This window comes from Carya illinoinensis, chromosome 16 (assembly GCF_018687715.1).
Source record: "Carya illinoinensis cultivar Pawnee chromosome 16, C.illinoinensisPawnee_v1, whole genome shotgun sequence".
In the NCBI taxonomy this organism is placed as follows: Eukaryota; Viridiplantae; Streptophyta; class Magnoliopsida; order Fagales; family Juglandaceae; genus Carya; species Carya illinoinensis.
This window is the reverse complement of record NC_056767.1, coordinates 4,846,871-4,918,959: the sequence shown is the minus strand read 5'-3', so window position 1 is coordinate 4,918,959 and position 72,089 is coordinate 4,846,871. Positions and strand designations below refer to the sequence as shown.

The 72,089-nt window shown below is 33.8% G+C and overlaps 5 protein-coding genes, 1 long non-coding RNA gene and 1 pseudogene across 8 annotated transcripts; 5 read left to right on the top strand and 2 right to left on the bottom strand.

Annotated features, from left to right (window-relative positions):
- Positions 1 to 5,238: 5,238 nt before the first annotated feature.
- On the top strand, positions 5,239 to 7,226 carry LOC122299646 (transcription factor RAX2-like). Its single transcript, XM_043110042.1, has 3 exons — positions 5,239 to 5,690; positions 6,203 to 6,332; positions 6,440 to 7,226. The coding sequence occupies exons 1-3, from the start codon at positions 5,555 to 5,557 to the stop codon at positions 7,116 to 7,118; spliced, it is 945 nt and encodes a 314-aa protein (XP_042965976.1). The 5' UTR covers positions 5,239 to 5,554; the 3' UTR covers positions 7,119 to 7,226.
- Positions 7,227 to 13,556: 6,330 nt separating this feature from the next.
- Positions 13,557 to 17,581, top strand: LOC122298721 (annotated as a pseudogene).
- A 285-nt stretch (positions 17,582 to 17,866) lies between these two features.
- LOC122298406 (clathrin interactor EPSIN 1-like) lies at positions 17,867 to 25,308 on the bottom strand. 2 transcript variants are annotated; one of them, XM_043108135.1, is made up of 11 exons: positions 25,148 to 25,308; positions 24,996 to 25,047; positions 24,347 to 24,426; positions 24,160 to 24,238; positions 23,942 to 24,025; positions 23,700 to 23,845; positions 23,330 to 23,584; positions 21,647 to 21,792; positions 20,271 to 20,470; positions 18,851 to 19,238; positions 17,867 to 18,452 (listed from the first exon to the last, which is right to left on the bottom strand). In XM_043108135.1, exons 1-11 carry the CDS (start codon positions 25,186 to 25,188, stop codon positions 18,226 to 18,228), a joined length of 1,698 nt encoding a protein of 565 aa, XP_042964069.1. In that variant the 5' UTR covers positions 25,189 to 25,308; the 3' UTR covers positions 17,867 to 18,225. The 2 variants fall into 2 exon arrangements, with proteins under 2 accessions (XP_042964069.1, XP_042964070.1); XM_043108136.1 differs by having other exon boundaries at positions 20,271 to 20,467; positions 25,148 to 25,307.
- Positions 25,309 to 36,132: 10,824 nt separating this feature from the next.
- LOC122299094 lies at positions 36,133 to 38,129 on the top strand. The gene is made up of 2 exons (XR_006239579.1): positions 36,133 to 36,614; positions 37,667 to 38,129. It is a non-coding gene; the product is annotated as an uncharacterized LOC122299094 (long non-coding RNA).
- A 376-nt stretch (positions 38,130 to 38,505) lies between these two features.
- LOC122299093 (protein EARLY FLOWERING 3-like) lies at positions 38,506 to 44,467 on the bottom strand. 2 transcript variants are annotated; one of them, XM_043109022.1, is made up of 4 exons: positions 43,699 to 44,467; positions 42,330 to 43,159; positions 39,969 to 40,020; positions 38,506 to 39,849 (listed from the first exon to the last, which is right to left on the bottom strand). In XM_043109022.1, exons 1-4 carry the CDS (start codon positions 43,933 to 43,935, stop codon positions 38,815 to 38,817), a joined length of 2,154 nt encoding a protein of 717 aa, XP_042964956.1. In that variant the 5' UTR covers positions 43,936 to 44,467; the 3' UTR covers positions 38,506 to 38,814. The 2 variants fall into 2 exon arrangements, with proteins under 2 accessions (XP_042964956.1, XP_042964957.1); XM_043109023.1 differs by having other exon boundaries at positions 43,723 to 44,466.
- Positions 44,468 to 47,610: 3,143 nt separating this feature from the next.
- On the top strand, positions 47,611 to 51,467 carry LOC122299894 (glycosyltransferase BC10-like). Its single transcript, XM_043110374.1, has 2 exons — positions 47,611 to 48,809; positions 50,589 to 51,467. Exons 1-2 carry the CDS (start codon positions 48,291 to 48,293, stop codon positions 51,225 to 51,227), a joined length of 1,158 nt encoding a protein of 385 aa, XP_042966308.1. The 5' UTR covers positions 47,611 to 48,290; the 3' UTR covers positions 51,228 to 51,467.
- Positions 51,468 to 57,512: 6,045 nt separating this feature from the next.
- Positions 57,513 to 59,239, top strand: LOC122299811 (probable protein phosphatase 2C 72). Its single transcript, XM_043110268.1, has 2 exons — positions 57,513 to 58,079; positions 58,336 to 59,239. Exons 1-2 carry the CDS (start codon positions 57,810 to 57,812, stop codon positions 58,615 to 58,617), a joined length of 552 nt encoding a protein of 183 aa, XP_042966202.1. The 5' UTR covers positions 57,513 to 57,809; the 3' UTR covers positions 58,618 to 59,239.
- Positions 59,240 to 72,089: the final 12,850 nt, after the last annotated feature.

Below are 72,089 nucleotides of genomic sequence, written 5' to 3'. Positions count from 1 at the left end.
CTAAATACTTGCTCGAATGACTAGAATATATGAAAAAAAAAAAAATCTAATTATAAATATAAATACGTATTCATATATGTATTAATTTAATATAATTGATAAAAAATAAATTTTATTAAAAAAATATTAATTTAAATTTTAAATTTAAATAAATTAATATTAATATATAAATTAATATACGACTTTACTTATACATAATAAAATTTAAATAAAAAACTTACTCAAAATATAAGTCAAATCATCTCCATTTTACTTGAATGTGGAGGATCCTTATCCGATGTTGCGTTGTGTGATAAGGGCATATTGAAATTTTTTTTAATTTTTATCCTTGTCGATTTGTCTTTTTTGTGTTTCGCGTAAATCTTAACCTACACACCAGCTTGCTAGCTTTCTCGTGATCTTTCTTACTAGATATTGACAAAGTTAACAGTTCCTCCTTAAATAATAATTTAGTAATATTGTATATAATTATGTAGTGTAGTTTTTTTTTTAAAACAATAAAATTTATTATTAAAAATTAATTTTTTTTCATGTAAATTTCATATGAATAGTATTAGGTTGGGGCTTAATAATGACCGCTAGACGTGTTGTCTAGTACAAAATAAAGTTTTTATTTTTTTATTTTTTGCTTTTACATTTTTTTAATATATTTAAATATTTTAAAAAAATAAAAATATATCAATACACTAAAAATTAATTCCTTAATCATGAAATAAAAATAAAAAATAAAAATAATAATAATAATACATGAGCGGTCATTTGGAGCGCTACAAATGGAACAGTACTCTATTATTTTTGATTCTATATTTATTTATTTTTTTAAAATAATTATTATATTTACAATTATAATTATCATTTTTTATAATAATAATAATAATAAAAATGTTGATGATTTGAGTTTGGAATCGGTTGACTGATCATGTAGTTAGCAGCATGCGTAAAGGCAATATTGGACATCGGTTCGCATGTTCGGATAAGGTTGATGTAATGCAATATCGCTATCAACGACTCCATCATAAATCGAAATTTGTCGTATCAAAATTTGTTGGGTTTTTGGATAAGTTTTTGCCAAGTTGAAAGACTTTGGAGATCATATCCTTTGCCATTTGGTCGTTTTGTTTGGTAGGGCTGGTAAGATTTTGCTGTAGGATTTGACTTAATTCTGTCCCACCCTCCTACCCTTTTCCTCTTCTACTGCTGTAGATATTTGTCATTACAATATATATATATATATATATACACACACATGTAATTATTTTCAGATTTCTTTGTATAACCTTATTTTATATTAGGGATATTTTTATAAAATAATTTATATAAAAATACTCTCAATTTAAAATATAATTGTAAAAATAATTACAAAAAATTTATATGTATATCATTACTGTTTGTGATATCAACTAGCAAGTTTAGTTATATGCTTATAGAATAAAAATTATTTTGACGGTTAGTTAATTAACAGAAATTAGAGATTGAAATCGAAAAATGATGTAATATAGAGAGAAAACTTTGAGATAGGGTTTATTCATAAAAGTTGAAAATTAGTTTTGAAACCTACAAAACGAACTTTAATAATTAAGAAAATCTAAGATTTTGAGAGTTTTGCATGAAAAATGGAAAGTTTCAGTTATTGCATGAAAATAAAATAAGTAATAAAATAATTATCTTGATATAAAACAATCATCTCTAAAAGGGATAGCGAAATATTATCATAAAAAGAATAAAATAACTTTATGATTCAAAGTTGAAAACAACTGATTTTAATGATCAAAATAAGGACCACCAAGCATAGCATGGTGTTTGTGAAGTGCAGGCCAAAAATAATTTTCCGAATTTAGATCATATTGTTGATTCTGATAGGTCCAAAATTATAGCCAGAATACTAACACATACACAATATTGTCACAATCTAAACAATCTTTACATTTTCTTGTTGTATTTGCTCTGATATACCGTCTTGAAGTAGTCCAACATTATCAATGTAAAATTCGTCAACTCAACATCGTTAGACCCAGATCTCTCGCATCAGCATAAGTTTTGAATATCTTTTTAAATGTCATGCAAACTCTTAGAAAAATGTTATTCATAAATATTTTTAATTATTTTTTTATATAATTTCTTGACGTTTATTAAATAAGTAAAAGATATTAAATAGAATAGATAGTACTTTCTTTTTTAGGTAAATTTGATATTACTTTGTTGGGGGGCACACTTCCTGTTTGGTAAATGGTCCCCAAGTCTATAGGCACATGAACAAGGTGGTCCATGAAATAGATATAGCATTAATGGCATTTAGTGTCGATTAAGGAAATCAAAATCTTGAACGCGTTTTGTCTCTTCAATTTAGAACCATTCAGTGAACTAGACAGAGATGAAAGACCATTCATTCCCCCCCCCCCCCCCCCCCCCCCCCCCTCCCCCTCGCATTGCATTGGATTCCATAATACACGCACTTGAGTATCCTCAGGACCTCAACAACAACAGCCACGACAACATATGGGCTCGGCTCAAGACTGATGAATCCACATTATTTCAATCACCAACAAGCACCCGTGGTACGGACAAAAAAGGTCGGCCCCTCTTCCCTTTTTATTATAGGGCGGTGTTACATCAACCGAAAGATGTAATTTTTTTATTTATTTATTTTATATTTTTAAATATTTGTTTAAAAATAAAAAAAATTCACAACTCTAATAAAAAAAAATTTACTTAATCACTAAGTTGAAAAAAAGAAAGATTCGGTATATTTTTTGGCTTCGAATTCGGGAACTTTAACATTTCTGTTTATTATATTTTGTTTTTGTTAGTGTTCTTGTCCTCTTTTTAGTATAAAAATCTCCATATATAAATGACTTAATAAAATACATCACGTTTATGTTATAATAAATATATTTTTATAATCTGGCAGAACATATTAAGGACATGTTTGGACACTTAGAGTATTTTAGAATATTGTCAAAAGAAATGATAATTGCAGTGCTGAGTACGCAAGTGTCGTACAATCACTTTTAAAAAAATGAATATATACGAAATCCACATAAAAAGAAATTACTTTTTTAATAGTGGACTCTATTTTTTTTCAAAGTTACTGGATGGTACTTGTGCATTCCATAACTATATATTACTTTATTGTAAATAGTAGTAAAATAGTTTTAGTAAAGATATTTTATTAGGTTATGAAAAATGAGAGAAAAAATTGAATAAAAATATTATATAGTTAAAAAATTGTTAAAATATAATTTTTATTTTGAAGTTTGTAAAAATTATATTGATTTTTGTATTTAAATAATGATTAGATGAAAATATTAAAAATTTAAAATTTAAAAGTATTTAGTGTTTAAGAAATGTTTAATTTCTCTTAAATAAACTGAAAGTCAAGGTGTTTCACACCTTAACAAATTCAAAATTTACAAATATCTGAACTCGAATATTTTTTTAAACTAAAAACAGCATGTAGTTTAAGTAAATTCATATAATAACAAAAATAATATTATATATTTTCATATAAAATGAAGATTACAGTCTTTATGTTTTATTTTGGAATTTCTTTAAACTTTATGAGTTTTTAAGACCAATCAACACATGTGAGGTTGTCATGATGAGTCTTACGGCTGTATAAGGATGTTGGTTCGTACCATCATGTTCTAAAGATATTTTCGTTTTGTTTTAGTTTGTGAAAATTGTGTGGCCGCTGAAAATATGGCTGAGAATTCAAATTTTATGAGAGATTTTCTCAAAAACTTCGTTAGGAGAACAATCTGGGACTGGATCTGAACAGTTAAGTCCAAGCCCAATAAACAGTTTAGGCTAAAAGAAAGATTGGCTGATTGGGTAAGGTTGTAGAAGTAGATCCAAGGCCTGGAGCCCAACAGCAACCCAATCCAACCACCACTCCATCCCTCCCACACCAAAATAACTAAAATTTTCTCTCTTTTGTAATCAATTTGTTCTTTTGGAGGTAAGCCTAAAGATAACATGTGAAGTGTTATGGTATTTCTAATCATATATATATATATCTATTAGTAATGCATGCATATGAGATAGAACTTAAAATATGAAGTTTAAAACAATAGAACTTGGTACTATGTTAAGCAGTATAGGGTGAATAGGTTTGTTTCGAATTCAAATAGGGTTGCATCAATATACGTTTTTGAATTAAGGGGGTTGGTTATTCATCGGCACGGGTTTTGTTTTCTCTTCTGGTTGGAAGACACCCAAGACCAAAGCATGTCGTGAAAGAAGCACACTCGATCGGCGGCAGGCGTGCTTTGGGTACAATCTAAACTTGGAAGAAGGACTAACTAAAATTAATTTTGTTTGTTATTAGTATTTTTATTATGAATAAATAGATGTATGGGTAGCATCAGAGTATAAAATTGGGGAATGAGACTCCAAGATTAATGATCAAATACTCTTAATTTCAAGGATAAATGAATCTTGACTGAACTATAATAAAGATGTTCAGTACCCCTCTATTCTTGTAAGTAGATATATATGAATTAAGTACTACACAATTAGGAGAGTATTGAACAATATTGATCATGCTATTAACTTATGTGATAATTAAGAAGAAATTTAATTTTAAGCTAAAATATTTAGAAAAAAAAAAAAAAAAGTAAAAAAGAACCCAGATTAAGATTATCCTTCCACCGTCGGTGCATGCATGGTTCAACCATTTCCGGTGACTATATAGCCGCTTTCTTATTTTGTAATGGAAGCCAGCCAGCGCATGCATGCATGCCGCCGATGCCGCCATGGTTCATGTCTCTGATCTGCCTGTATGAATGCTAAAATTCCTTGAGCTTTAGGAGCCCACCTAGAAAACTTTTACCTTTTATACTTCATTTATTAATAAGGTATATATATACGTTCATGGTTCTTGAATATATATTAATTAATTAAGGAGCTTGAGGAACTGGGTTAGAAAAAAGAGGCAGAATCAGGGCAAGGGGTCAATGTTTCTTTATCTCTAGCACACTAAACTGGACTATAGTACTCATGCGAGCCGGCGGTGCTTGGCAGGCCATGCCAGCTTGATCACAAGGTCCATGTTTTTGACCACCCAAATCATGCCGATAGCTAGTCTATTCCAGATAAAAAGTCAGATTTGCTTTCTGCAATATTTTCACAAAGCTGCCATCATGATTCAGCTTATGATAGTTAATAAATGAGTATAAATTTGACATGTGATAATATGTATGCATGCATGTCATGCTTGTGTGTTGTGACAATTGGCTGCTGGGTCCGGCCTTAATTAATCTCAAGAAACAAGAAATACCCAAGATGGTAATGTATATGGAAACAGAAGAAAAACGAAGAAAAGCAGAAAAGGGAGGTCATACAAAGTCAAGCTAGCTAGCTAGCTGGCTACTTTTTAAGGCAGCTAGCTCGCTCCACCAATGCCATAACTTGGAAACTCTTCACCACAGGAGGAGAAGTGTTATTTTATGTCTATATTGTTTGGATCATAGTTGTTTGCGTATATGAGTTTTCCTTCTTGATCTGAGTCTCTATCGATCTGTCAGTACTCTTTAATTAGGTTTTTTGGGTAGCCATGGGAAGAGCTCCATGCTGTGACAAAGCTAACGTGAAGAGAGGATCTTGGTCTCCAGACGAAGATGCGACTCTCAGGGCCTATATCGAAACTCATGGCACTGGTGGAAGCTGGATGGCTTTGCCTGTAAAAGCTGGTCTCTCTCTCTCTCTCTCTCTGATCATTTTCATGGTACTCATTTCAATGTAAAAATGAGTGGGGTGTTCTTCATTTCTCTCTTTCAACTCAAAAAAGAGGATCAATATCATGAAATAAGTGACTAATTTCTTCGATTCTAGGCCAATAGGTTTGATAATATTTTACCTTAATTTCAACTCGTTATAGCAGCAGCATGATAAAAATAAGGTTGTAATTAATTTGTATTAATCATAATTTTAAATACCAATTCATCAATGAATAGGATTCTACGTTCTTCATTTCCATAGAAAACGCCTTCTTTCTTTTTTAAGACAAATTTTCCCATACCATTTCCTCAACTTTCACAATCATTTCCCCCATCTTCCATATACTACTCTTTGGCTGATTCTCACTGTAAAAAACTCTCAATTTTCTGGCCCTTAATATCTCATGTCATTTCAATTCTCTCAAGCTAGCACCAAATCTCATTCACTAGTCACTTACTGTATACATGATCGCAATTGATCTCAGGCCTGAGGCGATGTGGCAAAAGTTGTCGTTTACGATGGCTGAATTATCTCAGACCAGATATCAAGCATGGAGATTTTACTGAAGAAGAAGACAACATTATTTGTACCCTCCACAGCCAAATTGGGAGCAGGTAAATTAAAATATAATCTTTCTTTCTCCATTTTCTCATGAAGAATCATTTTTATTCACATTAATTACTGCTTTATTAATCAGTACTGTGATCATGTTGTTGGCTAGATGGTCTGTGATTGCCTCTCAGTTACCTGGAAGAACAGACAATGATGTGAAGAACTATTGGAACACCAAATTGAAGAAGAAGTTAGGAAATATTCTCAGTGTCGCCACAACAAAAAGTGACAAAGTTGATGTTGGCTCAAAACCCAAATCCCTGCCCTGCATCTCGGGAGATGAAATCCATAGTTTTGTTACTGTTTCAGCTTCCCAAAATCAAAACCCCAGTTCTTTTGGATTATCTGCCAATTTTCACAGCCTGAGTTCAGATCCAATTAATCAGACATATTGTCCAGAGCTCAATATGGATGTTTCGGAATTCATGAGTACTAGTACTGCAAGTACTTCAAGGAACGGTTCTACTCGAAATAGTACTATTGTTTCAATATTGTCTGATCAAGAAAGCTCAAGCATCTCAAATTCGTCTGCTACTTTTAATGATCTGGACAGGTGTGTCTCATTGGCTGGAAATTGTGAGGTGGTCTATGGTTCTGGCGTAATGGATTTTACTGGCTTCGGATCTCCTTATAATATTAATGTTCCTGACAATTATAGACTATGTTTTCAAGACAAAGCTGGTGAAGTTTCCCCCACGCCTTGCTACCAAAATATGGGTGATTTTGCATTTGCTGATCTTAGGCCTCAAGGTCATGTACTTGATCCAAGTGTTAGAGATCAATATTGAAAGAGAAAATTACGTAAATTCTATATATATATATATATATATATTGTCCAGTAAATTATGTAAAAATCAACAAGTTATAAACTCTGATCGATCTATTTGTATACTCTATTTATACATGTTTGTATTTGTTTACATGTAGAGTTATGCAACTTACAATTCGAAAACATAATCATCACTCGTTGCATGCATGTGAATTAACCTCTATATTATATACAAACATAGAAAGATTTAAAAAAATTAATTTTCATTTTGCTAGCAGATGTGAAAGGTTTGAGGACAGCTTTTTGGTCTATAAATAGATTTTGTAAAAAGAAGTTTTAAAATTAGGGTGACTTAGATCTCGTCAGTTCAGTCTAATATCAAGATGAGTCTAACATCCAAACAACCAACTCTTAAATCACTTAATTCATCTCAATTTAAAATCTTTTTACATGTGGAGCACACAACCTTTTTCAACTCAACATATTTTTACACATGTGATCTATAACCTTTTTCAACTTCCCATAAATACATCTAAACTCATTTTAACATCCAAACATATCTAAACTCATCTTAAGTAAATCTCACAAAACTCACTCTATCAGCTCAACTCATTATTATTTATAAAGAATACAACTCATTTCATCTCAGCTCTAACATCCAAATGAGGTTTTAATGTGATGTGTTCAATTTTTTAATTTTATAATCTAATGTTCCGTATCAAAATATATGAATTTATAAGTTTCATGAAATTTTTGTATTGATCAAACATTTATTTTCTTATGCGTGTAACTTCCCGACGGCCCGGAGAGGTGAGTGGTCGGTTAAAGGATATTGTCATGGTGGGGTCTATGGAGATTCGGTTTATATTTAGTTTGTCTCACAGAGAAGATGCACATGAACGTACGTCAGTTGATTCCATCTGCATGTCTTCCTGTCTGATCTTGCTTGCTGTTCAGTCGTGACTCATGATCACCACGAAAGTTGCATGGAGTTGTGGCAAATGTGACCCTCATGCATGTCTTAACCATAAAAGATTCCCCTCATCGATCTCCGATCATGTCCTCCACAATGACATTCTTTGAATTCATAATACAATTAGCAACATCATCATTCTCAGATATTCTGTCGATATTCAAGCATACTGCATGTCATTTTGCAATACAGACCAGCCAACCATTTCATGCATCATTGTGAAGTTTTTCCGGCAACTTGTATGTTGATCAAAAGCTATCATGCGTGTAGGAATGATGGATTATAGACGTCTATGTTTACATAATTGATTAATCCCTTTTTATGCTTTATTTCAACTCGATCTTTACAAGTAAAAGTAGAGGATATGCTAGCTTTCTATACTGCCATATAGCAGCTTCTCTTCTATATTAATATTTGTAATAGAATCACTTATAGCTTCTCTTGTAAATCAAATATTATTATAGAAAAATCTATTTATAAGCCTATTTTTTACACACTCAACACGTACAGTACTACTTATGTGGAAGCTTTTTACGTCAATATAATTAGAGTTTTGCTACATACAAGCACAGTCGCGTACTAATCTGTGTATCAATACTGATTTATTCATACTTAAAATTTAAATTAACATTATTTTTAATAAAATCTACTTTTTAACCAATTACATCATATTGGTACACAGATTAGTACACAATTGTACTTGCAATTATATTTTTCTATATAATTATGCTAAAACATGATTGATATTTTAGTTTTTTTTTTAAATTATAATGGGTCCCACTATAAGCAATATGTTAACACAGTAGTGACTCATGTGTAACAAAACTCATTATTATATAATGTCATAAGTGACTTGTACACCTACTTCTAAATAAAATAACTGAAAAATGACATGATTACTTTCGTGGTTTTATGGTACATAACTGCAAGATCTCTCATGTGATCCGGAGCACTAAAGAACAAGTCCTTGTCCTATGAAACTCGTGAGACATATTGATCTTCATGTGATGCGACATCAACTTCATATTTTGTTAGCATGTGATCGATGCTTGCAGCAAAAAAGTCTTAGCTTGGAAAGCAGGATTCGTTTCCAAAACATTTTCATCAATGAAACTGATGTTCACTGTAGCTCGAGGTTGACCATTCAAGCAAAAATGAGAATCCCCTCTCCACCATCCAAACTCTTATATGGAACATAATGACTGTGATAAATCATATGGCAAGATGTTTTACCCCCAAAACCATAATTTACTTCTTTGGTGTAACACACCCCAAGGGACCAAGTGTTCGGCAAAATTACGTAAAGAAAAGCTCACTTCGAGCGGATCACCTCCTGAAAAAAGAAGAAGAAGATATTGAGGACAAATAACCAACAGAACTAAGCCCAAATTTCTAAACCTTTATTACCCCAAGCCGAAGTCCACAATGACTTTGATTCACTACTGTAGATGTACTGAATTGTGACGTTTGGCAACTGACATCTTAAAGTATTAAACTTGAATAACAATATTAACATTTACCCACAAAATCATAATTAATTTGCTTCTTTGGTTACTTGAATAGTAAAATAGGTTTATAACCACTAGCTCATCTAACCCGTGCGATGCACAGGAACAAAATTATTAATTTTTTTAATTTTTTTTATAATTAACTAATGGTAGAGCTGTTTGATATTCTCCTTCAAACAACTCTTTGATATTGTTTGATAAATTGATAATTAATTAGGTGATATTCTTTCATCCATTTTAATATACCTTATATAGAGGAAAGAAGAAAGTTCATCAATCGTTCTAAATCTTTCAAGTTATTTTAAATTTATGGTATATTTGATTGTTAAACCTAACTCAACTCATCTTAATTCATCTCAAATCAATTATTGATGGGATTTATTACTTTTTCAATTTTTTTTATAAAAAAGCTAAACCAATCTTAACCTATTTCATATATTTTAACGCTTAAAAAATCAAACTCATTTCAATCTAAAAAAGTTAAACCCATATTAATGAGACCTACAAAATACTACTATTTTTAACTGCTTAACTCATCTCAACATTCAAACGCAGCCTTATTGTAGGATTAATAGATCATGACTTGGCTTAAAAGGAATAGAGTTTTTACTTCAAAAATTATGTGTTAGATATATATGATCTTGACGATGTGATCAAATCATGTCAACTTTAATTTGATTATCTTTTGGAACAAATGATAGAAATCAAAGCTCAAGCAAAGGTTAAGAACAACCTAAGAAGACTGAAAAAAGCATGATCTACAGAATGGCTTAAATCATTTTGTTCAGGTCATTGTTTCTGCTGATTGAACTACTTTCTTCATAATTTAGTACCTATATATATATATACAGCAATGCTACATACAGTCGTGGAATTGCAAACGCCACGCAATCGCTTTAAAAAAGAGTGGGGTCCACGATTAAAAAGTTAGTTTTTTTATGCGGGTCCCATATTAATTCATTTTTTTCAAAACGACTACACGCCGCTTGCATAACCACGACTGCAACTATCATTTCTCATATATATATATATGTGGTCCAAGATGTCCAGAAAATGAAGGGTTTTTCTGCTCTACTTTGACCTTATATATGTTGTGACTTGAAGGACATGACATCTTTGCATTGGATTTAGAACACTAATCTTAGATACCAAAACAAGGGATACATATTATTGCTCATCGTGTTTTACAGTATTAATGTGCTGCATGACAAACGATCTCTGTTAACTTGCCCAGTTACTAGTAAAAATTATTCTACTTTGTCTCAGTTTTGTCTATTACAGCTAATGTCAGAAAGTCTATTACAGTATTTATTGACGATAATCTAGCCTTTACACCAACGGCTACAAAACCAAACATGGAAACCAAGGCAACTCAACCTCAACCTTACCAAGACCAAAGATAGCAGATCACACCAACAGACACAAAGCTATACAAGGCAACAATACTCAACGGCTACAATCCTAATATGGAAATAGAGACCTAATTTCCTTTCTAATTCTGATTGTTCTTCATTTGTATAACGTCTAGTCTTTTCCTACACCTTTGTACGTTGTCTATATATATGAAATGGCTCTTTAAAATGCTCTCACGCTTTGTGAGACATTGTGTCGAACAGTTTACATTCAACTGTCTTTATGGTAATCAGAGCCTTGTGAGAGCAAGAAAGTCTTCCTCCCATGGCAGCTATTTCCCTATCTGTCAACAATTTTGTCACCCTCCGATTGAATCAGGGAAATTATCCCTTATGGCGAGAACAAGTAGTGGCCTTGGCCGAGAGCCAAGACCTCATGAACCATCTCAACAATTCTGTTCCTCCCCCTCAATTCGTGCCCCTTGATGACCCAACAACCACCACACAGCCTCAGATGACCTCTACTCACCTCCAATGGCGAAAGGAAGATCGATTGCTTCGTGAGTGGATTATCAGCACCCTATCTGAAGAATCGCTTGGCTTGGTTGTTGGTCTTGACTCTGCTTATCAAGTGTGGCATGCTCTTCAAGAGGCTTATGCTCAAGATTCACAAGAAAGGGAGTTTCAACTTACCCAACAATTAACATACATGCGGAAGGAGGAATCGGTTTCCCTTCAGGTACATCTCAAAAACTTTAAATTTGTTTGTGATAATCTTGCAGCAGTCAAATGCCTTGTGAGTGATAAACTCAAAGTCTTTGCCCTCCTCAACGGTCTCGGTCCGAAGTATGAACCCTTCACCACCACCACGCTCAAGCCTCCAATGCCTTCCTATTCTGAGGTGGTGCCGTTGCTGCAAGGATTTGAAACTCGAATCCAGTTGCACGAGATGTACACGGCACAATAGAGTGCATTTCATGCGCAGCAAACTGCTTTTTATGGCCATTCAATGGGTCAAAATCGAGGTAGAGGAAAGTCATGGTCTTCCCGTGGACGTGGGTTCTCTCAAGCCACACAGGTGGCACGACAAACTCCCTTTGTATTAATTTGTTGCGTGTCAAAAATGCTAGTCTCACGTACAAAAGAGGTCACCGATTCTTTATTTATTTACTTATTTTTACTCAGTAATTTAGTAAGTGTTTTTAAATGATGTTGTAATTTTTTTTTTAAAATATATTTAAAGATATTAAATATATGTATGGAAAAAAGCCAAAAAAGAAGAAGAAGAAGTTAATGAGCCTATGCAGTGGCCATGTACGTGGCTTTTGTTTATGGTTGTAGTAGGATTCTGGTCCAAACTAGACAAACGGATGAAGAATAACATTCCTCTTTCGATGATATAGTACGACACAAACCCTTGTTTAATTTTAGATTTTTGAAATTCGCCAGTGATGTTTTAGCAACTGTCAAACTAACATATGATATTTTATGAAACTTGGTAGCAGAATAAGCTTGGTTTTTATACAAAGTATTTTGTAACATCCATAATGTTTTTAGTCTCAAATTTCAATTATGTAAGAACTTTAAAGACAGCTTGGACTGAGAAGTACTATGAAAGAATTCATTTTGTTTTTCATTTCTTATTCAATTATGTTGGAATTTGAAATTGCATGAAGTATGAAGTTTTAATTTCTTTTGTTTATTTGATGACTTTACTTTTTGTTTTTAAGTTGATAGATGGTAATTTATTGTTTTTGTATATATACACATACATAACTACACATATATAGGCGATTATGCCAAAACAGTACACCTGGATACCCTAGTACTATAATAATCTTTTCTAATTTTTAAATCGAAATGGTTATTGGAACGGAATTTAAAATTTTGATTATTAGGTTTTATATGCAAAGAGACAATTTGGAATAACATAGGCATAAAATTTAAATTATTATAGTATCGTGGAACAATATAAATTATTACTAACATTTAAGGCCATAAAGTTATAAATTGTCTCTCTTTAAATTATAAGAAGCATTTGAATACAAAAATTGCAGAGAACCTAAATACATTGAACAAAATTCAAATACAGGCATTATCTAGAATTGTGATCTTTTACATATTCAAAAAAAACGTTAGAGTTCTTATTGTTCATTGAAGATATTAGATATATATGGTAAGATCTTTTTTATTTTTTTTATTGTATATATATATATATACAATAAGAGAGATGAGGGTATTCGAATCTAGGTTTTTTTCTCTAAAGAATCAGGTCATATGACATCAAGCTATCAGACTCTTAGTAGATATGGTAAGATCTAAACTTTATTTCTATCTTATAATAATACGATAGGATTTTATTCCTTACAAATTTCTAAATATACAATTTATTGAGAATCTATTATAATTATAAAAAAATCAAAATATTAATACATGTCCTTTTAAAATTAGTTGGTGTAATTATTTATATATAAATAACATTAAATGTTAAAAATAAATTATTTAATATCTTATTAAATAATTGAGTAAAAATGGTAAAATAGTGTTCGTTGTTACACTGCCTAAACCCCTCAACCCAATGAGCCAGCCGGTCGGCCACAAGTAGACATTGATACAGCGTAAAAATGGTAGAAAGTATACCTAGCTTAAACTCTACCAAAACATTCAACTCCAGAATTCCATTCACAAACCACACTCTCCCTTCAATCTATTCATTCAAAACAAAATTAAAATCTAAGAAGTTCGCATCAATCTCTGTCTCGATGAGTTCGAGCCAAAGCCAAAGCCAGGACCAGCAACATTTGTCTTTGGACTCTCTGATTGGTAATAGCAGTCGCAAAGACGAGCTTTTTGGCTCTATCAGAAGCTCCTTGCCCCACTGTCTCTCCGAAACGAATCTCCACCTCACTGTCCCTAGCCTCAAATCCAAAACTAGGGGCAAGGTAAATCCTAAATAAGGCCAAAGATCAAAACTTCATTGGTATTGGATGAGGAATTGACTTACTGCTTTGTTTTCCACCTTTTATTTTGTTTTTGTATTGTTTCTCATAGGTTGGAGATATTTACGATAGTGGGGATTATCTGGTTCTCGTCACTACTGACCGATAAAGTGTTTTCGACAGAATTCTTGCTTCCATTCCTTTCAAGGGCTAGGTCTACTTCTCTCAATCTGCTTCTTCTTACCTAAAAGATCTTTTATTTTTCTGGATTTAGTTGGATTAGTTATGGGAAAAGATAAATATGGTTGCAAAACATGTTACTAGTCTATTCTTATTTTTTGATTTCTCAGGTTCTTAATGAGACAAGTTTGTGGTGGTTTGACAAAACCCGACACATAACTTCAAATGCGATCGTCTCGTTCCCGGATAAAAATGTCACAATTGCGAAGAAATGTTCGGTTTTCCCCTTTGAATTTGTCGGTGAGTTATTGTAGGCATACCGAGTTGGAGTATCCTTTGGTTAATTACTTTTACACTCAACAACTCACAACTTTTCCTCTTCTTCCGAGTAATCTTGTGGAATGTTGTTTATGTAGAGGGAGATGAAAATTTTAGTTAAAGGTAATGAGAAGGATTTTGGATGTTTCATCCTGGTTATCTAAATTAAGTAGTTCAACTTACGAGGAATAATGGGTAAACTATCGTGTAGTCACCTATCAAAAGAAAACTATCGTGTAGTTGTTATCTTAAAGCTATCCTTCTAGACATGGCTGCCAAATCTATTGTACTTTTTTCTTGTTTGTATTGGAAGAGCTTTTTTTTTTTTTAAGTATCATGTTTTTCATAACTTATACTGATAAAAAAAAATGTTTTCTATGATTTATATTGAAAGAAAAAGAAGTTATGTATGTATAATAAATGGGATATAGAAACAATAATATCATGATGCAAAATGAATGATTTATTGAGGGCAAACCATATAAGGGCATTTCATTTTACTTCTTAAATATTTCTCATCATACATTTCCATATCTTCTTTTCTTCTATTCAGGAAAGGATAGTTCCCCCTACCAGAATCTTGTTTAGCACATACCAAATTTAATGGTTTCAATAAATCCCCTATAATAGTTTGTCTGGAGTTTTCTTGTATAATTTTTCATATGTGGGAACTATGCAGCACATTTTATCAATGGCTTTTATAACTTTTATATTTGGATAAAAACTGATTGAGAGGAGTTGTAGTACAATTTGGTTAAGCCATATATATGTTTTTATTACTTCTATTAGAATTTCAAAACCCACGAAGTGTGTGGTTTAGGGTGAGAGGGAAACAAATGAAGTGTATTCCATATCATATATTGATGTCCCTATGAATCTCCTAGATAGTGTTAAATAGTCACTTTAAACAGTCTTAATGAACTTCTACAGGTCAAAATTGTCTAACTCAATATAGCTATCATTTGCAATCAATCTTTTGGCTAGTTGGTTGGCTCTTTGTCATCTTTTTTATTCCAAGTTTATTTTCCTAACCTTGGGTACATGGGAAGGATTTTGTTTTTGAAATCTTTAAATATCATGGCCTTCTTTTTATTTTGATTGCAACATAATGTTAATTTCATAGTTTTGAAGATGAGGGTTTTGTAGCAATCTTTTTCCATTTGTTTATTAGACCATCAATTCTTCAATTGACACCAAATATGTTGCTAATTTGTAGTAAGAAGTTATGTGACTGGAAGTACCGACACATCATTATGGATAGTCTACAACAAAGGTGTTCGAAAGTGTTGTGGCAACATCGTCCCGGATGGTGCGGTTTCAATCCTTGGTATTGCTTTCATTTTAATCTAAGTTTCCCCTAATCTGATGGTCTCTTAATATGTAATAAGGTTTGGTTAAAAACCAAAAGCTTCCTGCAAACATAGTCACACCAACAACTAAGGCAGCAGATCATGATGTCCCAGTAACTCCGGATGAGGTTTGATCTCTTGCTTCTGTTATGACTAGATTTTTATTTACATTAATCTACCCTTCTTTTGGAGGGGAAGGGAAGAAGAAAATTGAGTGAAATAATTCATGGAAAAAAAAAAGAGAGAGAGAAATAAAAAAAAAAATAAAAGAGCTTTTCACTTGTAAGGTAATAAATTAATTAATGTGTGAAAGTCGAATATCAAAAGATTGAGACTTGCACCAAAAGTTAGCAGTGGACTGTTTTCTGATGTCATTAGAAACCTTCACTACTTTTTTAAAATACTTCTTTTAGGTGCACCAACGAAGAATATGATCTCTTTATTATTGGTACTCTTAATGTCATTCAAAAGTTCAGAAAAAAACTGTTGAAGATAGATTTGTTTTACAGACCTCAGTGCCAAAAAATAGATTAGATCAGATGTTTAATGATCTCAATAAACTATCACAGATCCCCCTTATTTTATGTGCGTGTATAACCAACAAGCAATTAGCTAATGATTCGTAAGGTATTGTTATTTTGAGTTCTAGCTTGGTTATTTGACTTATATGATGCATGTGCCTCATAGACAGTTCAACATGGACTGATGACTCAAGCTGACTATGATGAAGCAAGTAGGAAAGCATTAAGCTTATTTGAATATGGACAGGTAAATTAGCTTTTGTTGGTTTGCTTTTATTGCTAAGATCTCATGTTCAGATCTCACTGAGATAGAATGGTTGGGCTTGTGTGCATGTGTGCGTAGAAGTACCATTATGTGTAACATAATGCAATTAGCTCTATTATTTTTGCTACAAATAGGCAGCCCAAGTACACAAGATGTGTTATTAGGAATAGATTATTTGGCATCCAAATTGATGTATTTGCTTCTGCTTATAACTTTACATTCTTGGTGATGCCCTTATCAACATTTTCTAGTTGGTTTCATTAGGAATTTGCTTGAAAGATGAACAATTGGGCATATTGTCTGGTGGTAATTTGTGTTGTAGCTCTAGTCTTCTATGAAGCTTGAACTCTTTTTTTGCCTGAAAATAAATAAGAGCTACTGACTGATAGTGCACAGAAAAAAGAAATATGTTTTCCTTTTCATAAGCATTGATATAGACCATAAATCAAATAGGAATAAGTGATAATGCATGAGTTTCTGAAGGTAGCTAACATATACTTTTGTTGCTGAAAATTGTGTTATATGAACCTTTTATTTAACTTTGTTGCTCTCGTATTGACATGACATGATGTCAGTTCTTCAAGCAACTTTTAAATCTTTAATTTTCTGTTTCCTGCTTTACAATGTGATTGCTATATGATAATCCTTACACTCTTGAATTTGACTAGCTTACGTTTGGTTATATTTCAGTCTGTTGCTTTGGAACATGGCTTGATATTGGTGAACACTAAATATGAATTTGGAAAGGCAGATGACGGTTCAATTCTTTTAATTGATGAGGTTAATGATCTTCTTTGAAGCATTCACATCTATCTGTCTCTGAATCCCATTTTATTCACCCAATTTACAAAAAGTTTTGCTATTATGATTGGAGTATATATCTTGTTTTGGAATTCTAGGTGCATACTCCCTATTCAAACAGATATTGGATTGCCCATTCTTATGAAGAACGCTTTCTTAGTTCTCTTGAACCTGAAAACGTTGATAAGGTGTGTTATTTGTGCTGCAACGTTTGCTTACCTCTGTAGCATGGATCGCTAGATAAACCTGAAAAAGCTGATAAGGTTTATGGATCATGGGTGTTTGTTGTTCTAGTTACTTATGTTCTCTATATCGATTTTAAATAATCTTTAAGAAAAGCTTTTTGTTTCCATATGTCCAATACATTTCATTTCAAAATGTACCAAAAAGTCTAGAAAGGTAAACCCACTCATAAGTCATGACTCGTACATTCTCAAACCATAAAAATATTCTCCCACCGACTCGAAATTTAAATTTAGGTTTAGACAAGTGTAAAATCTTTTTTAATGTATTTTAAAAATATTCTTAAATATTTTTATAAAAAAAATAAAATTCACAACATCAATAAAAAATATTTACTTAATCATTAAGTAAAAAAATAATAATAATAAATGGGAGAAATGCTAGGAACCCATGATCCCAAGCATTTCTCTTGCTTGGTGTATATTAGAGCCAAACCGAGCAAAGGATAGGCACCATACTCGGACTTTACACAGTAATATGTCGCAGTACATTTCAAAATGTACCAAGTCTAGAAAGGTCATGACTCGTACGTTCTCAAACCATAATATTGCTTGGTGTATATTAGAGTCAAACCGAGCAAGCCAAAATGTTGAAAGATTTTCAATAATACTTGCTAATTATGCAAAAGAATATTGAAAGACAAAAAGGGAGCAAGAGCAGAAATGGGAAAGAATAATTTACTTCTGGAAACCACCACCATATTGGTGGTGTTGGCCGCCAAAGTCAGAGAAGAATTCATTCCCACCCATAGCCGGTGAAGATGAGAAACCGGATCTGCCAAGACCAGAGCCGGTACCCATTGCTCTTCCCGGGTAATATGAAGTCAGGGGTCCTTTCTCTCTTTCACCTAATCCATCACTCAATCCACCCACAACGCCAACATCTGCCAGGGATACCTTCTTGGCTGCAAGTAAATTCAAATGAGAAGGCAATTATCATGAGAGGCAACCCAATTTCATTATTAAAGGTATAGAGGTGTAGAACTCTATCACAACCATTGAGTGTGATTATATTTTACTTCTATTTTTTTAAATTAGTAACTGGAATAAGTAATGATTAAAAAAGATCCTATTTCAGTACATACTTGCAAAACCATTTAAAAATATATATAGCTTTATTGAAGGTGAATGCCATATCACATCCATGGAGTAAAAGTTTGGGGGCAGTTTTCTAGTTTTATGACAATACCAGTGCAGGAGTTGGAGGAAACCAAAACGTGCAAAATATCACTTTAGACATCAAATCATGCAAACAAAATATGCTGCGGGACAGGTTACTTAGAAACTGAGATATTATACTTACGAGCAGATATATTAAGGTCAATCAATCCACGGCTCAGTGAATCTGCCCAAATTCCTGACTTCACCTGGAAAGCATCCTTCTTTGGCGGAGTGCTCGAGTCTTCTGAAGATTTTGCACCCAAATTATTATGACTTCCAACATTGATACCACTATGTGAGGTTTCTGAAGATACTGAATCAGAATGAGCGAATGCACTGAAGAAATCAGATCCATTGAAATTGTCAAGTGGAACAGCAGCAAAGGGATCAACAATGTTAGCATCTTCCGGTGCAGAGTTTGGAGCTTTAATTTCTGGCTGCACAATGGGTTTAGGGATTGCAAAAGGATCAACTATTGAAGAATCTGAAGCAGATATAGCAGGTTGGGAAGCAAATAGATCAACCTCAGTCTGCACAAATGGTACTAACAGTTAGTGCAGGAGAATAAGGTCAATAGAACCTAAAGGAGAAAAAATACACCCTTTATCCTTCCTGGGATAATTAATGGATTCATAAATGAAAATTAAAAATATTTTATCTACATACTTGCACCAACATTATTTTAATTTAGAATAAATTACATGTAAGCCCCCCCTATAAAAATAAAAGTCATCTGTAAAGTATCATAAGATATTTTAGTAACATTTCCATAATCATCATCCTTATGTTATAGAAGGCCATTTTTATGCTTCTACTAATTGATGGAAGATATATGCGTTTACCAAGCATTATAGATAGATAGGGACAGAAGCCACACGGGACTTTCTCATGTGGTGAAAAATTGCTAAAATTGTCACAGAAGCCACATGGGACTTTCTCCGACTAGTTTTTCTAACTACAGGTCAGTGCAGGAGGTTATATCCCCACTCCTTTGAAACATGAGAATAGAGCTCTGATGGGGAAGAAATTCAAGGGTGAAGTAAAATCAGAACTAAGCTCTCACAAGTAAAGAAAATTCTACTTTGTGTTATTTTAACTCGTGAAGCTCCAAGATAAATTGTCCAATAAACATGGAATCCAAAAACCCAATCCCAGTCAACTTGGTCTAGATAAATCTATTAGCAAAAGAACACCTTTACTTTGCTTTCAAATCTGCAAAAACTATTTCAAGCACACCAAATGAAAAGACAGTCTCACCAACTACTGGATATTTACACTCTCATGGAAGCTAAATGACCATTACAAAATACAAAGCTTTTAAACTGGTTTACAAGCCTTTCACTTTATTTTTCCAGTATAATGGGAAAAGAAACTGATCCTAACATTCAATCCTCTTATTTTCATGCTTTTCCCAGTTGGGATAGCTCAGCTGGTGGAGCAGAGGACTGAAAATCCTAGTGCAGTATCAAGATTAATCCCACATAATTCGTCTCATGAAAGTTGTACAATAAAAGCACTAAACTCTAATTAAAGATATAAACAGAGATGAAAGCGTATCTGACCTGGGTTTGAGAACCCAGTCCCTTATCTACATGTGGTGATACTGATACAAAAGTTGCATCTGCAAACAGATCAACCTCCGATGAACTACTGTTCATGACAGGCTTGTCTGCAGGAACAGGCGTTGGAGCATCCAAGAGGTCACCAACCAAACTTTGTCCAAACAGATCCACCTGGTTAGAGCTTCCAGCAGCAGCCTCTGCTAAAAGCATAATCCACAACAACGCTATAAAAGACATCCTATAAAGTAGATTGTTAACATATGAAGGGAACTAGTTCAATGATAGATTTCATTAGAGCATCCTGTTGAAATCATAAACTAATACAACAGTTGAAATCCATGTAGACTGCATGAGATGGAACTCATGACACAATAATTATCAAACTCAAACTCCTAGGGGTTGCCTCAAGTGGTAAGGACCTTGGTCTTGGGGGTATACTTCTCCAAGGTCTAAGGCTCAAATCCTCGAGAGCAAATAATTTCTAAGGGCCATGTCCCCATTGGTGAAAAAGCCAATGATTTGCTTGAACGGGGATTTAAGTATTAAAAGACATTGCATCCAGTGTACTTGGTTTCGTCTATTTTCAATAAAACTCTTATTTACTGATAAAAACCAAGTATTAAAAGACATTGCATTGCGTGGTCTACCTGGGCACCTCATCATAAAAAAAATAATAATCTAAAATTCAAGCGTTGATGATGTGCTACACTAGTAAGGCAAGAGGCACCACACCAGTTTTCAATGGCCACACATGCAAGATTTTGGCACAGAAAAATGCTTGGTCTACAAAGAGTTCTTACAAAAGAAAATTTAGAAACTGACATGGTTTGATGTGATTTGTCATATTGTAAAATTCTTTATTGTAAAGTAAATTTGATGTATCACAAAAAGCTATGTCAGTTTGTAAACTTCCTTTTGTAAGATCTCTTTGTAGACTTAGTGCTTTTCTATTGTAGCACATTCAAAACAGGGAAACGCCTTCAAGTAGCTTTTTAATTATAAGCACCTTCAAATATCTACTTAACATGAGTATTAAACCATCAGCTGACTCTATGGAATTTTATTTCCACAACAAATCTATTCTTTGCTTTTTTATGATCAATCATAAAGTACCATCTCAAATAGGCCTCAAAAGCGATCCCTTTTTTTGTATTTCAGTTCAGATATCATCAGAAAAGGCTTTTGGTCAGTGAGTCTGGGAAAGTAGAAGGGCCACATTTGACATAAGTAATCAAACATTCAACGTGAAAAGACGCTTGCTGATTGCAGGCACTAGCACCAAATAACACTAGCAAACATATGAAACTCGTGAATTCTTTATTAATTATATAAAATTAACAGTTCTACCACAGTAAACATCATTTCAGAACACTTACTAGCAGTTCCACGGGGATCAAAATCATCGAACTCATCCTCATAATTATTTGAAGGGACACTTGAACTTTGGGAACGAATTGAACTGTACTTATCCAAGCCATATAATTTAGTTGATGCATTGGATGACATATTATCTCCATCCTTACTGCAAGATATACAATCTAAAATCAGCATATAGCAAAAGATTTAACAATAAATTTGTATGATAAATTCTATTAACAATCAAGAAAGGAAGTTACCTAAAAAAAGGATCAAGGAAGTAAACCAGGGGTATACATCAAATAGACCAAGTTACAGAAAGATAAGAGAACAAGAAATTATTGGAATCTGCTTTTTGAATCTGCCCAAGTTGTGCTCCTCAATTTCAGAAGGCATGAGTGGGTATCAGAAGGTTGGTTACATTCAATGAAGCTCTTTTGGAGAAGGCTCTATGCTAAAGAGAGAAACATTATTTGGAGAGCCATGGTAAATACGAAGCATGACAGTGAATGGAGTGGGTAGAATTCAAATGAGGTGAATAAGAGCTATGTGGTTGGGTTATGAAAGCACGTTTGAAGTGTCTGGAGGGAATTTTCTTGACACAACTGATATAAGGTGGGGTAAGACAAAATTATGGTATGATGAATGGTGCAACAATTGACCTCTTAAAAGGGCCTTCTAGGATTTCTTCAACATTGCTACGGCAAAGGATATATCAATGGTAGACAAATTTACTGCTCTTAAATGACTCTCCTCCATGGGAAGTGAAATTTTTTTTAGAAGCACAAGATTGGGAGGTGGACCTCTCTTCCTCTTTCTATGATCAATTGTTTTATTTTAGAACGAGACATTGCAGTGAAGACAAGATGTGCTGGAGTTTATCCAAGACAGTATGAGGTTAAGTCATTATATAAGTATTCGTGCCCCACGACAACACTACCTTCCCATCAAAACCCATTTGGACGAGCATATGGATCATGCAGCATATGGAAGAAAAGAACGACTAAAGTTTTGGAAACAACACAAGGACCATTGAGAATCTTAGGAATTCCTTTTCAAATTCATTGTAGCATGCGTTGACAGCAAAACATGCAAATGTATAACACACACACACACACACACACACAGAGAGAGAGAGAGAGAGAGAGAGAGAGAGAGAGAGAGAGAGAGAGAGAGAGAGAGAGAGAGAGAGAGAGAGAGAGAGAGAGATGAAGTGGTAGCTATCTATTGGCAATTAAAACCATCTTCTATACAAAGGATTTTGAGTCTAGAAAACTAGAAGGTCAAATCTTATTGGAATCATCGAAGTCCTCAACCACGTTGAATTTGACATGTACACTGGTAATACTATGAAAAACCAAGACCTAATTACAATGGATGCATGTTAATACACAAGATGATCTAATAGGTTCTCCCCAAACTTCCTCTGCAAGGATAATGTCCACGAGAAACAATACAGCAACCCAGTTCTTTAGTAACCACAATACTAGAATACAAAAAATTGCATGCGGTGACAAGAATTGCTTTCTTGTAACATGAAACCATAGAAAGATACAACAGAAGATGACAAAAAATTGATAGCTCATGACGAACAAATCTCCTTAAAATGCTTATTCAACTTTATGATAGCATGGTCCAATTTGGAATATACGTGCAAAATTTATATAAAATGGCAATAAATCAGGAAAATGCAGATTCCCTACCTGCCATTGTGTGTAGAACCCTTATTCAAAGAATTCCCCTGATTCTCGCCTGTAACCCCAAAACGTGACTTTCCAGAACTAGCCTTCTCATATTTCTCTTCTTTATATTGATCCCTGTCTCTATAACTATCACTGAACCTATCACCATCTCTTGCACCACTTCCATACCCATCACTACTCCGGTAGCCGCTACTACTACCATATGAGGCAGAACCTGATTTGTAGGTTATTCCAGTAGAAGAAAGTCCAAAGTACCTAACAGCAGTGATATTCACACAGTTCATTCACTGGGAAAAAAATATTAAAATAAAAAAGAGGAATTCCTTGAAGACCAGGACTGTATAATTTCAGTTCTTGAAGCATTCCTTACTTTTCACGGTTTGCAGCAGCTTTATTTCTCACTTCTTGTATTTTATCCTTATTATTCAAAAGGGCCACAATGTTTTCCACCTTCTTCCTCACATTTATTCCCATATCCTTCCCGCTTGGCTCGACGTATTCAAAACTTGAGAGTGACTTCACCAGCACAAAACCAAAGAGGATGTGAGAGAACATTCAATCTCATTCTGCACTGTAGAGAATGGCATGGCCTACGCAGAGTCTAGTCCTTACAGAAATTTGGAAAGTATGTTCTATAATCTCATCAACCGCACGTTCAGATCCATGTGCCACCAAATACTCTATCACAGCCAATGCCTGATATACGATCAATTTCATGAGTTGAAGGCATGAAAGAATCCCATGAGCCACCAAGGTTCAGGGAATTGATAATTCTACTTGCCTGGTATAATTTCCTTGAATTGAAAAGAAAATAATAAAGGAATTTTCACCTTATAGACATGTCGCCAGTCCTTGCCAGTCTCAGTCAATCTTGTCCACAAAACATCCATAACCATCTGGCATTCGGCACTAACAGATAAAAAGTAGTAATGTAAGCTTTAGAATGGAGAGACACCTTTATTTCATAAATCAGTTGCTTTCTAAAGATTTAAAATTGATACGCAAGTTTTAAATTACAATTTTTTTGTTGCCTGTGCTATCTCCGCTAATGCAGTGCCATGAGGACCCCAAGGTTCATTATCTGTTGCATCCAGTACCTGAATTAATAAAGGTAGAATCTCAAATTTAAAACCAACAAAAGAAGATCAGAATTCTAATCACTTGAAAAGCGATCTAATAAGCCCAAAGTTAATCACAAATTTATTCACTTTCCACCAAACATTTAAACAGCATTCATTCTTGTGTATTTGGGCTATGCCTATTCTTATTAATACAATTTTTACTTATTAAAAAAATAACTAAATAAGCAGCATTGAATAAAATATGAAAAAAAATGGAAGTGTGATCCAAAAAAGAGTCACTGTAAATTGCAAAACATAGAACTTTTGTATAAACGACAAAATGCACAACTAGATTCGGTAAAAGTTCAATATTCTGGAACCTAAAGAAAATAGAAAATATCTACAACAATACTTAGCAGCACCGGCAGCAAACGTAATAGATCAAAAATTCAATAGTAAATGAATCAGAATATCGAATCAGCTTCCTCACTCGTGTTCATTTAACTCGCGACTGGGTCCATGAAATTGTGCCCAATGTTACATTCGTAACAAAAGCAGACAATCGAGATTCTTCGTTGAAAAGAAAAAGGCATTAGTGTTCTTACCTTCTGTTCAATCTCCGGAACCATCAGGACCTTCAAATTCACCTCCCTCTTTCTGCGCCAAAAGAGAGAGAAAACAAAGAAGGAAGGAAATGAAAATACGATTTCTAAAAGCTTAATAGTAATGAAAACGTATCGAATCAAGAAAAGCTCACATTTCTCGAACTGTTTGATCCAAGACCTTCATGAAATCCATGGCTGAGGGATCTGCAGAACTCTGGGAATCAAAAGAGAGAATGCGAAATTGTGGATCAGAAGGAATGGACGAAGTTTGATATATAGTTGTTGGGGGTGACAAGGCGAGCGAGAAAGTACATCCGGGCGGAGGGTATTAAACTAACTAATTAAAAAAATATTCTATTTACATGAAAATTATCAAAATATTTAAAATTTAAATTTTATAAATTAAATCTTATTACGTAGTCATCTCAAAAATGGTTAAAGAATTGACTATGTAATTATCTATATATAATAATATGTTTATTACCTCCTACCGCTCATTTTTTACTTACTTTATTTTTATATTATTTTTTACTTAATGTTTAAAGAGGTGACTATTAATGAAATTTTATATTTTTTTAAAAAAAATTTAATGATTAAAAACGTTAAAAAAATACTTAAAAGAAAATATTAAAAAAATAAAAGTTTCAAATATATTATAAAGTAATAAATGGGTTGTCAATCCGTCCATTTCGAAATGGTTCCAATAAAAAACGGCAATGCTATATACAGTCGTGGAATTGTAAACGTCGCGCAATTACTTTGAAAAAGAGTGGGGTTCACGATTAAAAAATTAATTAATTTTTTATGTGGGTCCTATATTAATTCATTTTTTTCAAAGTGACTGCATGCCGTTTGCACAACTACGACTGCAAATATCATTTCTCAATAAAAAAATATTCAATTCATCGATTAATCCAGTTGGATGGATTCTATTTTTCTTTTAAAGAACAAATTGAGGGTAAAAATCCATTCATGAATCACTCGTCCATTTTTAATTTAAATATTTAACACAAATTATTTAATTAAAATTAAACTAAGAATTTAAACAAAAACTAACACATTTGCCTTTAATAAATCTAGGATAGTCTGCGTCAATTTCTTTTATTATTATTATTATTATTTTACCTTTTTTAAATTGGAAAGATATATCCGATCATTTATCTCAACAGTCACACCACAAACTACAAATAAATGAAGAACATATTATTTTTACTTGCAGTTTTCACTTCCTAACAATCCGTGCTGACATGTTAGATATCAGCGAAAGATTATGAAATTTAAAATTTAAAGTTAAAAAGAAAACTGATAAAATAGGTATTGTATGCAATACATGTAGAACTACTACTTATCCCAAAAAAAAAAAAACATGTACCAATACTAAAAAAGAAATGCTTTCAGATAGCATGCATTAGGTTCAAATCTAAACTCCAAACGGCTAGAAGCAAATGGTTTGCTAACTTGTGCTATTTCATTGGAACTGTATTAACTGACTAAAATCTGAGTAGTTAAAAGCAATCCTTTCTTTTTTGTTGTGCACAACACATTTTTATCCATCTCAACAATCTTATTATTTACAAACCATATGTATAACACACCACACATCACTTAAGAACACATTTTTTTAGAGTTTTGATACTCCTTATGTCACACACCACAAATCACACTTTTTTTTTTCAATTTTTATTTTATTTTATTTTATTCTTCTTAACTAATTGAATTCTTTTACTCATCATCTATATATTACATATTTTGTAAGAGAAAAAATAATAATAAAAGTGTGGTGTGTGGTGTGTAGAGTTGATGAATAGAATTTATTGTTATTATTATTTTCAAACTACACAACTTTACAAAACTTCATCAAAAAACATCTCTCACATAAAAGTACGAAAAATTCTATTTTCAAGTTGGTATATAGAGCACATATAGTAAAGTGCTTACGTGATATAATTTGATTTGAAAGATAAATTTTAAAATTTGAATCTTACAAATCAAATCTTATCATTTAAGTGATATAGATAATGTGCTCTATACACTAACTTCAGAATAGTATAACTCAAGAAGTAATAAGTTTAGAGTATGCAAGTTTTTGTGTGCTGAGCCTTAGCAAAAAAGTGTATCCACATTGAAAATTCATGTGTATTCTTTCTTTTTTTAACAAGGTCTGCATAGAGTTTACACATCTTAAATCTACATTCCCATAAAATGACGCAAACAGGATAGATTCACAATATGTAAAATAAGTTTGAAATAGGTAGTGAGTTAGATAACAAGCATCTGCAGGCTCTCCGGATGGAGAATTGCGTTCAAGATTAGCAACTCACAGTGCTTCCCAATAACAAATCCGTATCACTTTGCAAGGACAAGATTTATACTTTCTTTTCAAGCTTATTTAGAAACAAATACATTGGACCAATAATTCAAAAGCTTAAAATTATTGTAATGATGACAACGCTGATGCAACATTCCGAGAAATTCGATCATGAATTGGCTCCTGTAACAAAAAACAAAGTTATGTTTACTATTTGCTTCATATGGAAATAAAAATACAAAGTTGATTTACCTCTATCCTCGGCATCTCAAACTTAGAATTTGTTATCTTCTCGTACAAAAATATGTATCTGTCATTACAGAAAAACTTTCATTACTTATCCCAAAAACTATATATATATGAAAATGTTAGTTATCTTAATATAAATTATTATTTTTTTATAGGCATCGGGTGTCCGAGAACAAAGTCCAAACTAATCCTGAGAGTGCAAAGGCCCTCGATTAGAAGTTCTCTGCAAGTGCACATTGGATAATTCAAAGGGAAGTTCCTCTAGTCTAATAGCCCCTAGAAATTATTTGCAACCAGGAGAATTCAAATCTTAGACGTGGAGAGAGTATACTACCAAGACCAAAACCTTTACAACTTGAGCCAACTCCTAAGAGTTTTAAAATAAATGAATGAGGCAAACCATCTAAATATAAAAAGTTTGATATTTAGTGCATACAATCCAAGAGAGTGAACCTACATAAGCATTATTGTATATACAAAAATTCTAAATGCAGTCATTTTTGTGCACTCCTTTATGCACTCCAGTGATATGATTGGTTGGATATTAAAAAAAAATTAATCCAGCCAATCATATCAGTGGAGTGCGCAGGGAGTACGCAAAAGTGACTGTATGTAGCATTACTCTTATATATAAGACTCAACCATGACCATGATGATGAACTCTATCAAGATGATATTGAAAGCCTTTTTGACAGAGTCACATGTTCAGCACCAATGGAAGACCAAGCCTGCACACATGGCTGCCCTAGATAGTTTCTAGGTGAAACGTTTTACACATAGGGAAATGATGAGCTTACAATTATTTTACAACTTTATTATAAATGGAAGATAGTTATTAAAATTAAAAGTATTTTCAATGAAGTTACAAACTTACATTGGTTGGTCATAAAATAAGTTGTAGGTATATCATTACTCTTGCTAAACTTCCTTCCTGTTTACTCAGAATCTCTTTGACTTTAAAATGCCTTCTTATTCTCAGAGGCCTACCATGATTGTTTATTTCAAATAAACAATGTTATTTGCATTCCTTTCACAGACATTTAGCAATCAAAGCATCAGTTGCTTGTAGTAAAACATGAAGTTTATGGAATGAACACAAATATGCTTAAACCAAGGAAAAGTATTAGTTACTCCTAGAGTAGTTCTTACCTAAGCTATAATATTAATGAATTGACATCCTGTGATAGGGTGAGAGAATCACAGGATGAGAGAATCACACATCTATACTCCGAAACTAGCTAATAATTATTATAAAACCAATGGGAGATAATATGCAATAGATGTGGCTCATAGGGACAATTGGCAGTTTCCAAACATTTTCTCTAAAATTGAACCCCAAGATGTTGGGGTATAAACACTAAAGACCGACTCTAGAAGAGTTGTGATAATGGCCACGATGGCTTCAGACCTACAGAAAACTTTTTTTTTTTTTTATAAGAAGACCTATAGACATAACCATACATTCTCTGCTCATTTTATCCTTACTTATAAGAAAGAAGTCTACAACCTGACACTTGATTAAATAACATAAAAGATATACTGCCAAGCTAGTTCACAAACAAGATCTTTTGGAGCATCAGGGAGGACCTGGACATTATATTACCAATGTGAGATAGATATGTATGGATATGGACCAACTCTAGAAGGAAATTGGCATTGGTGAATAATATGAATTACTTCATCTTCATATGGATTGCAGTGATTTTTGAACCACAACCTCAAGAACTCCTATAGAGAAAAGGTTGAATTAGCTTTAGTAGTTTATAAAACATATCAAACATGGTACATACATCGTAACTAAATCATCAATTCTATGAGTTCTATAAAAGATATTGAAGCAAGATATAGCTATTAAAGAATGACTTTTGGCCTATGAGGACATTGGCATATCATTTTAGCTAACTGTAAAGTTCAAGTGTGGTTCTGTAAGAGAGCTACGTCGGCCTTGTTCATTTTCATAAAATTTTCATCTCATCTCATCTCATCTTAATCATTACAAGTTAAATTCCCATACAAAACAAAATAAATAATTCAACTTTTTCAAATCTCAATACAAAAATAATATATTCTAATAATATTTTATTCAATTTATCTCATCTTATTTCTGAAAACAAACGAGGCCCGATTGAAAAATTCCTGAACTTATCCGTGGTGTGGATAACATATATATTTATATTACATAATTTGATTTAAAAAAGAAGTTTTAAATTTTATAAATCAAATATTATCATTTAAGTGATGTAGATAGTATGCAATATATATTAACTTGATAATATAATAACTTTCTTAGATTTGAAAGAATAAATGAGGGTTTGGATCACCTAGATTTATTGTCCGAACTCTAGGGCTTAAAATGAGACAGAAAGAAATATAGAAAGTGGGTCACACATATTTCGATCATTTAATGCTCTACTAAAAAAAAATTTACTAAGATAATCATAAAGATTGTAAGACCAACTTTATATACTTATATCTCTCTAGTAATTGACCTATTTAGATATATTTATATCTAAATCCAGTAATTGACCTATTTCTCAATTATATATGATTGCATGAATGCTACATTAGAGTTTGAACTCGAATAGTTTCTAGTGTCTAAGCAGCAAACTAGATGAGCACTAAGTATAAAAAAAATGATGAATATATCATTTTTTAATAGATGAATACAAATTAAATTATATCATATGGATAGCATATGATACAGAGGTTTTAGAACAGTATAATTCGTCATAAGATACCACTAATTTATATAATTAAAAATAATAATAATAATAAAAAGAGTAAGTAACACTGTTCATAAACAGTAAGTACACTGTTCATAAACAGTAATACTGTTAATGAGTAATGTACAAGTACTAATGTTTTATAAACCAACTTGTATTGTATGACCACATTTAGCCATCATTATTAACCAGGTTTTAGCCGTCAATTAAGACTTTTGTACCCCTATATATATATGAGTATATTTCTAAGTTCAGACTATCGAATAACAATTCTCTCTTTTTCATTATCTCTCTCTTTATCTTTGAGGCTCTCTCTTTTCAATAATTTACAACACGTTATCAGCACCATCCGAAAAATTCTTCCACCTCCCAGCTCCCATTTCTCTCTTTAGAAATTGGCTGCAGCCTCTGGTTTTCTTTCCATTGGGAAAGACCCATAACTCGGCGGCCAAAAGCTCATGATATATATTTTTTCCTTTTAATTTCGTTGATTGTCGGAGAAATTCAATCAAACAGATAAAGACGAGCTAAATAGATAGAATAGCAGCGTAGTCTCTACCGAGGAAGAATGAGACACTGATTTCGAGATCTTCAAGGCGTCGTGGGTCTGTTGGATCTGGTACTCGGTTGTTTCCGACCACGAAAATGATGCCGTTTGTGGGATATGATGATGGCCGTGGGTTTGCCAGATCTGGTACTCGGTTGTTTCCGACCACGAGTACGAAGCTGTTTTCTCAGCGATACATTGCTGGAGGCTCAACTGGATCCCCGTTCTCCAGATGCAGAAGTACCATTCCATCACTGGTCCTCGAGAGAGCTAGCGAGAGAGATTCTTCAGCCGCCAGAGGCTGGTCATCTGGCCGTCTGCAACGTCTGCAGCAGTGACCCTTACGTTGTCATCAAGATGGCCAAACAGAGGAACAATTCCCAGATTCCAGATTTTGCTCTTGAGCTCAAATGTCTGAGAAACAATCTATGCCGGACCTCGAAGCGCGAAGCTCACAAGAACACAATCCTCACTTCTCCGGTCCTGCTCCTCACGATCAGTGCGTCGCATAGCGAGATCTTGGTGCACAGCTCTTCGACCAAGACTTCTTGTGTCACTCTTAATTTCTAACGTATTTTTCAGCATGCTGTTCTTCCCATTCGCGGAGCCGATTCCGAGCATCGAGGAAGATCGGTCAATCATCAATCCAAGCTGCTGTCTCGATCCAAAGTTCTTGAAGAATCCAGACCCACCTCGGGCTACTGGACCTCTTTTTCTAAATTAGTTGGCTCTGACTTGACCCTCCTAAGCCTCTTTGAAATCGACTCAGCTGAAATGTCATTTTTACATGATCCTCGTTCATTGTAAAGTCAGAAATGGCAAGCGACAACTTAACATTAATTAAAAATAAAAAAATAAAATAAAATATCGGCGTACACATCCTCCAACTTTGCATGATAGGTTGCTTTGATCCTACCAAAGAGTTCCACTCTTACTCTATCTTTTGGAACCGGTGCCAAATTGTCACGAAGGTTTTGATGATTCTGAAATTAGTGGTCTTTTATTTCAAATAAATTTTTCAATCTATTATTTGCAATCTTCAAGATGATTATTAAGGATTATATTCATTATTATTATTTGATAAAATTCTATGTTTATTCACATAGTTTACATATCAATTATATATATGGTGAATTAAAATTTTCATAATTTACATTTCAGTTATATCTGTGGTAAATTTTTATTCACATAGTTTATATACAAATTCTATTTACTTTTTATACTTGTTATGAATTATTGATGATAAGATTCATCTTGGAATAGAAATGGAGTATTCCTGAAGGATCGCCCTAAATCAATAATTTTATTGAGTATCTCATAGTTTAAATGAGTGATACGTGTACCAAAAGCTCATTATGATTAATGCACCTGAAGTTACATAATTGAAATCGTGTAGAGAAAAGCCACTAAAGAATATATGTTTAAATGAATGTCTCAAATGTGCTTTTGAAATAGTAATATCTAGTACAAAAGTTCACAATATATTCTAAATTTATATCTGATCTTCTAGTGGCTAAACAAAATAATAAGTTTTTGTTAAGAAAATATTAGTCACATCCTAATAGTTCCACATCATTCCCTGAAATGAATGATATTGAATTTATATCATTTTATTTCCTGAAGTGAAGAGAATGATGCATTTTTATTCAAAGAAACTAAGAGATTGGACGTCATAATGAATATCTTTATAATACTTTTATTATTTCGGGCCAGAAGCTCGTATTGGAAAAACTACCAGCTTTCTCTTTAAGATGATATTATATAATTATTGAATCAAATATTATGATGCATCAAAAAGTGATATGATTTAAAATATTTGTATGTTTTTTATGATTATCTTGATCATCCAAAATCAATTATGATAAGTCGAATAAATTTTCATATGGACGTCCATAAAAGACCCAGAAGATTCTTTTACTATAAAGTCTTCCCACGCTTGAAAGTTACTGAGAGTTTGGATTTGCATGATTCACTGTATATTTATATGGATCATTAGATCATGACATAAATATGAAAATCGCTTAAGGATATAAAATGCCTGAAACTTCTAATCTGAATACATCAAGAAATATGTATTTGATCAAGTTTCAAAAATCCTTATATGATATAAAACAATCCAAACGCACGTGGAACAATGGGGAGATGAATGAAATTATTAGTTCTGAAATATCATATCTTAAATACAATTAGTATTTCAGATTCATATTACGATTTTGTAAGAAGTGTGCATTATTAAAGGGAAAATAAAATGGAGCACACATAGCATCTACCAGAAGATAAAAATACAATATGAATATTTATGAAATATTATTTTATTATATCGAAACAAAATTACAAAAATTTGAGGCTCTTCGCCTCATTCTTTAAACACTATTGCTCTTCAAAAATCTACATAGCATCCCTATCTAAAGGAGTAGACAATCGAAAAAAAGATTTAAACAAGGATTTTAAATTCATATTCTTTTACTTTATTACTTCTATCTTTATGTTGGACTTCAGAAGAAATCGCTGGAGGATAGAAATATTCTCGTGGAGTTTGTCAACCCCACAAGTTTTGGATTGTAGTTGCTGAGAAAATGCGACAATGGATGATGAGTATCGGGTACCGAGACTCACAAGCTCGTAGATAGCTTCATTATCTGACTTATTAGTCAGATCATTATTGTGTTGCATTATAGCACCTACGGTAGAAGTATAAACAACTGGTGAACGAGGTGCAGAATACCTCATATATTAGTCATGAGAAGATTGCTGAGTTATTGCAGAGTAAGAATACAGAAAAGAGATTGCAGAGTAAGAATGCAGACTAATTACAGAAAAGTGAAGAAAATGAGATGCGAATGAAGATGAGCTGAATATTTATTTTATAAAGAAAATTATGACAAAGCATCTCTATTACTTCACAGCATCTCTCGTGAAACATCTCTCTACAAGAGACAAGAGATATAACACCATAACCCTACGGCGCCTGACAGCTGCAGAAGAGCTGTAAGATCCTGCGATGCTTAGTCTAAAAAGATGACCATCGTTTTTGTTGAATATGGAGGTTAGCGGCTTAATTTTGATGAATTCTCCACTAACTATGTTATTTACAAGAACTCCAGAAGAGCACAACTCTAGAAGAGTAGTGACTTTAATGATCTTGAGTCAATATGGTGAATTTGTTTACCAAAACATTATCAACTGAAGAGTTGGTACACAATATTGAGATGCATCAATGCAAAGACCTTTCACTATAAAGTCTTGAAGCACTTTTATATGGACAAAACTCATCTCCTGAGTACTCCAATGGTTGCTTGATCATTTAATGTGCAGAAAGATCCATTTCGTCCTTATGACAACGATGAAAAAATTATTGGTCTTGAAGTACCTTATCTTAGTGCAATTAAAGCCTTGAATATGTAATTATTTTATCAACATTGATCAAGTCTACAATTAGTTAGATATACAGATGCAGGTTATCTTTCGGATCTACACAAGAAGATCATTGCAATTTATGAGGAAAAATGTGAAATTGATGTCAAGTAGATACGGTCAAGTAATAATTTGGCAAATTTATTCGTTAAAACATTACCAACTGTAACATTTAAGAAGATTATGCAGGACATTAGAATGCGGAGACTTGAAAACCTATTATCATGCACTTTTTAGGGGGAATAATGTCTTAAAGACTTGTGCTGATTGTACTCTTTTTCTTTCGCTAAAGTTTTATCCTACTAGGTTTTCCTTTGCAAGATTTTAATGAGGCAATCCTAAAGCACTTGGCTGTACATATGAATACTGTACTTTTTTTCTTTCGTTATTGGTTTTTTCCCACAGGGTTTTTCTTTGGCAAGGTTTTAACGAGGCATATTCTTTAAATATGGTCATTTAAATGGGGAGTGTTATAAACTAACTTGTATTGTATGACCATATTTAACCGTCATTATTAACCAGGTCTTAGCCGTCAATTAAGACCTTTATACCCCTATATATATGGATATATTTCTAAGTTCAGATTATTGAATAGCAATTCTCTCTCTCATTCTTTCTCTCTCTTTATCTTTGAGACGCTCTCTTTTCAATAATTTACAACATAATGGGTTTTGTAAACCTGATTTTTATGTAAAATTTGAAGAAAGGGTGCGGCTATTATGTCATCTGGAGTATACTGCTAGGCGTGCCATCCAATTGTTTTTTTATTTTTTATTTTTTTTTCACATTTTTTAATCACTAAGTAAAAACAAATATACAAATACATTTAAAATCATTTCCTTAATCATTAAGTAAAAAAAAAAAATTACCCAATGGTACATTGTAGCAGTACAAGTGGGATGACAGACCAGCATTTTCCTTTAAAGAAAAGTAGTTCAAAACTGCCTCAGATAATGTATTTTCAAATCTATCTATTTTTCATTTTGCTATAATGTAGCTACATATAGCATGAACTGTATACAAATATAAAAATATTTTATTTAATTTTTCTCTTTTCATGTGCTTTGTCTCTAATAATAGTCTCTCTCTCCTTATATTTTTTTTCAACAAACTATTAAATAATATAACATTTAAATGATATAAAGAAAAAATAGATAAATTGATATATAGTATATTGTAAAAGTTAGCATGAAAAATAAAAAAAAAAATTAATAATATATTTTAAAAAATAGGATACGTAAACCATTAAAAGTGCTCGTACTAATTTTGTATAAGTTTATTTTTTATAAAAATGTGGGTCCTATAAAAAAAAAAAAAAAAAAAAAAAAAAAAAAAGAGCTTTTCACATTTTTCTAACGTGGAGTTCACTCTTTTATAAAAGTTTGGGTTTGTAATTTGGAAAATTTTATATGCAGTTATTTTTGCGGACTCCTTTGCGCACTCCAGTGATATGATTGGTTGTGTATTAAAAAAAATTAATTCAGCCAATCATATTAGTGAAGTGCGCAAAGAATACACAAAAATGACTGTACATAACATTTCCTTTGTAACTTTGTATACATAGTTTCGGTGACTTAACAGACTTCAGCTGCATTGTCACGAAATTTCTAGTGCATCCTTTTGACAACCGATTTTTACCGAATGACGTGTTAATATCAAAGTATTGAAAATTCAAAATTCTAATTTCCTTCGAGACTTTGTAAATGACACGTCCTTTTAAAAAATTAATTTTTTTTTTCACTTTATTTTATGACAACACAACCGCGTGGCACGTCAGCAAAAGCGAGGTCAACAGCGTTCTTAATTTCCTTCCCAAGTCACGCCTACCACCGCCAAGAACACATCGTATGACCCATTCAAGTATTCAACTCCACAAGTCCTCTATAAAACATTCTCCCAACCCAACTCTCTTCCATTCAACACACCTCTCTCTTACGGTCCATCAAGTTTACTCTCTTCGAACAAGGCAAAACCCTAGCAACATGCTGATCAACTCCAATGACCTTGAAGAACAATTCTGTGGGCTTCCATGGCCTCCTCTTGATGAAGAGACCCTTTTCATCATTCCCATGAAGTTTGACCTTTCCTATTTCTTTGAAGATTTTGGAGATACCAACAGCACAAAGAAGAAAAGGCAAAACCCAACTCAACATGGAGTTGGCAAACAGATGAAGAGGCTCAAGGAAGTTCTGAAGCCAGACCAAACATGTTGGACTGAATTCAAACCTAAGGAGACAGGTCAAACTATATCAGAACCAAACTTGAAGGAAGAAAAGTTGAAGGGCATTAGAATTGAGACTTGAGTCAGGGAAGAGAAAACCTTCATCAAGCAGATCGAGAGTTTGAGCAATGCCAATAGATTAGCTTAAAAGCATACGGTATACGCATCGACTACAACTCCTGGGCTCTGTCCCAGACACTGTACCTTGTGTTTTTATTAAATTTTATCTCTTATCTCGTTTATTTGATGAGATAAGATGAGTTGAAATTAAAGTTAAATATTGAATAAAATATTATTTAAATATATTATTTTAATATTATTTTTATATTAAGATTTGAAAAAGTTGAATTATTTATTTTATTTTATATAAGAATTTAGAAAAGTTGTAATATTTAAATAAAAGGAAGATTAAAAATTTTGTGAAAGTAAACTAGTCGTCTTACCTCATAAATTTCTTGTGACTATATCTTTGGCTGTCCTCTACCCTTTCCTAGCCTACCAAGCACTCAATCATTTTCATTAGTTGCTTATAGCTCTTTCCTCGCCTACAACATATACCTGGACCCAACACCATTAAATCAGCTTAAAAGCATACAGTATACACTATAGGTTTCCTTTTGTTTCCTCTTTAAGAATTCCTTTATTCGAGATAGTTTGCTATTTGTTCATTCTATATTTTTGTACACAATATCTCATTTTCTTCACCAAAAAATGAAACGAAATGTATACTTCTTAATAAGAGGAAGTCCTTTATATTAACATTTTATTTCCTTTATAAATTTGACGGCTAACTGTTATAACTCAATAGGTTATTTTAATATTAATTAATATTATTCTAAGAGTTTTGAAGGTAATTAGGAGGGAGGATCTATTTCATTGTTAATCAGTATTTGTTGGTCAATCGTGATTGGTGATGTTAACATGTTTCAAATTCATCTCCACAGAAAAGAATATTCTTCAAGGCTTTGCCAGCCTTTCTGCAGGTCCATTTTAGACTTCGTTTTTGCACACTTTTTTATTGAATAAGGATGTTATTGATCACTTTTGTTTTATTTGATTCCTTAAATTTATTTTTTAATAAAAATAATTTTATAATATGATAAATCATATTAAATTATATTAATTTATGAAATTAGAATATTTTCCTAAATTTAATATAGAATTTCATCTTTCTAATCTTATTTTACTTTTCGTTTTTAATTAAAAAAGGTAAAGAATGTGATGACGCTGTCGAGTTGTCCACATGCATGGAGGATCGATCCTTGGGAGTTGTTGGCCTGTTGTCTTGTGCAATCGGCATGGACATGAGATATGGCTTTCAGTGATTGCAGTATCAAAAATTTGAGAATTTTTTAAGGTTACTTTTTGCAGAGTCCGTAAGTGCATTATGGATGATGGGATGTGTTGCTTTGTGGATTGCCAATTTCTCGATTGCATCCCACTAACCTTTTTTCTCTTTTAGGAAATTAATGTGTGTATAGGTGTCCAGACTCCATACCCGTGTAAGCTTTTTGGAAAAAAAAAATTAATAAATAAATATTTTTTGAGTAATTATTAAGTCATCTCACAGCACGGATATGTAATATTCTCAACGATGTCATATCATTAAAAATTAGCAAATAATAATATTTTGTTGAAGAAGTTGTGTGATTGTGCTTGTGCATTTCTGTTATTTCATTGGCTGCCATGCATCAACTATTATATAATGTTACAGTACATGTTATTCTCTTATTTGGAAAAAGCATAAATGAAAATAATATATTCTAAGATTTTTTTCTTTATCAGGGAGCCTTCTCAATTCAGAGTCATGGTTAATCCTTAATTAGGTCATCAGGCCCAAAAATGTACATAACAACAACATTTTGCAGCCTTCATCCTTTCAAGCTTTTTTCCTTCAAGATCTTGAGACGGGAATTTTTACCCAAAATCCTCTCTAAATGATGGCATAAATAGTACTTCATGTCTTATAATATTAGAAATTAATACATATCCTATACCTGAAGAATTCATTCAAATTTTTGTTGAGATGATTAGATGCACACTGGAGATATAAAAAATCCAACCATTAAAAGAGCAATTGAGCATAGCAAATTAACCAAACAGTATGGTCAAGTTACAAGTTCCTCACTATATCACATTCATGAGTGAAAACCCATCCTCTCCACAGAGCAATGCCACCCCTACCCAAATGTCAGGCCAACACAAAATTGAAGATAACATATATTCAAGGTACCTATCGTCCAGAAGCATGTCAACATGTGAATATAACGTGTGGGCTACAATACTGTAATAAAGAGAAGGTCGTTACATATATCAACTAGATAAGGTCAAGATCATGTGATAGTAGAAAAAATGAGCTAGACTGAGTCGTACTGCTTTCTCTCTTCTTGAATAGATTGGAAAATCCGAGCTGCTGATTCAGTTGCAGATCTAGGATTATGTGGCACAACTTTGATCACTCGTGTCGACTGGTCAACTTCATGTGGCTGAGGAGCTGCCTCTAGGACTACTGAAGCAATAGGAAAAGGTGGAAGTGCATCTCTCCCCTCAGAAGTGCAACTTGTCCCAACACCTCGTGGTCTATCATGGTGACTACTAGCTCTACTTCCTTCAGTTCCTTGCAACTCCCTGTCTTTAGTAGCCTGAAACTTAGCAACTTGGGAAATAACTCCATCCTTTTTATTTGGCTCATGTGAGGTCTGATGCTGCATGTTAAAGTTGGCTCCAGCTCCAGATAAATGAGTTTGACCATGTGAGCCAGGTCCAGCAGATTGGTTAACTTGTTCAACAGATGAACCTGACATGGCCGGATGCATGGCCGCCATGCCATATGTAGGGAAGTAGGTATAACCAACTGGAGGAGTACCAGGAGGATTCCCAATTCCCTGATGACAAGGATGACCTGGAAACCCATACGCTGAATTCATTAAGTTACCTGTCAAGGGAACCTGGCTGAAAGGTCCACTTCCTCCATAAGCAGTTCCCATAAACCCAGGTCCAGGATAGGGCTTGAATACGAGTCCTTCAGAAGGAGAGACTATGGGAATCAACCACTGATGCCCAGGTGACTGATTAATACACCAAGGACCCATTTTATTATCGGTAGCCACAGGAGCTGGCAGTGAGTTTCCAATATAAGGTCCATAACATGAAGGCTGACTGCCATTTTTCACAGAAGAAAGAGAGGTCTTCCCAACTGTATTTTCTGCAGAACGTTCCATTTTATGGTTTGACTTCTTGGAATCATCTTTGCACTTCGCAATGTGTGATGGTGGTTTTACAATATACTTGGATGAAAGTTTCTTTGCAGGCGGACCCTTCAATGAAGGTTTTCCTAGAAAAGTACCATGTTCAAGCAAAAGATGCGGTGATCCAGAAATCAGCTGTTGGACCTGTTCACATGTTAATAATTAAGCTACATGCTTCTTATGTGAATGAAAAAATACGAAATAAATATGCAAAGGAGTTAAGACCACAAGCAGCTACTTAACAGGGTCAGAGACCACATCACCTTTATCAGTCTATGCAACTCAAATACTTGCACCGCAAACACTCTTTGCTGACTGTAAAGAGCAGCAAGAGTTTCATCAAGAACTTAATTGAACGATATTCTTCAAATGAAGCTTCCATAAACATATAAGCAACCAAAGGTAATACAAGAAAATCAAATGGGCACTAAAGCAGAATTAACCAACAGATAACATTTTCTGAAGGACCATCACATAGACCAAAGCAACCCACACAAGTGGATGTGCAATTACAGACTAAGTAACCTGTTTAATGGGTTGAAATGACGTTTAAGAAGTCCCTCACTTATCCTCACTCCAAATACAAAGCTTACTGGGCATCTATTTTAGGTGAATGCATTTTCACATCCGTACATGCATATGTGAACACCACTCTGTTCTATTTATTTGTATTTTCAAAGGAAGATGAGAGACAAGGATCTCTGCATACAAACTATGTGTTATCCTACTGAGTTCACCAATAACGAGAACCTATTTCTAACGTTACACACCAGCATCCTCTGCTATAGTCATTGGAGTGGATACAACTTTACCAAATCACATCTTCATCAGAAACATGATTGTACGTGTTAAACTTTCAAATTGAGATGCTAGCACAGCCATGCTTCTACAGTTTTGTAAGAATCACTTTGCCAAAACTTAACACAATAATCAGCGGAAACAGCATAAACCAATTTGCAATTCAAACAATGTACATGACTTACACTTCTTTGTTCTGAGTAAAAGATCTAAATAATTACAATAAGAAAATATAAGTAACTCGTTAGTTAATCGCATACAATCTTGAAACCAAATGAGAAATGCCAGATGGAGGTCTGTGATTTGCATGTACTCGTCTACAAATTTTTTCTCTTTAAGTGGACAGAACATCAAAACATTATGCTTAGGGAGCAGATAAAAAGAATATAAATCCCAACCCCACAAGAACCTCTAGTGCAGAACACCAAAATACTAAGTATTGGAAATTATCTGCCCGTAGTCATGTGCACCAACAATTCCACAACGTCAATACAATCCAAGATCCACCCAACAACGGCTCCAAAGATCCTATACCATCACATTCTCCTCTTCTTGCTTCATGCCCTCAATTGTCATGGTACGAAAAGTTCCCCAGTGGTCAGTCGGATTAAGCAACAATAAACCGAGACAGGTAGATCGGAAAATGCAGATGGAATGAACAATGCATAATGAGAAGATCCACTGTCTCGGGGGTCGCCTTGTGCAAAGTACCTCTATTAGGATAGCACATCTCCCTGTTGTAAGATAATCCAGTATCCACTGTTAAAATATTATCGAGGGCATTTGTATATACAAAAATACCACTTTAGAAGGGATCTTGGAACTGAACACTGGGCTCTCTCTCCCTCAAAGCCAGAATTGCAACTCCAGTAAAAAGAAAAAACAAATGGATTTGTATACTCTCTTTATAGCATTTCATACTGCAAACAAAATCTAATGAAGATTTAAATCAACAGAACCTGACAAAATATAACCTCATAATGTTGAGTGGTAGAAGCTTCCAAGATAGCAGTACAGACTTTCCAGTATAGTGATCACTTTACTTCTCCAATAAAGTAAAAATAAGATATTCTTCAATTTATATCACATACACAAACAGAGGAAATCAATTTCCTAATATCTTTTCAGTCATCATCAACAATCAATCACAAGTTTCCTAGCCCAAAAACAGTGATGACCTATACAAATTCTTTAATCAGAACGTGACTTGTATAAATGGAACTAAGAAAAAAATAGAGTGGCAATGGATACAGGAAAACTGAAAAACAGTTCCTTTAATTTTAGAATCCTAACATAAAAGCTTTGAAATAAAAGTTGAAGTTTCCCTTGTAGGAGCACAAGTTGTGAGAGCAAAATCTTTTTTTATTAGTCGTTAAAAATTTATTAATAAGAAATAATAGGCATTGCCCAAATAAACAGGACATATAAAAGAGAAAGCACCTAAAAGTTGAGAGTAAAAACTTGAGTTAATCAGTGTTAATTTATAAGTTACAAGAAACAAATTTCATAATTTTCTCAAAATTTGTTGTTCTTGACCATAACCCAATAAAGAGAGAGAGAGAGAGAGAGAGAGAGAGAGAGAGAGAGAGAGAGAGAGAAGGAAAGGGAGAGAGTGATGTCTCTGAACCCTCTAACATCATCTCTTAGTGGTTGTTTCTCCGCATCAACTGAGATAGCATGAGGATGCTACATTCATTAGTTACCGATATTCTTTCAACTTTAATGTTAAAAAAAAAAAGGACAGAAGTTTCACATGGTATACTTGGATTTAAGACCACCATGAGGCAAAGCATTCGAGTAGATAATCAATATAAATGCAGACTTACTTGACAATCGCTCTTCTAGCTTTCCAAAAATGTTTCTGACCTATTATTCCTACAACATCATCCGGAGAGATATCAAATTCTGATATAGAATCCACCATGGAGGTCTCAGAAACATCATCACTTTTGTCTACATTTCCCATTTGTAGTGACATGTTCTGGTCTCCACAATATTCACTGCCATTATCAGGCTCATAGGGACCGCTATCATTTCCCCCCGAGTGAGTGATGCTTCTTGGGCGAGGAACATTTCCCTTGTCTACATCCCTTACAGGCTCGACAAATCCAGTCTCTTGCTGTAAACAAGCATCATCATCTGAATTGTTAATATTAGTTATAGGACAATCATGATACTCTTGAACCGGAGCTGCATTGGATTCCTTCAGGAGCCCTTCAATCTTTTCTCGGGTCGACATATCTGTTGTGGATTTTACAGAATGACTTGGAACCCTCAAGTTTGGGTCCTCTTCATTCTCACGTCTCACTTCTTGTCTCAAATTCAGGCCAGGGGACGTAATCAAATTTGGATCCTTATCACAATCATTTTGGTGTTTTATGGAACAACTAGAATATGTGGGGCAGAAGGGACTGAGTTTTCCACTATCAATACCGTTCTGAGTTTCACTACAGTATTGCTCTGTCCCTGTTTGAACAAATACAGGAACAATAAAATCATCTTCATCTCCAACCTTCTTTCCCTGCTCGAGTTGCACCAATGAATTATTCAAACTTGATCCTTCAGACCGGTGAGGAAGAATCTTCTCACCCTGATGAATGGGCATTGAGGGACGTATGTGAAGTGGAGAGTGAAAGTTTCTTTCAAGGCCATTCCCCTGAAACATAATAGGTTGCTCCCAGTAGTCAGAGATATGAGAACCAAGTCAGTACCCTAGGGTTGGCACATGCAGATATGCTGCTCCCTTCACACATGCAAATACACAATGCGTTCAAAATGCAAGAGGAAGGACTTCGAATTAGCATCCACGTACAAATATACATACTGCCTAATAGAAAAAAGACGCACCATTCGAGCGCAGAAGCAAACATAAGCTAGTTATACGCAGTCTAAACAATCTGCGTATAACCTAACAAATGAAAAACCTAATCATGAGCTATCTATCAACACTCAACCTAATAAATAAAGCAGAATCTGATTGTTCAGCCTTCTATCATTCTTCATTGTGATTTATCATTAAATCATCTAATTAAAATCGCAGTGTGGTACATGACTAATACAAGACTTCACCGATATCAAGCCCGGAAACTTATTACCCTAAACATATGTTTGATACTCAAGAAATTAGTAAGAAACACTCGACAAGAAACCGTAAATAACAAAGCAAAGATACAAGTTCTTAGTTCTAAAAATTACTTGGCTTGAGGATTCAGGGAATACCAAGTTGCTAGCGTTATTTTGGTGGTTAAGAAGCAAGACCCCTTGATTGAACCGCTGAGAGGGAATACTTAGTTGTTCATAGAGAGCCATCTTATTCCTTGGAGGTGCTCTTGGCCCTCCTTTCTCTGTATCATTAACATGAAGCCTTGGGAACATGGGTTCCGTGATCTTCTCGTCATCCCTCCCTCTTTTCATTTTCTCTATTTTTATCATTCAACAAAACCCCCCCATAACAGAAGTTCGACCTTCCATTCCCTACAGCTCTAATTCCAAAAACCACTAGCAAAAATCCATAACCAAGCCCAGGAACTGCCAAACTTTACTTTCTAAGAAATTGACCGACTTTCCTGGAAAACCCACAATCCAATCAGACCACCGAAATCAAAACCAACCTGCAGAAAATTCAAAGCTTGGAGTCAACCAACGTTTCCAGAATGCCAAAGTGGGGATTTCCTTCAGAACACGAAGCGATTCCTGAATAACCAGAAATCTTTCTGGGAAGCTGAGGGATATCTGAGAACTCAGCGTTCAGAAAAAAAGGTGCTTTAGCGCTGGAAGTGATGGAGGAACGAGCAACAGAGCGTGAACTGTGGAACAAGCGAAGGACTGCAAATGCAAATAAGAGGGGACAGAGAGAGAGAGAAGTGGGCTTGTTTGTAGGGAATCAGGGATTCCTCATGAAAGATAATCGTAATCTTACGAGTTACGAGAGGGAGTGGAAAAAGTGCCGGAGTCGTGGCCCCCCCTCTTCCCTTCGCTAGTCCTTTTCAACTATTATTAATGACCTGTTTCTAAACTTTTCTTTTTTTTATAAAAAAATAATAATTCTTTTAGATTTGCTAAATCCTTCTTTCAATCCTTTTTTAAGCCCTTTTATGTTGAGAGGTTGAAAAAATTATAAAAAATATATATATACAGAAAAAATTATAAAAAAAAATTAAAAAGATAAAGATAAAACAAAACATCCACCAAACCAAATGAACTTTCTACCTAACTTTTAGGTGTGTGTGGATTCGACACTTGTAGGTGTACGTGTCGTTGCTCTATAATCTACCAAAACGATAAGGACTGTGTGCGTCTCAAGCGTCGATCAAATTCAAACGTGGACTTGCATTTGTGCATGCAAACAGTACATGTTTCTCCCGATTCAATCTTGTGTGTCATCTACGGGCTGTCAATGAATCTACCTCTTTGACTCTAGATATCATGTTAATGTTCTTAATTTTCTTGAAATGAGGACATGGAAATAGTGAAAGTGGGAAACTCCTACAAAAGCGTCAAAATGGTTGCTTGCACTGCCCTGATTGTGACCCTTGATTACAACCTTTTAGTCCACTCATAAGACAATAGAAACCCATTTCGGCCCATTTAGTTCTTAGACTGTATTGAAATCGATTGAATTTAATTTAATTTTAAATTGAATTTAATATTTAAATACATAATTTTTAAATTATTTATCTCAATTCAAAACCTTCTTATACATAAAACTTACAATTTTTTTCAACTCAACACCTCTTTAGATGTGAGACCCATAACTTTTTTTAATTTCTCATAAATAAATTTAAACTCATCTTAACATCCAAACACATCTTAAACTTTACAAAAATCATTTTATCATCTTAACTCATTACTATTCATAAAGACTTAATTTATCTCAACTCAGTTCAACATCTAAATATAGCCTTGAAGCGGCCCCTCTCCTCCCACTTCTCGAATGAACAAAAGCCTTGTACCATAAAAAAATGTCTGGGAGATACCATATTTTTGGAAATAAAAATTTTATGTATACTCAATTTTACATACTTTTTTATCTATTTTTTTGATATGATTAGTTGTGTATTAAAAAAATTAATATAATCAATTATATCAATAAAATATATAAAAAATATATAAAAATAATTATATATAACATTACTCTTTTAATAAAAGTGGCACTCAATTCTTAAGGGTTTGCATATTCAAGTGACCTCATTCTTGTTGCGGAAGAATACTTTATCCAGCCTAATAAACCCCATGTACATGTGAAAATTTGAGTTGGAGTCCATTCGGTCCAGCAACATCTACAGCTAATTTCTGATCAGTTCGAGCACCAGCTTGGGAACATAGCATATAAATACAAGATACAGAAGTTTCAACTGGCATGTTAGGACTTGGAGAAATGTGAAAGATGTACTTTAACATCCTCGATTCAGAGGCTGTCGCTAAAGCTATAGTCTATAGACAGTTGGCATTTCTTTTATGGAGATCTCAAGGAAACTGCAAATTTTCGAGTTCTTAGAATAAAAAAAACTGTTCCTTCTGGTTATAGTAAGGTATTGGTCAATGCTTGGCATGTGCTGTATATAAAATGGATTTTGTTACGTATAAATATATTTTGTGTATTAATTCGTATGTTGATTATTTTTTTATTTAAAAAAATATAAAAAAAATTTTAAAAGAAGAAGAAAATCTCTCATCTCATAAAATTATCTTTATCTTCAATTCACGTCGTTTCATTTGACATATGTCTTATAAATTAATATTGATGCACAATTTGGTACACAAAATATACTTGCAAGAATATTTTTCCATATAAAATATGCATAGGGTTTGCTCTAATTTTGGATTTGGATATTACTAAATATTGAAGAGTGCTATAGTTATAAAGGGATTACACAAAGGTGAACTCACAAACTGACATGATTTAATATGATCCGTCATATATATTTTATAATAAAAGTAATTTTACAATCTAACAAACCAGATCAAGCTATATTAGTTTGTAAATTTCTTTTTATATGATCATTTTATAGTTAGATTATTTCTCTTAGTTAGTGAATAGTAGAATATTACACAAGGTAATGAGGAAAAAAAAAGGAAAGTAAAAAGTGGGATTTCTTTGTTGGGACTAGAGAGTTGTAAACATCACATCTCATTATGATGTATACTACCCACCGATTTATAAATATAATTTTCCTAAATATAAGATATTGCTCGTGGCTGTGTTGTTCTTTACCTTCAACCTCGATTGCTTTCACAATCCTCACATAAAGGCTTGGACCATGACCAGTCCATCATAGAGCAAGAAATTCCAACCACCAACTCTAGTTAGTTAATGATGCAGCCCCACTGGTATGGAATTGGGTAGGAAGAAAAGAGAGGACAATTCCAAGCATGATAAGTTTATTATTAACATATTAGCTTAAAAACTCAGTAGTTCACAGCATAAAAGCTACTAAAGATGTAATATCAAAATTACAAAAAATTAAACTTACAAAAAAAAAAAGAAGGTTCCAACTTTACTGTCTAAATGGAGTGACAAAAAAAGGAAAATGAGAGATTTCAACAAAAAATGAAAGCAAAATAACAACAAAACTTCAACAGAGACATAAAATGGAAAGAAAACAAAAGGGCACAAACAGAAGGGAAAGTCAGGACCCATGGCCATGAGTAAATTTTTTTTTTTAATAAATATTTTTGCTACTCATCATCTTCATATACTATACACTACACTTTTTTTTTTCATTTTTTTGAGTTTATTTTTTTAAGAGTTTTGCTACATATAAGCAAAGTCGTGTTTTAATCTGCGTACCAATACTGATTATTTCATATTCAAAATTTAAATTAATACTGTTTTCAATAAAATCTACTTTTTGACCAATCACGTTAAATTGGTATGCAGATTAGTGTACAATTATATTTATAATTAGATTTTTCTTTTTTTTAAACTAACGAATTTTATTATATACAGTCATTTTTATATATTCTTTAAAGTATATAACGAGTACATAAAAATAACTAATTGTTATTAACTAATTAAACTCTTGTATTTATTACCTATATACTAAACGGTTGGTAAGAGAAAAGAAGAAGTGTAATGCGATGCGTGGGAATGATAATAGAATTTTTGTTTTTTAAATGGGCAGTAATCATGTTCAAAGTTTTACACTGCCTACTCTGGGTCTCTGTCTCTCTCCCTCTGTCTCGCCTCTAGTTGTGCCAGACTTTCTGATCTTCTTGCGCCTAATTTTCATATAACGGGTATTGGCCAGGGTCTCCGTGATACTCTCGAGTAACACAATTTACGCAATCCAAGATTCCAAGCCCGCATTTATTTGTCAAATCTTGAATATTTGAATCAGCGCGATCTGCAATTTTTTATACATCAACTGCTACTTGGTACGTTACGCAAACCCCTTGTTGGATTCGAAAATGTCCGAATCTTCCCTCGAGAAATTCTATATTTATTGAAAACCCATGTGCTGTACTTGCTGTGTATGCTTGGCTTATAAATTATATTAATATAAGCGTTCAAGTTTGTTTCTTGGCACTTTAGTATCAGCTCCAGATCTGCAACTGTTTCTGCTGGAACGGTTTCTATGTTGAAGACCATGTCTTTAGATTTAGAATGATGTCGAGTTCTCTGCTCTAAGTAGTAATTTAGGACTCTTGGTTGCTAGTTCTAATGGAAAAAGTTGATAATGATCCAAGATTTTTGACTCTTTGATGTTTTTCGATCTGAAAACGCTGTTTGGTGTTAAAGAAGAGAGAACCCAGAAGTTTAACTGTAGTGTACTTGTGGTATCAATATGCAATCACGGGCTGTGCCGTTTGAGGAAGGCAAGGAACCTTCGGTTATAAACAGGACAAACCAATCTAAAACCTCGCAGCTAAGGCTGCTTCGAATACTTGTGCCGTTTCTGGCTCTGTGCGTTACCTTTTCTGTTATTAGTATATACACAATTCGGTACTTCGGTATCAATGGCGTGCCGACAACGGTTAAGTCCACATTCCAGCCGTGCTATGAGGAACCGAGGAGTTTGAAGCAATGGATTAGACCGCCATTGAATTTAATTCATAATATGACCGATAAGGAACTATTGTGGAGGGCATCTTTTGTACCTCGGATAAAGAAGTATCCTTTCCAGAGAGTTCCCAAGATTGCATTCATGTTCTTGACTAAAGGGCCATTGCCACTGGCACCTATCTGGGAGAGGTTTTTGAAGGGGCATGAAGAGCTTTACTCTATTTATGTTCACTCGCTGCCATCATTCCAGGCCGACTTCCTGCCTTCATCAGTTTTTTACAGGAGACAGATCCCTAGTCAGGTATCAATATTTATGTTAAATTCTTTTGTTTCGTGGTTACATATTCTAATACAAATCCCGCATTTGTTTTCATTTCAATTCTAATTATTTCCCCTTGACGTCATATTTGAATACTTAAATTGCTTATGCAGATTATGGTGTGAGTTTATACTTTTTCATTGAAAGTGGAGGTAGAAAGTTGTCTCTTATAATTCAATGCTGGAGAGAAATCTTCCTGAAGGAGGATGTTATTTTGCCCTATTTTTTTCAGTTACCGAGTTCATCCTATTTTTGTTGATTCTTGCTTGGGCTTATTGGATATGAATCACTATAATTAGCATTGGTGATTTTTACCCATGGCATAAATTCCTCTTTTGGTTCACACAACTTGGCACTCCTGAGAGACACACAAGAGGGATCGCAAAATGACACATTAGAATGCTTTTGTTTCTTTCACCGTGCTAATTTAAAGGATTAACTTGCATAACCATTTCCCTTGCCTCCCTTAGGTCTTAAAACTATGGCAAAAAGATTAACTGTAAGATCTTATGCATTTATTAAGCTTCTTAGAGCTCCCACGGTATGAATACCATTGAGGGGCTGCTTTACGTGAGGAAAGTGGGGGTGTAGATGTGTGATGGCAGCAGTATCTCGAGTTCATATTGTGTGCTCTTGGAGTTTCCCTCTTTTTATTGAGGTCACTTTTATGAGCAAATCTAATTTTGTAATTTAAGCTAAGAAGGATTTATGTAGCCGCCAATCATGTCTTGAATCATTATGATCCTGGTTTTAGCTGGAATGATATATCCAGGTTTGTTTTGTTACTATATATGGGCTTCTGTTATGAGCAAGGATGAATTTTGGCTAAATGAAGATGCAGGAATATGGGTTCAAAGCTTTTCTGAGACTAATGATATTTACTTGCATTACACGAGTTTTGTTTGCTTCCCAAGTGCAAAACAAGAGTACACCTATTACACAGTTCCATATAATCTTTGCACAGGTGCACTGCACATATATCATGCTGGCAAATGATTACTTATCAAACAACAAAATTTTTTGTCATATGATCTACATTTTCCATATTAAAGAAAAACAGGTTCTAATGACCATACCTGCATGTGGCTTGCCGACACCAATCTTGATGAGTTTGTGTTGTAGGTCACATGTGAAACACTGAAATGGTGGTATGTTGTGCACATGCTGGGGTGGGCAGACCATGACAAATTGGTTAAGGAGTAGAAGTTGGGTGGTCAAGTTCAGCTGTATGCCTGAGCCAAACTTAGCCCATAGGATAGGTTCCCCTTTGTCCTTGTGAGTTGCCATGGGCAACACTTTTATCACGTAAATCATGTTCCTTGATGAAGCAGCAGTTAGAAACTGCTTAGTTAGAGTGAACTGGTTACAAGGGCAGCGTAGCAAGCCAAGGTAAATCTTATTGTGATTGCTAAATGGTATAGATTTTAGCTCACATGTCAACTGAGAGCAGCAACAGTAGTTGTCAACTTTATGTTATTATTCTTATTGAATGTGGTAAGAAAGTTGAGGGATTCTTTAATTCTATGTTGTTCTGTTCGTATAGTTGCTTTGGAGGAACCAGCACCAATCTTCTTTACCCTATATTTTCCTACCCTATAAAATTGATGCTGTGGCATCAATCTTCAGTTTAAACTCTTGAATGTTTATGTTGGTTTTGGTTGATTGTATAACATTTTTTCTGCTCAAAAGTGGACTTCTTTTATGCGTGATTTCTAGTATTGGGATAAGCAATTGATGATTTTGATAATTTTTTATCCGCAGGTCTCTGAGTGGGGAAGGATGAGTATGTGTGATGCTGAGAGAAGACTCCTCGCCAATGCTTTGCTTGACATCTCTAATGAATGGTTCATTCTCCTTTCTGAATCCTGCATTCCTCTCTATAATTTCAGTGTCATCCGCCACTATCTAATGAAATCCCAGTATAGCTACATGGGTGCATTTGATGATCCCGGGAAATTCGGGAGAGGACGCTATAACGAGAGCATGGCACCTGAGGTAAATATTACTCAGTGGCGGAAAGGATCTCAATGGTTCGAAGTGAACCGGAAGCTTGCCATCAGTATTGTGGAAGATACCATGTATTACCCAAAATTCGAACGGTTTTGTAGACCGGCATGCTACGTAGACGAGCACTATTTCCCCACCATGCTAACCATTCTAGCAGGGAATCTATTAGCAAATAGAAGCATTACTTGGGTGGATTGGTCGAGAGGTGGCCCTCACCCGGCTACTTTTGGGAGAGCAGACATCACAGAGCAGTTCTTCAAAAGAATTTTGGAGGGTCACAACTGCACTTACAATGATCAATCCTCTTCAATTTGTTTCTTATTTGCAAGAAAATTTGCTCCAAGTGCCATGGAACCTCTATTACAATTATCACCAAATGTTTTGGGCTTCTGACAGTAAAATCCACAATCATTTAAATATTGAAGGGAACAAAGGAACAGGACAGAGACAGGTTTTCTTGAGGATTGTAGGACAAATTCTTTTGTGTCATGAATGGTATAATCAATTAAATTCCATACATAATATTATGTCATTTTTCTTTGCTCCTCTTGCATGCATTGAGTTCTGTTGCCATGCCACTCTGTGTAGAACAATGCTAAATGTACAGAGAAAATTCACTTTTTTGCATGGTGATATTCTCTCTTTGTTGTGTGTAATGAACATAGCATTCCTTACAGCAGAATAAAGAGAATTTGTTGGTCTGATTATGCACTTGAAGCCGATATTCCAACAACTTTTGCCCTTTCTCACTCATTCTCTCTTACTTTGGTTTACCCACCACCTGCCTTTCTGGGAGGTTCCTACTCGCCGGCCATCTGGCCCCTTCTTTCTCCCTCATTTCCACGCCAACTCTAGATTTTAAAGAAAATTATAAATAATCAACAATTAAAATCTCATATTCTCGTAAATCCTATCATATTTCTAGCCATTTACAAACATAAGTTTAATCCCATCTTGGAAAAGAAGTGCTATAGTCACAGATGAATTTTACAGAATTCAATTCATAAACTGACATGGTATAATATATTAAATTTACTATACAATAAAAATCATTTTATAATTTAACGTATCATATTAAATCATATCAAATTGTAATATTTACAATGCATGGTTAGAAAGTAAAGGAGCAAACCATTGTCATAGTGAGTTATGTTACTTAAGTTATGTTACTTATAAACTCTTTTCTCAATGATAATGGGAGGTGGGAGTGACCTTCTTAGCAATCTTTTATGGGCGTGATCATAGTAGCTCTTTTCCGTTACAAAATATCCAATTTAAACCATAACTACTACTTAAAAAACGAGCTCATCATCACAGTACCTCTAAAATATTTAACTAATCTAAAACTCATCTCATGACCTAAATGTCAAGTTTTATTATTATAAGTGATTTCAATTTATATTTTATTCAAATTTCTTACCTTAAAACCATAAAATACTAATTCGTACCAGTTGAACTACCATCTTGGTCGTGTTAATTGTGAGATCTAAATAATCATATGTTATACTTACTATGTCAATATACTTATAAGTATAATGTTTCTTTCCAATAATGTCCATGATAATTTGTGTTTATCAAACATGTCCCTTGATTGGGAAAAAGGAAAAGCTGGCATCCCACGCCATCAATTAAAGCGTCCCTTCCACTCTAATGAACACATCATATATTCACTGAGGGAGGATTAGGTGCGATTCTTCTCTCCATGCTTTTGCAAGCAACCACGAACAAGGCGATTATGGTAATTTCATAACATCACTTTCTTTTATTTTATTTTATGGACTAATGTGTACCGCACAACGCATGCGTGCCAGCTGTGTTCTCGAGTCAAATTACCATAGAACCCAGGCGAACAGGAAGGTTCTCGAAAAAACTACTTTTTTTTGTTATTAAATCATGAATCGAGATCATCTCCAAATCCTCACCGTACACCTCTCGTATCTTTTTACCAATACCTCGAATAAAAGAATAAAGACGTGCTGATGTTGGCCACTATGTCTGTCTTAAATTGTATTTTAAATGCAAAAAGGTGAATTTTAAAATAAAATAATAGGAATTTGATTTTATATTTAGTTAAAAAGTTCATTATATATGTTCTTTTAAATATGAAGGCATGACATAATCAACCTTTTCTATTTGTTTTATTTATAACCTTTTATTATCTTTAAAAAGGCATGCATAATATTTTATTATTTTAAAAAATTATTTAAAATATATAGTATAGTATGAATAATACAATATACGATACTTTTGTTCGTGCACTATTTATATGAAGAATACGGTCATTTGGTCTTATTATTATTTTTATTTTTTTATTCTCTTATTTTTTATAATATCATTAAATAATATTTCCTTAATTATTAAATAAATAAATAAATAAAATTGTCAAAAGAATTCATCGAGACATTATCTACTTTAGCTTTTTCCTTATATGAATCATGAATAAACAGAATACTATTTGCTCCATTTCTCGTCTTCGCGTGTTCTCCGTGTACATGTCAATACTTACCAATGAAATGACCTCGAAGATATAGCTCATTGCCTATATCATTTTCTTTTGAAAAGTACCGATACATAAAGAGATTCACAACATTAAATTCATAAATTAACATTAATTGATATATTATATAAGATATTTTTTTTAATAAAAATAATTTTATAATATAAAATATTACTTCAATCCATATCAATTATAAATTTATAAAATATTTTTACATCGAAATACTCAATATTTTTCTCTCTTATTTAACAAGTAATACTATATAAAGTTATAAGATGTGCAAGTTTATCGTATTCATTTAAAAGAAAGTAAGGCCCCAATTAAAAAAATAATTTATCATAAAGTTTCAAATTTATCTTTTTTTAAAAAAAAAAAGTAGAAAAACTTACTTAATTTTAAGATAAATAATATTTAGAGTTTTAAAGTACATAAATCTAACGTATTGTTTTATTAAAATAAATAAATATAAAATTTATATAAAATAAATAAATTTTTAATAATAAATCTCGTTATTTTAAAAGAAAGTGTATAACTTATATATTTAAATGTGTTGTAGGATTACTTAAAAAAGTGGTGCTAGAAACGTCAAAAATCTTACACTTCTTTTGTATCGAACAGTGTAAACTTTTTTTTAATTTTTGTTTCTATTTTTCTCAAACATTTTATAAACTCATTTAAATATTTTTAAAAATTAAAAAAATCTTAAAATTATTAAATAATACTTCTTTAACCATTAACTAAATATAAATAAATAAAACTTTTTCGGTGTCCATTATTTCTCTACTTAAAAGCATAGAGTGGTTTCTGACCATCCACTTGTCACTTTATAATTAGCTTAAAAGCCGCATTACAGGTTGGACTCTCGTGGCTCCCTCCTCATGCTTCCAACGGAATCGCAATGATGATATCCGCTTGGCCGTTTTTTATTTTTCCCTCTTTCGTATTAACAACTTCCCTTCTCGGAGAGTACAGTCTACCGCACCCCTATCCAATACGCGTCAAATGAACGCCCAAACCCATCGCAAGTAAATGCGCGAGTAACAAAATCGTGCGCGTCAGGGATTTCATATCAAGACAGATACGACAACGATTTGTTTTCTATAGAGATCTTGATATTTGAGCACTTCCAAAACGACGTCGTTAGCAGCGGATCCACAAGGAACCCCAGCTGTCACACCTCCACTCGCCAGCCTGTGAGCCGTTGCCACTAACCTCTTCCTCCTCCTTTCTCCGTGTACATATAACGCTTCCCCCATCATTATTCTTTCACCTTCACAAATCTCTCTCTCTCTCTCTCTCTCTCTCTCTCTCTCTCAAACACACATTCAAACCCCAAGAAAGCAAAGCAATACTCACCAATGGCGGTCTCCAAGGCTTCGCTCGTGGCTCTCCTGGCTGTGACTTTCGCTATGCTTTCTCTCTTCGGAGCTGCTCAAGCTCAAACCACGGAAGCCCCGTCTCCGAGCCCCACCTCCCCTGCTGTCTCTACCTCCCCGTCCTTGGCCTTCGCTTTCCTCGGCGCCTTCGTGGCTCTTGCCTTCGGATCTGGGCGCAGGGTGGTCTAGAAGTCTCCTAGATTCCCGAGGCTTTCATTACACGCCATTCTTGTTCGTTAGTTGGTTCTATCTCGCCTTGTATGTTCAGCTGATATTAGAGATTATAGTCATGTATGTTAGTAGTGAGGTTTTTTATGAGCTTTGTTAGCGTGGTGCTTAGACGATATGCATCTAGTATGGTTCTTGTGGTTTGAGGATTGTTACCATTATTATCATTGCGAGTAAATAATTTATTTATTTTTATATTATGTAGATCTGCTGCCTTTCTGTATTTGTCCTTTCAATTTCTGTTTTTTTTTTCCCCCCTTAAGCGGAATCCAAGGGATTGTATTAAACATTTTTTGAAAATTCTCTGAAAATCTTGGCGAAATTTAAAAGGTAAGATGTTTGTGCGCTTGTGTGAAAGTAGCATTGGGAGAGGTTTCTTCCCTTTTTTTTTTTTTTTTTTAAATATTGTGGATTTTAGAATAAGATTGTAGTAATCTTATTTAAGATTTTAGCGAATGAAGAAATCATATTCGATTTGACGGAATATATGCGACATGTCCTAAATCTCTTGCCATATGTCTACCTGAGGTCCAGAAACTTCCTTTTCTGATTCCATTTTGATTGTCCGGCTTTAGCTTTTAGGGGACTGCTACGCCTACCGATGGAGCTCCCGCTAGGCCTTTTTTTTTTTTTTTTTTTTTTTTTTTTTTTTTTTTTTTAAACATCATTTTTTTACACTTTTAAATATTTTTAAAAATTAAAAAATTTATAATATTATTAAATAATAATTTCTCAATAACTAATAAAAAAAAGGGAACTTTCTAGCGGGATCCCCGGCATTTTCCACTCATTGTCAGAGACTCGGAGGGACAATTTTAGCAAAGTTTTATCTGATTGGAATATAAATGATGAGATCTATCATAGTTTTTATGATGTGTTAGTAAATTTGTTCTCACCACAAATTATATTTTGCACCCTAAAATAATTACTATATTTATAATATTATAAATTAATAAGATTGGTAATTTGCAGCTTAAAGCAATACCCTTTTTTTTTTTTTTGTGGTCCTTCTCTTAAGGTACCCAAATTCATTTGTCATGAATTAGACTCGCAATTTGGTTAGTTTTCAATTGAAAAAAACGAAACCTCAGTTTCAGCACAAACTCTAATATACCTAAGATTTGGCTCAAATGGTAAAGAATTTGGTTTTGGTAGCTTGTTCCTCCTGCTTGATTCCTCTTAGATACAAATAATTTTTAAGAATTATAAGATTGAGAGAACATTTCCTTGAATTCCACAGAACATTTCAAGAAAGCTCTACTGAATAAATCCAGAGGCAGTTCAATAAAAGGGATTCTGTTGCAAAATCAGAAGTGGTCAGCCTACAAAAATCTGGCTTGATCTGGAGACCATCAATTAATTCCCAATTTTGGACCACCCACTCCTCATAGTCCTGAAATGATCATGGATCCAGATAGCATTGTCTCTCTTTAACTCTCTGTTAACCAACAAGATGGAATGACTTGTTAATCTTTATACACTTTGTAATTGGATTCCAAATGTCTCTCTCTGTCTTATAATGGAATGAAACTACAGAGTCCTGATTGATTTAAAACCTCGATGGATTGATTCTACGATGGTCTGGATTGTTCTCAGCCAAATCAGCATATGACAAATCCAGTCAAATCAGTAAATGACAAGACTTCCAATTGAAGGATTGTAGGCAAACTCTGGAAACTAAGCTAAACTACCAGAGCAATTTACCTGTGACCTAACTATTTTTTAGTAGAATTTGACAAGAATTCACTTTTTTTCTTGTTTAGTTAGTCACTTTTCAAAAGTATATATGATATAATAAACTCTCTAAATCTATTTCAATTTCTTTGAAATATTTATTTTAATTTAAATATAACATGACAATTTTTCTCGAATATAATGCCAACGTTAATATTCTTTCGACGGCCATATTTTTCTAAATGGACATAATATTCCAATGCGCGTATTCTTATAAGGAAAATTCTTACAAACCCAACATATTCTTCAACACCCGAGAGCTTGTGATGCACGAACCTCCGTATTCTCATTTAAGTGGCAGACGCATGAATCCATTAAGAGTCTTTAAAATATGTCACATGAATAAACATGGTTGGGGATGGCAATATCTATAAGATAAAAAGTAGTATTGATCAAATTTGAATGAGTTTTACTACGTACAAGTGAATTTGTATACCGATTTGCTTATCAATACTGCTACCTTCATATTTAAAATTTAAATTGATATAATTTTCATTAAAGTATGACTTTCTGACTAATTATATTAGATAGGTACGCATAATCGTTTACAAATATATTTTTATAATTTGAAGAACAAAGGTCAAGATTATAATGGATCATCAATTGGATTATTTGGATGCAGAGACCAAGAGACTAAGCTAAAAATTATTTTCTATGATTATATACCTAAAAATAGGCTAAGCTCTCCCTTTATAGAAAATAATGTATATGGTCAGCATGAGACTTGGTCTCTATTCTTCATAAGTAATTAATTGTTTTTGTCACAGAATAATAAATTATTAGTTAAACAAATAGTTTTCATCAGAGAATCTATGTTAATAGTATTTTTAGGGGACCTTTTGTTCTAATAGGGCCTCAGGTAATTATCCTAGTTTCTTCATTCTTGTACCTTCCAGCCGGCCCTGGTTTTCTGCTCTCAGGATGGATTAGAAATTTCAAGTTGACATGTGATTAGAATGTATCTGAAAAAGAACCAGCATATAAAAACATATAAATCTCATATTCCCTCCCCTTCAAGTGAAAGTTGGCCAAATATTTTTAAAAAAGTGAAATAGGGAACTAACCCAAAAGTATACTTTCAGACCTCTCTGGGAGCCATTTCTACAGTTCAACTCCTTTACAAAATTCTTTTGCTACCACATGCTCACTTGGGGGTCCTTAAATTCAAGACTGAGGAAACTGGGTTTCATTGATTCTTGGACTGTAAAAGTAAGTGGAAAACAGAATAAAATAATTTCATCTGTAATGGAAATCTGTTTATCAGTTGCATCCTTGAGTATTCATGATGCTGAGGATGGCCATGAAAATGCAATATTCATCCAAGGAAATAATGTTTCTAATGGTCTTGGTTCTCTTTACTCTAAGCAAGGTAGCAAAGGACTAAACCAAGATGCAGCTAATCTTTACCAGGTTTGTCTACGGTTTCTGATCTATGGTCCTTGTTTTTACAAACTGCTTGGATTGAGATTGAATTGGATTTTCATTCCCTTGAGAAAGAGATTACTTCTATAGTTTGTTTCTCTTACATGAATTGGCTTTAGAGTTTTCATTTTTCATTTTCTTTTGCAAAATCAAACAAATAGGAAATAAAGGTTTAAACAAATGTGTACTAATGTTATTTGGATCCTTCATCGAAATGGCTCTTTTTTCTTTTTTCATAATTTAGGGTTATGGAGTGGATGATGGAGCTCTGTGTGGTGTTTTTGATGGGCATGGGAAGAATGGTCAAGTAGTGAGCGAGCTTGTATGTAACCAGCTGCCTTCACTCTTACTTAGCCTAAAGAATGCTCTCTCAAAGGTTAATTTTTATATGTGGAAAGGGGCTTGTATCAGTGTCTTCGAGTTGATGGATAAGGATATAGAGCTTCAAGAGATTTTGGACTGCTCTTTTAGTGGAACCACTGCTGTTGTTGCCATAAGACAAGGAAAAGAGACTAAGCACATATGAACAAGTTATTTTTGGTTTGTTTTGTATTTAAATTGATTTGGAGAAGTAATTTATCTTTATTTTTCTATGTTTTGTTTTGGATGATTGAAATTTTAAGCAAGGCCAAGATCTTGTTATAGCTAACCTTGGGGACTCGAGGGCTGTTTTGGGGAAACTTACCAAGAATGGGGTTGAGACTATTCAGTTAACCAAAGACTTGCCTGGCTGTTTTGGCTTCCGGGAAGCCAGGCTTGCCTTGTAAGAGCTTATTTCCTTATGTTGGTACCTGTCATTTTCATCCACCTTGTTACTACTAAATTCCCTTATTTCAAGTGGATTCCCACATTAGTGAATGACCAATTTCCATTTTGATATAGTTGAAGCAGAAAGAATAAGGAACTGCAATGGTCGGGTGGCTGCACTAAACCATGAACCGCACGTCCAACGGGTATGGCTGCCCCATGAGGACACTCAGGGCCTTGCCATGTCATGAGCTTTCGGAGACTTCATACTCAAAGACCATATCATTGCCATCTCGGAAATCAAGTATCACCGCCTAACTTCCGACGACCAATTCATAATTCTTGCAACTGATGGGGTAAAGGCCATACGAATGAAATGTTCCTTTTTACATATTCAAAAATGTTCATACTGCTTTCATTTTATATCTGGGATCAAGAACCTCAGGAATAACATCTAAAAAAGGGGGTCTAATGAAAAATGTAGGTTTGTGATGTTCTTAGTAATGATCAAGTTGCATCCATTGTGTGGGAAGCAGAGAGTGAACAAGCAGCAGCAAGAGTGGTGGTGGAGTAGGGCTGTTCAATCGGGCCGGATTTTATTCGACCCGGCCCGGAATCCGGTATAGGTTCCGATTTTCGACCCGGGTCAAATTCAGGCCGGCATCCGGATTCGAAAAACCCGATTAATCCGGTCCGGGTACTGGATTTTAAATCCGGATCCGGGTTTAAAACTCGGTACTCGGGTGTTATAAACTAAAGAAACAAAACCCTAGCTGCGCCCCCCCCCGCCCCCCCAATTTCAGATTTCCCCCCCTCTCTCTCAGTCTCTGCTTTGCCATGCGACCTCCTTCGCCTCCCTCCCCCAGTTTCCTCTCTCTCTCTCTCTCTCTCTTCAAGCGCTAGCACTTTTGTCTTGTACGGAACCCAAATTTGATCACGTGGCTCACTGGTCATCTCCTTTTGATCGCGCGGTTTGCCGAATGGTGGAAGTGCTTTCGGATCCAAGGTTTCCATTTGGGTATGTTTTCTTTCTTCCCTCTTGTGTTATCTATTTGTTGATTTTGAGTTTTTTTTTTTATATTTTTTTTATGAGAATGTTTGAATGTTTGAATATTTTTATGTAGATTTGTTTGTGTTTGAGTATTTTTATGTAGATTTGTTTGAATGTTTGGGTATTTTTATGTAGATTTGTTCTCATGCACAACGAATTTCAGGATTAGGGTTTCACCAGTCGGCACTTCTTCTCTGCTTCCAGCTCTCGATCCCTTTGCTATAGTCGAGGAAACTGCCACTCAGCCACCATGGGGTGAGTATTTTACTTTCCTCTTAACTATTTTCTTGCTAAAATTTCTCGACAATCTTCACTAGTTTTTTTTTCTTATATTATTCCTGCATCTTTTTAGTTATGGTTTTTTATTGTTGGGTTGAAGGTACTCAGTAAATTGAAATAAAGCGTATAGTGCGTTAGCTTTGCGTTCTAAGCAACCAAAAATTTATTCAGATTGTATTTTTATCTCTTTTTTTTATTTAACTTTGTAGATAGTTGTTTTTTAGTTTTTTATTTAACTATAAATTACTTAATAAAGGGATTTTTCTTCTTATTATATATTGCCTTTTTTTTTCCTCTGTTTGGGTTTTCTAGAAATAGAGGTGAGTTCAATGATGTCAAGAACTATAATTTTTCACCATTGTTGTTTAAGAATAGAAAATGAAAGAGACAATGACCTGTTTAAATAAGTGTAATTCTGCTGTTTTGATTTTTGTTTTTTTTTTAAAAAAAAGGGTATAGTTGTTATGGTAGTTACTGGGATTTTTTTTTTAATGTATTAGTTGAGTTAGTGCATTCTTTATTGATTATACTCACCATAACAGACTTGGGTAATGGTTTTTTTTTTTTTTTTTTCCTTTTTAGTTTGGAAACAATTTGAATTGGCGTAATGCATTCTTTGGAGAGACATTTTTTATGCTTCCATTTGCTGTTTTGGGTTTTGTGATTAAGCCTTTACAATTAAGAAGGGAAAAGTTTCTTATGGTTTGGATACTTCTAGTCCATGTTAACATTTACACAAAGGGTATAAACACAAACAGGGGCCAATAATCAACAGGTCCATAACTATTTAAAAGGAGAAATTTGCTGTGTTTGGGTGTGGGATTCTTCCTATTTTTTTCACTTTTTTCTGTTAAACCACTGGAATTGCGATATTTTTCTACTTGTGTCAATCCTAAGTTATCAATTTTCTCCGTTGCCAAATCTGAAAATAGAATCCAAGTCTCAAGAATTGTTCAAAGTAGGGTCTTGTCCTCTTTAATGGGTAAAGAAATTTTCTAAGCTATTACTATTGATATGAACGAAAAGTTGGGGGGGGGGGGGGGGAAGATTCTCCTTGTTACTATGCATGGTCTGAATCAAAAGCATAAATATTCATTGTTTCAATCGACAACAGATACTCCTTATATGGAGTATTGTGTAATAACCTCCCCGTTTTATTTTATTTTTCATTGTTTCATAATTGTTTTTCTCATATAATCTGTAAATGTTAAGTGTTTTCAAGAGTTAGTAATAGACCAATAAGGATATATAAAAGTAAGGACTTATCATATTCAACTATTTAACATTCATGTGTCTCAGATCAGAAAGAAAGGAAAGATTTTTATAGATATATGTTGAAAGTGAGAGTTTGGGTAACTTGAAGTAGACAGATTTTCCTGATTTTTTTATTTTTTGTTGCAAAAAATAGTTACTTGTTCCTACAAATGTAGAGACTCACATGAACAACTGAATTTGTGGTTCATAAATACTATGCAGAGAAAAAAAAATAAACTGTAATTTTACCAATGTTCATTAGTTCTTTATGGGATTGCACCATGTATCATACAGTAAGTACTCTAAACTAGTTTTTTCTTCTCTGTTTTTGCATCTATATGGTCTGATTGGTTTAATTTGCTGATGAAAACTGATTTTCCGATTGTGTATAATGGTTTTTTCCCTTAAACTTATTAAAAAAAAAAACCACACAAATTTATTTTTAGTGGCATGTATCATACATGACACGAGTAGATTCAATTGTGTAACAAGGCTGTCCAATTGATTGGCTTGATAACCTATTCAATTGTGTAATTTTCTGCTACATGATGTGTTTGGAAAACAGATATTATCCAATATATATTATAGTTGCTCTGTATCTGGAGATCATTCTCTTACTCTTTCCTACCAGCCTATACTTGATTAGGAAATACACTAATCCTCATCTACAACATACTTGAAAAGGTAAAAATGGCAGCCTACAGGAGCTGGATTTGCTCCCTTTAAGATTCATTTCTGATAGAAAAAGGTCTAATCCCACCAGTAATATTGTTCAACATGATCATAGAATCAGTTCGATTATACCAATCGGTAATATTTTTAATGTGATTTCCTTTGTGGTAGTAAATGATCTCTCTTTGCATTTTTATATTATGTGGTTATAACTTTTTAAACCCTTATGCTAATCATATCAAAAGTGGTGGCTTGTTTATGTTTTTCTTTTGATGAACTACAGGTGGATAGCAGATCAAAATGGGACTATTTTCATGATGATAGCAAATCCAAGTCCTTCTGGGGTGATGTAGTAAATTAGTTCATGTTTGTTGTTGTGCATTAGAGTTTAATTAAAACAATGTATGTGTTTTGTATTGTTCTAAGCAAATTTGTTCAGACAATGTAATATGTAGTGGGTTTTTTTTTTTTTTTACATGCATTTAGTTATAAAGTTCATTAGTTGTTTATAGCCTTAGTTATTCTTAACATAAATCTAGTTTTTCATTTTGATATTTTTAATCATTATGGACAATGATAAATATAGAGTTTTATATAACAAAAAATTTTTGCTTTTCAACATTATTTCTTGAAAAAGTTGTAATAAAATATAGGATTTTTTATAAAAATATTTTCTTGCAAAATCAATAATAACATACAGACTTAAAAAAAATTAAAAAAAAAACCCGAGTTCAACCTGGAATCCAGAATCCAATTTTTTTAAAATCCGGATACATCCGGGGTTTTGGACCGGATCTGATCTGGCTTAACTCAAGTGGGGTTTCGGCCCAAATTTGAGACCCGGGTTGCAGCCCGAGTGTACTCGGGTTCCCGGGTTGGAACCCGGATGAACAGTCCTATGGTGGAGGCAGCTACCATTGCATGGAAAAAGAAGTCCCCTCCTGCAGAAGTAGATGACTGCAGTGTGGTTTGCCTCTTTTTGCAAAAGAAGCATCATGTTGTGGCAGTGGACACTTGAGCTACAAACATTTTCTTGATGAAATTTAGAGTTATTTTGTTTGACACTCAATATTTTTTAAGATTTGGTAGCCACAAATCCATGTACATTCAAAAGAGTATTTTAAAAAAAAAAAAAACTTAATGATTAAGAAAGTGTTTTTAAATGAGCTTGTGAATTTTTTATTTATTTTTATTTTTAAAGTTATTTGAAGTGATTTGCTTGAAAGAAAAACACACTAAAAATAAAAACATTTGCATTTATCTATAGAACTTCTCAGGACATCTCTGAGTCTAACTAGCAGTTCTCTTGTTAATAATTGAACAACTCAATCACACCCGGTCAGTTTTTTTGGCAAATACACCAAATTTGTTTTTTTTGTTTTTTGTTTTTGGCAAAAAGTAAATTTGAGTCACAATATTGGAAACTAACAATTTTTGTTACCACCTAAAAGTAAATATGAACTCAATATAAGTTCACAAATTAAGATTAAAGAGTTCAATTGATTTAACTATTTGAATTAAATTATGTCTAATCTATATGCTATTTGGACTTAATTAATTACCGAATTCCACATAAAATTATAGTATATATTAGTTATAAATCAAATTGAGAAGTGTTACAGATACAAAATGATTATACAAAAATAAATTTATAAATTGACAAAATTTCATATGAATCTTTAAATCTATATTATAATAAAAAAAACTTTACAATATAATATATCACATCAAAACATATTAATTTATAAATTTATTTTTATATAATTAAAGTATCTCACGGACTAAAAACCATGAAAATGTAGTCTGTTAAACCCAGCCTAAAGCCCAATTTTAGGAACCAAAGCCCAGCCCATGTACCCAAAAAAACCCTAAAAAATATCTCTAATTTTCCCTCTCTCTCTCTCTCTCTCTCTCTCTCTCTCTCTCTCTCTCTCTCTCTCTCTCTCTCTCTCCGTGCGCAAACCCAAAATGTTGCCCCACATCTCTCTTCCTACTCGTGCCACCCGCTCTGTGTCACAATCCACGAACGAAGTACATGGGCCATGGGCCTTGGGCCAATTTTATTTCATTTACAACTTCATTGATTTTGATTCAGCATGTTATGTGAACTATAATATAGTTAGTGGGCCTAGGCCCTTAATTTATTTTCTTTATATACTTTTAGTTTTGGTAGCCTGGGCCAATGTAAGGGGCATCTCGTTTATGTACAAGCCAAGGGCTTTAGGGTTCATCATTCAGAAACTTAAATGAAAATCTTATTTTTCTTTCTCTTCATCATCTTCTTCCTCTTTTCTATGAAGGTGCTCTCCTAGAAGTGAGTAATTTCAGTATATTTTTCCTTAAATAATTCAAGATGTATTACAAAGTTGTATCAGAAAGATGTGATTTCAATCTATGAAAATTGATGAAATTCTCTCAAAATTACTCAAAATCAAGGAGCTAGTTGAACAATCACGACAACATTATGAAGTTATATAGTAGACATTCAAAGTTAATAGGAACAACTTTGAAGATTTTAAGCATAACTTTAAAGAAGATTTCACCTATCTAAAACGTCAACGTTGTGCGCTGCAGGAAGAAGAACATGCAACAACGGTGGAAGAAAAAAAGGAAGTCAATCCTAAAGAGATTCCTCTTCCTCCTATTCCGATTAATTCCTTTAGAAATCAGAAACTATTTTCTCAGTTCTCATATCTCCATCTCTTTCTTTTGTTTCCTTTTTTTTTTACACCTCTCTTAGAGAGTCAGAAATCCTTTCCTCTTTTCTTCCTTTCCGTTGGTCATCTTTAGTAGTAACTACACACTGGCCATAAAAGGAGAAGGCCTAGCCATCAGTATTCCCCCTAAACCTCCTCCACCTACTGAAGGCAGCGCTGCTTCTTGATGCCTACAACAATCGACAACCATATAGATCTTCATAGAAACCCCAACCAGTAAGATCACTACCCTCGAGATTGAGTCATTCGATTCCATAGACAATGTGAGGCTTCAGATCCAGAACATGGAGGTAAATCTGCCCAACCAAAAATGCCTTATCTTTGTTAAAAGGTTGAGTGAGCAGTGTTGAACCCTATCTGTGGTGCAACAGTACACGATGGAGCCGCTAGTGGTTGTGAATTAGCACCTATGCTCAACTGAAGCTCGGCTGCGGTGGCTTCACTTCTTTCATTTCAATTAATGTGAACCTAGGTAAAAACACTTGGATATCTTACTACCTCAAGGGATTTATTATACCCCAAGGATTTCTGAAAGAGATGGCTCAAGTTATAGCAAAGCCCAAATTAGTTCTCTCATGAATCTCTATGATTTTTCTTCTCTCAAATTGCAATTTTTTGTTGTTTTCGTTTATCTTTCTACGAGTATTTTTTGGTGATTTAGCCATGGCAAAGGGTGGGGGTCCAGTGATTGGTATTGACTTGGGGACAACAACCTCATGTGTGGGTGTTTGGCAACATCACCGCGAAGAGATCATAGCCAATGACCAAAGTAATAGGACGACATCATCCTATGGGCTTGCACTAACACTGAACATTTGATTGGCGATACACATTCGGCAGAAAAATCAGAAAAGGGTGAGAACAATGTTGTTAGTGCACACAGTAGAACCGACCCCATCTCCATTGATTTTGCCTTAATCAAAGGTAAGCATAGTTGTACAAGTTTTGCGCCTAACATGTTTGATGAGATGTAGCAAGAGACCCTTGTTGATTGGAATTAAATGATCCTTGGGTACACAGGGTTGACAATTTTTATTGTCTTGGCAATGTGTGGTGGCATTGCCTTTGCTTGTGTTAGATAGCCGATTATCACTGGAAATTTGTTAACGGAATCATTGATTGGACATGGAGGGTTTAACTTTGCTAGCAATTTGTTCATAATAAGGGATCAGCTGAAATGTGATTCAGGAAAATGGAAACGTGCATATATGGCTGAGTCATCTTGTTGAATGTCTTACTTCTAATTATAATATTAAGATGAAAAATATTTCCTCAAGGACCAGCTGCATAATCCCTGAGATCCTCATGTTTGATTATTTTGAAAGATGTCTTTTAAGAAATTCAACCAATAAAGGATTTCAAAGGAGTGGAGATTTGACCACAACATCATTTCAATTTTAGAGCAGCATGTCCCAAATTGCTTCCGATTATAAATGTTTTGCTTTCAATAATATATTCCTTTCCTCTTCCAAAAAATTTGAACTTAGTGGTTTTGTTGAGCCTCTTGAGAACTTGCATTAGTTGGCAGTGAAAGCCAAGACAGAGAAAACTCAAATTGTTGGAACTACATATCTTCTTGGTGAATTTAGTGCTCCGCAAACTTTGGCCTAGGAAAGTCTAGATAAACTTGGGCAGAGGTTTTGGGTAGTGTTGTGGGTTCCACAGTTACATTTTTTCTAGATGATTGAAAGATTGACATTTGTGATAGAGTTGGTTGTTGACTCTAGGTTGATTATTGGGGGTATACCACTCTGATTTCCAAGAAATTTTATTTGGTTATTTCCTACCTAATGAACCGCTTGGCGAGAAATGCAGAATGTTGGAGTTGGATATTAGTTTACTAATACAACACAATTGCGTGTGAGGGTCGAGAAATTGGCAAAATTACAATATCTTAAGAACAAAGATTTCAAGGATCGTGCTCTGTTATATAGGACATTGAATAGATTTCAAGTGTTGTTTGGTCTTTTTATAATTAACAGGGATGAAAAGGATAAACTTTTGGTGACTTTGCTTGCACGGAAATTTCAAGAAGAAAAGGACAAGGCAAACGCTTTGAAGAAGACTTACGCTTTAATGAAGTGAAATAAGCTAGAGCTGGCCATTGCTTATTTTTGGCTTGGAGGTGATACTTATTCAGATCTCAATGTTTGCTCAAAGAACCATGGGGATGAACAGCTTGCCTAGCAATTCTCATCTTGTTGAGGAGCATGGTGAACTATTACAATATCATCTAATAACAAGTTTTTACTTCCATTAGCCATTGAGTGACACTTATCAGGCTCCCATGTGCAAGTTAATGGTCGGTACTACAACAGCTAAAAGAACCGTTGCTCTAAAGTAGGAACCATTCTTGTATGTGGGTGATGTTATGAATAGAATGATTCTTATCCATGTTACCTTAATCGAGGCCATATGCTTGTAACAGCTACTTTTGGTGGGCAACCAGTGAAACAAAAATACAAAATTTACTAATTGCTATGTTCAGCAAACCACTTCTGTGACGCCCTCAAATTCCATTTGGGATCGAACGGACATTTGAAGCGTCGAGACATGCAACACAAGGTTACCTGCCCCCGTTCATGAAATATAAGATGCAATGTTCCTAACATGCATCTAACAATATGCAATATTTGCAGCGGATAAATTTTTTTTTCTTAGCAATACTATGCACCAAATTGAAAATATCTCAAATGCTTAAAACATATTTCATACATAAAAACCTATTGAACAACTAAGATCACAACACTAGTCCAAAATAGTTATGATCCAAAAGTACTGGAGATGCAACTCCATCATACAAGTAGTAATTTAACTACTATATTAACATTAACGACGCACTGTCGTTCAGTCGACTGTGTCTAGTTGGTCAGCTCCTGATCTTCCTTCAGGTCCTGTAACAAGATCTATCATTCGGGGGGAATGGTAGTTGGAACTACCACAGTGAGATTTGATTACAAATCTCAGCAAGTTAACAAAAAACTTCCACACATGCTAATGATGCATGGATGACAGTAAAAGCATAAATGCATAATCAAATTCATAAGTAATTAAAGCATAACTTAGCGTACAATATAGCATAATTGACATAACTTAAATTGAAACATTAACTGAACTTGACTTGACATGAATTTGATCTGAAACTTGACTTAGTATGAACTTACTCTGAAACTTGAATTAACATGAAAAATACATACTCCACAGTTGTTGTGGCCCTATGTATTCTACGTGTAAATATATACTCCACAGTTGTTGTGACCCCATGTATTCTACATAAACTTGACTTAACATAAAAAATACATACTCCACAGTTGTTATGGCCCCATGTATTCTACGCAAACTTGACTTAACATGAAAAATACATACTCTACAGTTGTTGTGGCTCCATGTATTCTACACATCACAATGCAGTTAAATACATACTCCACAGTTGTTGTGGCCCCATGTATTCTACACAAACTGAATGTACTCAAGATGAAACGTGACTGGAATACGAAAGGACTGGAGCCCTGACGTAACATAACGTGATTTGAACATAACTTGAAATACATAACCAACTTGAGATAGAAACATTTCGTAACATGGCATAACATATAATAGACAACATATTTAACATGACATACTTGTAATGTACAATAATACATGACAAAATATATTATGTAACAGATAAAAATTGATGACAGAATAAATTCTGTATAATAGACAATTACGTGATAACTTGGCATGACATGACATATATGATAACATACATACATACACTGTAGTTCCTTTACTTAGCACACATACACAGGAGACTGCTAGTAAGTTAAAAGCTAACTTACCTCGATCTCCGTATTTCTTATAAAATTTCAAGTGCGATCACGAGGAACTGTAATTAGTGATTCTAAAAGTTAGAATTAAATTACTAATAATTTGAAATATGGAAAATACTAACTTAAAGAGTAAAATTTTCATTTTACTCTCTACATGTGGGAAAATGACCGTTTTACCCATAACTTAAGGATTTTGCATACTAACTCCAAAAGTTTTCAAAATTTACATTCCTCATGTAAATTTTGTCCTAAACTTAAATATCAATTCAGAAAAATTTAAAACAAAACACAACTATGAAAAATATACCATGGCCAAAACATCCATAGGCCATTTCCCTTGATTTTTATTGCAATTCTTTCCAACTTCAAAACTCATGATTAAACTAAAATTTTGCAACAAACATCTTCCAATCCTAAGTTCAAAACCATACTTAAAACATCCATTTAGAAAAAGCTAATAATTAATACCAAACTTTTTTTGTAAAAAGATCCAAGCACTTGAATCACAAGTTTTGACCTTAAATCAAAACATCTCCAAGAATTTCAAAAATCAAATCTTACTTCTAACATATTCATAATATCATCCTAACATCAACCATACTTTAAATCATCAAACTAAAGTCACCAAAATCACAAAATAACATTTGGAGTTTTTGGTTTTACACTTAGTCCAAAAACAGAAACTTTTTCCTCAACTAGTTTTGATAAATCTCTTGATCTATTACTTATAAATATATGATTTTCAAACCAAACCATCACATGGTTTAAAAAGATGTCCTAAAATATATATAAGCTTCTAATTCAAGATCACATGGTTAGAAATTAACCAAAACATAAATTTAGCCAAGAATATCCACACTTTGGCTTATCTGAATATCTCTTTGCATAAAATTTCATATCTTTGAAACTAACATCAAATATTTTCAAAATAATAATATAACATGTATATAAGATGCTTAGGATCCTCCAATAAAATTATCAAAGTCATTAGAATAGGTTTAGACCACCAAAGAGTTAAACTTTCTCAAAACAGAAACTGTTTTTCTTTTTCCAGTTTCTAAGTTTCTAAATCTAAGAAAATCTTTCATCAAAACCTTTAATCATGCAAAATTCCTCAACCAATAGTCACATATACATGTTAACAATACTCCATAAAAAGTTCGGACCAATATCTATCCATTAGCTTGGTCAAAAACTCCAAACTATAACATATTCTCCAATTTATCTCCCAGAATGACCTTTCTATAGTTTATATAATATTTGACTGAGCAAATGATCTTCAAATGGGGCAAATAGGATATCCATGTAAACTAGACTAAAAAAGGAACAACTTATATGAAGGAGACTTTATGATAAAATACTTACAAAAGTTTCGAAATGGGCGTGCAAAAGAACTCCTAAAAGCTGTCCGAGAGAAAGTATTTGATATTCTTTTGAAGGAACGTGTAAATGAAGATAAGTTTGTAGGTGATGGCTAGAGCTACTTATGGACGAGATAAGGAAGATGATAAGGCTGGAGTTGAGAGTTGAGTGTAGTTTTCTCCTATCCAAAATATCTATAAAAGATTATCTCATAATATTCTATCCAATAATATCTACAAAAATCAACTTAAGATATTTTTATCTAATAATATCTATAAAAATCAACTCAAAATATTTTTACCCAATAATATTCACGAAAATTACCTCAAGATATTTCTTTTTATTTTTATTTTTATCCAATAATATCCACAAAATCAGATTAGGCTATTTTTCAAAAATGGAGAGTATACTTGGAAGAGTAAGGTGGCTAAAATCTTTCCATGTGTCCTATTAAAACTTTCTAACTATCTCCAATAATCGAAACCTACTTCTGATACCATAGTGAGTAATAACATCAACTATACGATTAATAGATTAGTGAAAACTTATCGGGTCTTTACGAGATTCCTAAAACCAATAGAAATTTCACCGTTAAATTTATAGCGGGCTGTTACAACTCCTTTGTGTAGTGGGTCTAAAAAATGCTTTGCAAAAACATGGTGTGGCTATTGAGATAAGGAAAATCTTCATTTTTGACCTTGGTGGTGGGACAATTGTGGGCAATGATCTCGCAACTTGTGGACAAGGTGCTCTATTGCACTTCTCATGGCAAAACCATCGCGAGCCTCATCACAACTACCACCAGCCATTGATTTAGGCTCAATCACCCCAAATTCACCACACTCCCTCCACAGTCCAAATCTAAGCCCTCCCTACTCTCATCTTTCGATCTTGTCCTCCATTTGATATCACTCCCCCGCACTCTCTCTCTCTCTCTCTCGCAGCTATTGTCGACCACCTCAGAGAGCCACCATGCAGAGGAGAAACCGAGCTAAGCCCTACACTGCATCAATCCAACTCAAATTTGTCAAGGATCTTTGCCAGCCTCTCCAATTTGTCGTCGCACAACTTCCTTGCCCTCACTGCATTGTCGTCGATTTTCTTTTCCAAATTTGTCACATTTAGCCTCCTCCCCTCCAGATGCTACCCTGATAAGCTTCTTTGCCTCCCTGTCATTTTATTTTCTAATTTACATACAAAATCCAATTTTACTATATGCCCCTTTGTGCAGCAACCCATACCACATAAATTCTCTCTCAATTCAAGAGGAACCTCCACGATCGGCGATTTAGGACTCAATGCCTTGTATCATCTAGAATTCCCCATCTACGTTGTAAGTAAATGCCTAGACTGACCCTTGAAATACTAACATGAAAAAATCATTAAATTTATTTGTTGTAGTTGTATTGTAAATGATAAAGTGGCCGAGGGCATGTGGAGCATTGGTGTAGTTGGTGATAAGTTGTTGGCTGAGAATCGGATGAAGCGTTGAGAATTGCGTGTAGTTGTGAAATTGTAAAACTATGAAATTGTGTGCTACACTATTTGTTTGCCATACTTTGCTGTGTCATATCATCCAATATCTACATGTTGCATGCTTGCATGTTATTTATTGCATATCAATAAATTGTATTAATTGTGCTCTATTCTATGTTTGTGTTAGAAACTTGGAAAATTGTGATTTTAGTGTCAAAAGATTAAAAATGTGTTTGTGGATATGTGTATGTATATTATGACCCTAAGTCGAGATGAGACATTATCTCGGTGGAACTCCATTGATCGCTCGGAAGTATATAAAACTGAGGGACGTCTCCTGAGTTATTGACGGGCAACAGCGAGCTTAGACGAGACTGCAAAGCTCTTATGCTGACTTTGTGGCCTCTTTACTGGCGTAGATTAGATGATGCTTGGTCACATATACGTTAGGCACGGAGCTGGACATCGCTTGTTTTGAAATCACTCGTAAGGTCGTCAACCGTGGTGTGGCGAAGGAAGCCATAGTGTGTGGATAGTTTATAGGGGAGACCATGATATATGCGTAATTAAAATGATTACATGGACTTTATGTGGGTCACGACCCCAAGTTGAGATAAGGCATTATCTC

Excerpts from the sequence above, each read along its gene's own strand:
- LOC122299646 (XM_043110042.1), top strand. The coding sequence starts at position 5,555 with ATGGGAAGAGCTCCATGCTGTGACAAAGCTAACGTGAAGAGAGGATCT. Across the intron at positions 5,691-6,202 it reads GGCTTTGCCTGTAAAAGCTG|GCCTGAGGCGATGTGGCAAA; the intron begins GTCTCTCTCTCT and ends AATTGATCTCAG. Across the intron at positions 6,333-6,439 it reads CACAGCCAAATTGGGAGCAG|ATGGTCTGTGATTGCCTCTC; the intron begins GTAAATTAAAAT and ends GTTGTTGGCTAG.
- LOC122299894 (XM_043110374.1), top strand. The coding sequence starts at position 48,291 with ATGCAATCACGGGCTGTGCCGTTTGAGGAAGGCAAGGAACCTTCGGTT. Across the intron at positions 48,810-50,588 it reads GGAGACAGATCCCTAGTCAG|GTCTCTGAGTGGGGAAGGAT; the intron begins GTATCAATATTT and ends TTTTATCCGCAG.
- LOC122299093 (XM_043109022.1), bottom strand. The coding sequence starts at position 43,935 with ATGATAAAAATAGAGAAAATGAAAAGAGGGAGGGATGACGAGAAGATC. Across the intron at positions 43,160-43,698 it reads TCCCTGAATCCTCAAGCCAA|GGGAATGGCCTTGAAAGAAA; the intron begins GTAATTTTTAGA and ends ATTATGTTTCAG. Across the intron at positions 40,021-42,329 it reads GCTAGAAGAGCGATTGTCAA|TCAGCAAAGAGTGTTTGCGG; the intron begins GTAAGTCTGCAT and ends TGCTCTTTACAG.
- LOC122299811 (XM_043110268.1), top strand. The coding sequence starts at position 57,810 with ATGCTCACTTGGGGGTCCTTAAATTCAAGACTGAGGAAACTGGGTTTC. Across the intron at positions 58,080-58,335 it reads ATGCAGCTAATCTTTACCAG|GGTTATGGAGTGGATGATGG; the intron begins GTTTGTCTACGG and ends TTCATAATTTAG.
- LOC122298406 (XM_043108135.1), bottom strand. The coding sequence starts at position 25,188 with ATGGATTTCATGAAGGTCTTGGATCAAACAGTTCGAGAAAT. Across the intron at positions 21,793-23,329 it reads GGTTCTACACACAATGGCAG|TAAGGATGGAGATAATATGT; the intron begins GTAGGGAATCTG and ends TATATCTTGCAG. Across the intron at positions 18,453-18,850 it reads TGACCTTAATATATCTGCTC|CCAAGAAGGTATCCCTGGCA; the intron begins GTAAGTATAATA and ends ATTTACTTGCAG.